This window comes from Carex rostrata, chromosome 14 (genome assembly GCF_964058835.1).
Source record: "Carex rostrata chromosome 14, lpCarRost1.2, whole genome shotgun sequence".
Taxonomy (NCBI): Eukaryota; Viridiplantae; Streptophyta; class Magnoliopsida; order Poales; family Cyperaceae; genus Carex; species Carex rostrata.
In genome coordinates, this window is record NC_135931.1 from 492,571 (window position 1) to 564,106 (window position 71,536).

General features: G+C 34.2%; 7 protein-coding genes and 1 pseudogene across 10 annotated transcripts in view; 3 read left to right on the forward strand and 5 right to left on the reverse strand.

The window, feature by feature from the left end:
- The window catches only part of LOC144565099 (vacuolar-sorting receptor 6-like), a 6,069-nt gene extending 967 nt beyond the window's left edge, over positions 1–5,102 (reverse strand). The window contains exons 1-11 of the mRNA XM_078314744.1: positions 4,648–5,102; positions 2,976–3,435; positions 2,633–2,892; positions 2,237–2,325; positions 2,058–2,127; positions 1,720–1,803; positions 1,176–1,252; positions 593–674; positions 343–425; positions 180–243; positions 1–76 (exon numbers count right to left, since the gene is read on the reverse strand). The exon at positions 1–76 is cut by the window's left edge and continues 53 nt beyond it. Of these exons, the coding sequence (XP_078170870.1) occupies positions 1–76; positions 180–243; positions 343–425; positions 593–674; positions 1,176–1,252; positions 1,720–1,803; positions 2,058–2,127; positions 2,237–2,325; positions 2,633–2,892; positions 2,976–3,435; positions 4,648–4,924 (1,622 nt within the window). The 5' untranslated portion in view covers positions 4,925–5,102. The remainder of the gene's footprint in view (positions 77–179; positions 244–342; positions 426–592; positions 675–1,175; positions 1,253–1,719; positions 1,804–2,057; positions 2,128–2,236; positions 2,326–2,632; positions 2,893–2,975; positions 3,436–4,647) is intronic.
- Positions 5,103–13,981: 8,879 nt separating this feature from the next.
- LOC144565803 (uncharacterized) lies at positions 13,982–16,704 on the reverse strand. Its single transcript, XM_078315641.1, has 4 exons — positions 16,165–16,704; positions 15,978–16,035; positions 15,656–15,875; positions 13,982–14,935 (listed from the first exon to the last, which is right to left on the reverse strand). Exons 1-4 carry the CDS (start codon positions 16,652–16,654, stop codon positions 14,666–14,668), a joined length of 1,038 nt encoding a protein of 345 aa, XP_078171767.1. The 5' UTR covers positions 16,655–16,704; the 3' UTR covers positions 13,982–14,665.
- An 811-nt stretch (positions 16,705–17,515) lies between these two features.
- On the forward strand, positions 17,516–21,086 carry CEST (death domain associated protein). The gene is made up of 6 exons (XM_078314745.1): positions 17,516–17,907; positions 18,033–18,077; positions 18,432–18,545; positions 18,895–18,975; positions 20,094–20,264; positions 20,835–21,086. Exons 1-6 carry the CDS (start codon positions 17,596–17,598, stop codon positions 20,922–20,924), a joined length of 813 nt encoding a protein of 270 aa, XP_078170871.1. The 5' UTR covers positions 17,516–17,595; the 3' UTR covers positions 20,925–21,086.
- Positions 21,087–22,294: 1,208 nt separating this feature from the next.
- LOC144565490 (uncharacterized) lies at positions 22,295–23,310 on the forward strand. Its single transcript, XM_078315258.1, has 2 exons — positions 22,295–22,723; positions 22,952–23,310. Exons 1-2 carry the CDS (start codon positions 22,420–22,422, stop codon positions 23,308–23,310), a joined length of 663 nt encoding a protein of 220 aa, XP_078171384.1. The 5' UTR covers positions 22,295–22,419.
- A 12,903-nt stretch (positions 23,311–36,213) lies between these two features.
- Positions 36,214–36,711, forward strand: ERF12 (ERF domain protein 12). The gene has a single exon (XM_078315259.1). It carries the CDS (start codon positions 36,214–36,216, stop codon positions 36,709–36,711), a length of 498 nt encoding a protein of 165 aa, XP_078171385.1.
- Positions 36,712–43,901: 7,190 nt separating this feature from the next.
- Positions 43,902–45,048, reverse strand: LOC144565437 (ethylene-responsive transcription factor 11 pseudogene; annotated as a pseudogene). The gene has a single exon (XR_013514895.1). The product of XR_013514895.1 is annotated as an ethylene-responsive transcription factor 11 pseudogene (transcript).
- Positions 45,049–52,040: 6,992 nt separating this feature from the next.
- LOC144565372 (protein FRIGIDA-ESSENTIAL 1-like) lies at positions 52,041–54,738 on the reverse strand. Of its 3 annotated transcripts, none has more exons than XM_078315107.1 (4): positions 54,382–54,738; positions 53,430–53,559; positions 52,457–53,351; positions 52,041–52,365 (listed from the first exon to the last, which is right to left on the reverse strand). In XM_078315107.1, the coding sequence occupies exons 1-4, from the start codon at positions 54,455–54,457 to the stop codon at positions 52,285–52,287; spliced, it is 1,182 nt and encodes a 393-aa protein (XP_078171233.1). In that variant the 5' UTR covers positions 54,458–54,738; the 3' UTR covers positions 52,041–52,284. The 3 variants fall into 3 exon arrangements, with proteins under 3 accessions (XP_078171233.1, XP_078171235.1, XP_078171234.1); XM_078315109.1 differs by having other exon boundaries at positions 53,430–53,547; positions 54,382–54,737; XM_078315108.1 differs by having other exon boundaries at positions 53,430–53,553; positions 54,382–54,736.
- Positions 54,739–56,993: 2,255 nt separating this feature from the next.
- On the reverse strand, positions 56,994–59,110 carry LOC144565720 (fructokinase-like 1, chloroplastic). Its single transcript, XM_078315539.1, has 2 exons — positions 58,363–59,110; positions 56,994–57,872 (listed from the first exon to the last, which is right to left on the reverse strand). Exons 1-2 carry the CDS (start codon positions 58,987–58,989, stop codon positions 57,177–57,179), a joined length of 1,323 nt encoding a protein of 440 aa, XP_078171665.1. The 5' UTR covers positions 58,990–59,110; the 3' UTR covers positions 56,994–57,176.
- Between the last annotated feature and the right edge of the window lie 12,426 nt (positions 59,111–71,536).

The window sequence follows — 71,536 nt, forward strand, 5'->3', positions numbered from 1 at the left end:
TCATATCCTCCCCATTTATTCTTGCAAGAGCACTCTGGACAACTGCATGCTAGTTTTTCTTTGCACTCATCAATGTCTAATTAAACATTTTGAGAAAAGAGATCAAAATAAGTGTTATTTTATGAATCAATATGTATTTAAGTTTCTAGAATTTATTTATGTGTTATTTGAATTGATACCTTCGCATTTGTAGCCATCACCTTGAAATCCTGGTGGACACCTGCAACCACTCAGTCTCGACCCCTTCATACAAAATTTAAATAAAATAAAATAAAAATTAAGATTATAAGGTATGAGATAAATTTGTGCATATTTAGTTAGCTATGTCATTATTCTCTTTACCGAACAAGCAGAGACAGTATTGCCATTTTTTGTTTCAGACCAACAGCCCCCGTTATCCATTGCACACCGTCCAGGACCCACAGCTGCATTTGAATCCCAAAATCATGAAAAAGAAAGATACCCATTTAGGAAACTATGTTTAATTAATTTTACACACTGGCACTTGGGTATGCTGGTATTATTTATACCAGTCTATACTACTTGCCTCTATAAAAAGAATTTGTTGAGAAAAAAGAGATGCACCTATTACCTATACAAGAAGTGTACCCATCTCCCTGGTACTGAACACCTCTGACTAATGGACATTCACATACTCTACCTCTGTACGTATCCTACAATATTTTGAACAGGAAAGAAAACTCAGTAGGCACAGAAAAAGAATTACCTTTTTTTTTATTTTCTTTCTTCAATAGAACAAAATTTCAGTTGAGGGTTCAGATATTATCATGGAGATCACGATTTATTACATCAGGCGGGCCAGTCCAGGCAAGACCAGGTTTCTGTTAGTTGTGCATTTTGGGTTCTTACATTTATTGAGGTCACTAAGTAATTCCTTTTAACTCTCATTTAGAAAGAACTGTTAAAAATTTTGTGTATGCTACTGTAGTTTCTTTTTCTTTTTCTGAATTAGATTAATGTAATCATCCATAATTATGGTAACAATGGATTGACTAGTATGCTATTCAGTTTTGTAAAAGAACCCAACTTTATAATAACACCAAATTAAAATACCAAAAAACTTATAATAACAATAAAAATCATGTTGATTCGTTGTGGGATAATATGGATCATTAGGTTGGAAGCCATAAACATGAAATTTGAAATGGATTTACCTTGCAAGCGGTTATATTCAATTTCAGGTCTTTCCAGCAACAGCCATTGTTGTGAAGACATTCGTTTGTTTCAATATCTATGTTTCAAATGATTTTGTTATTGTTGTGAAGACATCGAGATTACCTTGTTCAAAAGAATTACAGATAACACACCAGGTTCAGGTGCCAGTACCTATTGACTGTTTCTTACAGTGTTCTTTTGGTTTATTAAATCCTTCTTGGCTTCTATGTCGTCACTTTCAGAACAGTAACTAAGGATAACATGGATTTGAACAGTTGGTGGTCAATTGAAGCAGAATTTAGCTTAATTGATTACCTTGAGAACTTGGGATATGCTATGCTGGTATTTTCTTTTATGAAACTTTTGGCAAGTGATGGTAGTTTTCACATTGAAATGTGTTCTGTTAAATGTGGCATAATTAAGGTTAAGTATAGACTTGATTGTCATTTGGAGGAATTGTAACCTAAAGCATGGCAATATACTTGCTGAAACTTAAATCTTTGTTCAAATATTTATTTGAGCAGGAATATAAAAAAAGTAAACCTTGACTCAAGCAAACATGAGGCTCTGTCGACTCCTTGTATCCAGCACATATGGCTTTAAGCACAGCTGTACTCTCCAATTTACCTTTTGAAAAGAAATTATAGTTCTTTTCAAATAAGACTACAAATCCAACAGTTTCTATAAGAATTGAAAGGATCTCCACTTGGAACCCAAAATTAAGTATAGTTGTGTCTGTATGTACCAGTTTGACTGACTAAACCAGTCGCATAACAAGGAAATTTTGAGACCATTTAAAAGACCGACTTTGTTACTAAAAAAATTGAAATTGTCAGGTTGGTAAGTTAAAAAGAGATTAAACAAAAAGAAAAAGAGCAAACCTCTATATTGAACATTGTTAATGACCAGTGTAGGCAAGATTGTCACATCACTGCGTGAATCATGACCTACCTGTATCGAAAAAAAAGAAGCTCTTTTGTTAATCTAAATTAAAAAATTTGGTATGAAATTTTTTTATTTGTACAGAAATATATGATTTTTTTTAGAAATATTGAGTAACCTGATCTTCCTGCTCTTTCTTTAGCACGACGTTCTCAGTATCAGCTTCTGGATCACCCATGCATTTCTGTACTTTATCCACAGGTAGACCTGAGAAATGTTACTAATATTTAGGTAATTATAGAATTTACTGTACCCAATTTCTCTTATTTTTGTATATTGTCATCTTTTACAGCTGGGTTGAGATTTCTTTAGTTGCTTAAATTTTTTGGCCCCAAAAGTAAGATCTTTTGTTTTCAATGTATCACTTCAATTGAAAATGGGCACAGAGGCCACACTCATACCAGCAAGTTAATATGGAGACATCCTGACTGGTACGGTATCTACCAAAATTGAGAAAGTATAACACATACCAGTCGAAGTAATAAATTAACCAAAAATGGTACGTTGAACTTACCGAGATCTCTGACTACAGTCTCAGCACATTCCTTGCTGTACTTCTTCGCCTTCATAGAGCAGCGTGCATCATAATCGACCACAAAATCCCACCACTGCCATGGCCGGCCACTCTCATTCGCCACACGGTGCACACACAGCTGCCGCAAATTTTCTATTACGACATCCTTCCCCTCATACCCCTCCCCAAAATCCTGTTCTGGGTCCGGTGCACAGTACCGGCCCTTGTTTATGCATTGCGACTTGCACTGCATGCTCAGCCTATATAACATTGATTGTAATTGAAAAAATAATCAAAATCTAGAGATGCCACAGGCAGAATTAATAAAAAATTAGGCACGTACCGAAAAGGCTCGGGACAAAACCATGTTATGTAATGCGGTGTGAATTGCGAGTATCCACCTCTCTCTAGCAACTGTGCATGGCCTCTGAAATTTTTAACAAACTCGAGTTGTTCTTGACACCTCTCCCCGCATTCATCATTGCTGTTTGTCCAGAACTCATACTCCACCCTTTCATCCGGGTTCGGCATTGATTCACGCCAATCCATTTTCACTATCAGCTCATTACCTTCTGAGGTATCCGTAACGATCTTTTGCAGTGTTTTCTTGAGTGATTCACCGAATGATTTCTCTATCAAGGCCGATGGGATGGTGATTTTCTGAACGTAGTCGATTGTTGGGTCAGAGAAGAATTCTTCGGGTGTGTCCATTGTGAGTAGGGGCTCATCAATATTGTCAGCAATTAGCACTGCCGCTGCACCGGCATTCTGTGCGTTCCATGCCTTGAGCGCAAAGTAACATTCTGCATAGATCAAATATATATATTCACTTAAATCAAAAGAAAAAAGAGTAGAACTAGGGTGCTCTTAAGCTCACCAAAGTTTTGGTGAGCTTAACTCTAAAACTCATTAAATCGATTTTCAAATGACGAATCCAAACCGTTGAAATCCGCCTACCTTACGTGTGATGCATCTACATGTGAAATTTTTAAAAATTCAAATTAATTTAGTATAAAGTCAAGCGGTCAAAAAACGTTCAAAAATAAATGCACTAAAATTAATTTATTAACCTTCTAATTTTGACCACTTGACTTTATACTAAATTAATTCGAATGTTTAAAAATTTCACATGTAGATGCATCACACATAAGGTAGGCGGGTTTCAACGGTTCGGATTCGTCATTTGAAATCGATTTGATGAGTTTTAGAGTTAAGCTTACCAAAACTTTGGTGGGCTTAAGAGCACCCTAGTTCTACTCAAGAAAAAAATATATATACTCTATTTGTGAGGATTGTCAAGACTGTTACATTAATTAAATGTAAATACATCCCAACCCTCAATAAAGATAATAAAGCAAAAACTAAATATTAAATATCCAACATTTATGGAGTGTCCCTGTCCAAGTGAGATGATTGAAATTTAGTATTACTTCTCCTATTCAGTACAAGAAAGGAGAAATTTAATTAACTGAAAATGAAAATGCAACCATGTACAAATTTAACCATGTGATTTTTTATTTTTTCCTATTTTTTTTTTCATCAGAGATCATGTGTGTGTGTGTGTTGGTACCATATTAAGAGTTAGTACTCACCTTTATTTATTAAGACTAAGGAGTAGTGGTATCAAACTATCAATCATACAAGTACAAGCTACTTGGCAAGATTAGCTTGCTTCTAATTTTAAAATTAAGGAGAACAGTTAGGCAATTAGTTACCTACTTACATTTAAAACAAAAGAAAATTATATGTAGCAAGTATACAAGCTGACTAATACGTCTGAACACAACATAACATGTATTCATTTTGTTAATTAGTTCAAATGTCATGGTTGAGAATATGATTAAATAAGAAATAAATATATAATTACAACACTATATAACCAGCAAGTTAGTAAAATAAATTAACAGAAACCTTCATACCAGAGAAATATGAACCAAATCACAAGAGAATCAAGACCAGTTAAATAAAACAAAATAATCACCAATGAATAAGGTATTAAAATGGAACATACGCACCTCCCCGATCAAGAAGGAGAATCACAGGTCTTCGAGACTTGGACTTGAAAGTAGTATCAAACTTCTCACAACCGTTCGATTTCTTATCAGGGTAAATTACAACTCCAACAAGTGTACCACCATAATTCGGTACGCCAAAATTTGCTAGTGCAGCGTCATGGTGACCTCTGATGTGGCGTGGTGATACAACTTTGACACTGCTCTTTTCTACTACGAACCGGCCGTAGACCGACCCTAGTATGAAGAGGAAAGCAGTGATAACTAAATGGGCTTTCATGAGAGAGAGATGAAGATGAAGATGAAGAGGTAAGAGGGCATGCAATTTGGAAGAAGTCTGTGTGAGAAATTGTAGAGAGAGAGAGAGAGAGATGGAGACTAATTAAATTAAAAGAGTGATTTGGTAGAATAAGAAAAGGAAGTCATCATAGAATAATAATAATAATAGGCATGAAACAGAGAAAGGGAGAGGTAAGACTAAGAGAGGAAGTCTTTGTACCAATTGGTGCGTCAGAGAAACTTTTCCTACAAGCGCCTCCAACATATTACATCTGTGGGACCCGACCCGTCAGTAGTCACGGTCACAGAACATATGCTAATCGTTACACGGTGATTATGGGTTGGAAGCGCCACAAAGGATTTAACAGGAAAGGAAAGGTTTGCTTAAGGTTGCAGTAGCAAATGTGATTTGTAATGATGTGTAGACAGGTTGAGGAGCAGATAGAAAGCAAAGCGATTGCTTACTTCACAGTTCACACAAAATGAATTTCATATGTATTTGGGCTAATTTGTCATATAACAACTGGTTGAGGGTTTTTACTTAAAATAAAATAGATCGATGCTCAAAGTACAGGTAGGTAATTAAGGTAGTCCAAAGCAAAATTATCATGTGGCAGCCTGGCAGTATATATTTCTACATTTGTGAAGCATCTTTAGAAAAGGCGGTGTACAATATGTTTCACCAATCTACCACACAGAAATGATACACTCAATGCCGCAGAAGATCCCAAATTGATTGCGAGGGGAGAACAAACTAAACTACCGTTCAGAAATCAGAAATACTCATGCGGTCAGTACGAAAAGTGACACTTAACTTAATTAATTAAAAAGTCACCAAAATTTAAAAAGGACGTGATACTTAATTAATTAATTAATTAAAAAAGAAAGAAAGAAAATACTTGTGTGAAGATTAATTGTGCCTCAAAGATATTTTTTATTAAGATAAACCATTATAACAAACAAACCTCTTAATTATCATAAGAAAAATACAAAAATTATCGAGAACGGGGGAAGAAGAATTTATGGTGTGACATAATTTTACAAATATTTAATATATTTATTAATTTGATCATGAATTGCATGTTGTTGTCTTTATTAAAGGCTTTGATTTAAGAAAGAAGTATGAAAAGGACTGGCAATGGACATTTTGGTAATTTTAACGGTCAATATGTCATTATCTGGAGACCTGATAATTGACTTATTGTGATCACTAAAAAAGAATATGAAGACAGCCTCTCTCTCTGTCTCTATCCGTGAACAAAATATATTAATCTTCTAGTTAATTATATTTCTAGAACACCACAGTCCACAAATCCACATGAATTGACTTGACTTAGTAAATTAACGATGTATATCCAATTGGAAATTAATGAGGTGCAAGTAAATTCTCAAATATGGACATCAAATAGAACCTTAATTAATTATCTAGTTGTATATTTTTACATTTTAGTTTGTCTTATACCAATACCAGGTACAGGTTCCTAAGATATATATATATAGAGGAGGGTTCAAATGCCTCCATCATGCCTCCATTTTTAAAAACTTTAATAACTCAAAATTTAAATCTTAAAATTCAAAATAAAACCGTTGGATATGAACTACATTATTTTATCTATGCATGTGTAAAAAATTATGGCATTTCAACTTTGTTTTGGTTGTCATCTTGAGCTTGTAAAAATGTATACTAATGTGGATAATTTCTAGACGTTGATTTTTCAACTTATTGATTCATATAAAAGCAAAATCAAAATGTGATAATTTTTTATAGACACATAGAGAAAATAATATATATCACATCTAACGGTTTTATTTTAACGTTTAAATTTTAAACTTTGAATTATTTAAGTTTTTAAAAATGGAGGCACAAAAAATGAAGGCATTTGAGCCCTCCTCATATATATATATATATATATATATATATAGAGAGAGAGAGAGAGAGAGAGAGAGAGAGAGATGGACTTGGGTGAGACGCGGAGTATACGCGTTTGGTGTTCCATGGTACATTTTAGCCATTTTGAAAATCCAAACAACCGATCCGAACCGCTCAACACGATCTCCATATTGAAATGTGCTTGGAGACCAAATTTTACATTTTTTGAAATTTGTTTACTATTTATTAAGCCACTTTGAAAATCGCTGATCCGGTGGTCCAGAAATTTTTACTGTTTTTACTGTTCATCCGGATTTTCAGATTTTCAAAGTGGCTCAATAAATAGTAAAAAAATTACAAAAAATGTAAAATTTGGCCTCCAAGCACATTTCAATATGGAGATCACATCTAACGGTTCGGATCGGTTGTTTGGACTTTCAAAATGAAAATATGGCGTGAAGTACAAACGCGTGGTGCTCCGCGTCTCACCCAAGTCCATCTCTCTCTCTCTCTATATATATATATATAGAGAGAGAGAGAGGAATGTGCTAGCATGCTATGCATAGCATAGAGCCCCTCCATGCAACGCCTTGGATTTCGACTTTTCAAAATCCTAACAGTCAATCCGAACCGTTCATCTTGTTCTCCATATTAATATGTATTTAGAGACCAAATTTTACATTTTTTGGAATTTTTTTACTATTTCTTTAGATTTATTGAAAATCGCTATTCAATTATGATGCAAAACTTATTTAACTTTCTTTATGTAATGATTCTTATTACAAATTATATATCCTTACTCTTACCTCTTCATGTCTCACATTCACATTCACAGGATGGATGGATAGATCACATATATATATATAGGGGAGAAGTAACTAAAGAACCTTAACAAATTAACTTACAAGTCTTCGTATACTACAAATAGACCAAAATTAATTAAGAAGCATTCAAAACCAAGACCCCTGGATTTTGAAATTCTGTGAAGAATTTCAGCCCGAATGAACTTTGCTTTGCCCCTCTCTCAAATTGCTTTATTTGTCTATTGATTTGCACTCTTCAAAAACAAAAATTGAACCGGCCCAAGCCCAAAATTATGACAAGTGAAAAGTTTTTTTTTTTTTTTTTTTTTTTGCTTGATTGACAAGTGCAAAGTCCGCTTCGTCAGATCCTACGTTCCCCACCTGGCAGCCTTGTGGAACCTCCCATGTGCGCACGTTCTCACAAATCACAACTATTAAAAGTCGTAGTTCTACCAAATTGTCTCAAGTTCTTAAAAATTGCTTTATTTGTCTGTAAAATATAAAAGTCTGTCACATATAACTATTAAATCAACAATTGTCCAAAAAAAGAAAAAAAAAACATCAATATGATTAGAAAATGTAAATTGATTAATTATTTTTGTTAGTCTCAATTGATACAAATTTAAATCAAATTAGAAATTTTTTGTTATTTTTTTACATAAGAGATTATTTTTATTATATTTTATTTAGTATCCGATTAGTTAATAGATTTGAACCCGATAAATTATTAGATTTGAATCATATAAGATATTTGAACCCGATTTATGCTCTATCCTAGCAAAATTTCTGAATCCACCCTGATCATCCAAAATATATATGATCCTCTCTCTTTTACAAAAGGACCTAAAGCTACATTAGCATTTCGCAGTAAAACTGAAATCATAACTACTTAATTACCATACAGTAGATCTAGTACCAAGTTTAAAAAAACAAAAGCTACTATTAAAGATAACTAAGAGTTGTCGTCAGGATTGATCTTTAATTGTTCCAAACTAACTACTTCTATGCTTCTTTGACATCAAAACTTGTGACCTTCTTATTATTATTTTTTTATTTTTTTTCAAAATCTGACGAGATGTTGACCTTATTTTTTTTTTTAAAACTCTGGTGACCTTTATATGCTGATTTTATAAAAGGAAAAATAAATAGAAAGGGATAGAAGAAAGAAAATTAATTTTTGATGGAGACATTAGATATTAGAGTGGAAAAAATGTGTCGTGCCGTGACTTTGGTCTTGTGCTATGTCGTGCCGTGCCGCGACCAAAATGTCAAGGGATGGTCACGACACGCGAGTCACGCCGTGACTCATGTGCCGTGTCCAAACCTAACTGGTCACGTTTCTCACGTTTCTCATGTTTAACTATTTTTTCATAATTTAAGTTAGTTTATTTATGATTCACCATTTGATTAAGTCCTAACGGTTTTAATTACACGTAACTCGTGTGATTATGTGTTGTTGCCGTGACCAAAATGTCAAGTAGTCACAGCACGCAAATGGTCTTAGCACACGACACGCGAGTCACGGCACGGAACAGTAACACGTTCTGTGCCGTTCCGTGACGGAGCTGGCTCCGCCGTGCCATTTTCCCCACACTATTAGATATTATGCTGATTTTATTGAGAAATTGGCTATTTCAAAAGGTACAAAAAGGTTTCCTATTTTCAAAATCAATTGTAGTGATAATTATTTGATATTCTCCAATATATAATAGAAGACAATTGAATAAAATATATCATGCATTTATGATATTAAGGAATAAATTTTCTATATTTTGCAATTTTATCGATATATAAGGAAAGAAATTGATATTTTAAAAGAATAAAAAAAAAGTTCATACAAAATGCATGTTGCATATAAGTGACCCGTACGTATTCAGGTAATTTTACCGTTTTGTGCACAGAATCTTGCTTACCTATTCGAAATTGAAATTTTAAATTTCAAAGTGATCTCACCATGATGCACATAATATCATCAATTAGTGATTGTATAACAGCCCAACTTTTTGTTGTTGAGGATATCTATCTTTTGGGGTAATAAATCTTTGACAATTTGAGTCGAGTTTGGGCTTTTGGTCAATTCAGTTTGAATGAAAATGATTGAAGAGGCCTAGTGGTTTGTCTAAATAGCAGGCCTAGGCCTAGATTAATTTACTGGCATCTTCCTTCAAAAAGCATAACAAATCTAAATATAAAAATGAAGTCTATACTAAAGAAAAAACCTTAACGAGTAGAACTATGGTGTTCTTAAGTTCACCAATCTTAAGTTTATTAAGTCTCTTGATAAACTCAAGTCTAAAATTTATCAAATCGACTTAAAATGACGAATTCGAACTGTTGAAATCCGTCTAACTTATGAATGACGTATCTACATGTGAAAATTTTAAACATTCGAATTAATTTAGTATAAAGTCAAGAAGTCAAAATTATTTTGTTGATAGAATTGATGTAACTAATCAAAAACCTAATTAGGACTTAGGACCATCACTCTCTCCAATTTCTTGAGACATACATACAACTAAAAAACAGAAAAATGATTGTTCGTTTTGGAGCTTCCTTATTTTTTTATTAAAATTGAAAATTAACTGCGTGTACTATCCTATTCTTCACAAAATAAATGAGATTTGCTATTTAATTTTTCATTACTGTAACTTATTTTTGCCAGAATTATATTTTTTTTATTTTGTTAATTTATATGTTATTATTTTAGGTTGGAAGCCGGTTAATTGAGTTACTAATGGAGAATCTTATATTCAACCTCCAGCTAATCAGTCAATTGACAGCCCTCTAGGGTATGTTTGGATGAGAGTTAGAATAGTGAAATTTGACAATAGTAAATAAGAATAGAGAAAAAATAGTGATTTTTAAATTAGTGTGTAAATGGTGCTATTTGGATTAATAAAAATATTGTTTGAATTGTACATTTCGAATAGTGAATAGTTGTAACCGATAAATAATAGTATTAACAATGTGCTAATTAAGATGAAATATAAGCAAGTGAGGTCTTAAACGAATTATCACAACGTAGAGATAACATAAAATAGTATCAATTTTGTCATTTTGTAAGTGTGTTGACGAAAATCCGAGAAAGAATCATTTTTCTCTCTCTCTTCACATTTTCGAATAGTAGTTATTCTAACATTTACAGAGAATAGAGAATAGCAACTATTCTAACTATTCAGAATACCAAAAATGTTGTTTAGATGCACATTGTTATTCCGAATAGCCACTATTCTAAAATAGTCTCTATTCTTGACACATTAATTCAAACATACCCTAGATATCCACCCAACTTTCAAGCATTCTCTCATAATCATAGTTCTTATAAGGAACCAGAAATATTTGTTTCTGCGCTCAACATTTAGTCCTCTAATATACATGTTAATTACCATTAATTATACTTTCCTTTACAACTGTTTACATTTTTGTTTTTTTTTGTGTGGTATATTTTTGTGTTAAATAGAGTTTTAATGTTTGGATTGTGTCTTGAGCCTTAAATAAGTTGCCTTTGAATGTTAACAATTTATTATTTTTTTGATTGGTATTATTGCGGACTTTTTTTTCTGAGTGATATTGGCAACTTGAGAAAGAGGAGGTAGCACAATTGGCTAGAAAAATATCCTAGAGTTTGTTGTACCCAAAGGTCGAGAATTCAATTCTCCCTCACGACTTCGTAGCCTCTGCAAAGGTTTCCAAAAAAAAAAAAGATATTGGCAACTGTTGCTGCCATTCAATATTGCCAGTTTTTCATTTCCTAGCTTCTATATATGTTCTATGGACAGGGTTAGTTTTTTATAGATTCCAATAGACTTGAAATTTCTCTAATTCATTTAGACCATGAAACCTTAATACACAGTATGTTTTAGTCTTATTGGAACTATCGGCAGGAAGGGGTTTCAGAACCGCTACTTTCAGAATTCAACTAGAAGCTATAACAACAATTGTCATAGCAATTGAATCGGCTGGTGACATTGTAATTTATTTGAATCGAAGGAGAGATGAATTGGAGCTCCTACTAGATTGGATGCGAAGGATCAGACTCACATTGAAAAACATAGGTGATGAAAAAACAAAACATAGAAGGCTCAGGGATGGATAGGCGAGTTGAATAAAGTTAATAATTTTTCAAATTTTTTGATGTAAACTTAGGGTTAGCCTATATATGTTGTTAGCATGACAATTACTCCTTTAGTGGTTAGCCTATGTTGTTAGTTGTTTTTTTTGGTCCTACTATTATTTTGATATGTGGTTAGAGATTTAGTATTTGTTAGATGCTAGTTGGACTGTATGTTAGCATCTTAATTATTTTGAATCTATTGTATGAACTCTATCGTCTCGTAATGAAACAGGTGGTCAATATCACTTTTGCAACAAAAAATAAAATAAACACGCCCCCATACGTATTGTATTGTTTTAAACATTTTGATTAAAAAAATATATATTTGTATTTGTATAAACTAAATAATTATATGTTCAATCACATAATATATGTATGGTGTATGGTGTATGGTGTGTTTGGATTGAGGGTGGGGTTGGCGAGGTTAGCGGCTAACTTCGAATTCAAAATAGTAATGAATTAATGTAGAATAACGGTTAATTCTGAGGTAACTCAAGTGTTGGAAACATCTACTTTTTCATCTAAACACAAAATAGCAATTTACTTTTTATTTTGTTCAAAGCTAATTTAAACTTTTTGCTATTCCGAAACTATCCAAACGCATGCACCGATCTATATATATAACAGTTACGAACTTATATTCCAATCACGACATTAATTCTTATTGATCGAATATGAACTTAGATCATAGTAGAATTCAATTTGAATATGAACCTTCAAAAATCGTAGGTAGTTGGATGATTCGATTGTTGACACAATTTCCGTAAAATATATGATCCAGAGTGCATCAGCCCGCTTGAATTGACAACAATATTCAGCTCAATAATTGTGATCATGCATGCATGTATGAAATTTGTGTTTTAAATTCTAATTTTTGATCTATCATATGACACACACAATAATGAGATTTAATATTGTATGATTTACTATATATCGATCCGAGAGCCATTCCACCATGCATCCCTCTCTTTTTACTTAAAAATCAAGATGCATACTTTAATTTATATATTGTTTATCAAATATTAAATTTTAATTCAAGGTTTAATAACAAACAAAAATATTATACAATTTCATAATTTATTTTGAACTATTTAAACGTCTACCATAATATATAATTAAAAATTATTTTATTTTATTGAGAAACAAAAAAAAATTATAGATTAATTTATTCAACTTTCAAATGATCATGCACCTCTCAATATATATGGTTTGCATGATTACATCTGGTTTTAATTAGTTAAGCTAATTAAGCATGACATACCTAACAAGTAACAACTAATAGTTAGAAAGAGGATGGTTGCTTAACTAATAGTAACATGCATGCAGTTCCATCCATAGAAAACGAAGGTGTGTATATATATATATATATATATGCACAGTTGCATGCATTATCAAAGAATTGAAGTAGAGCTAAAGAAATGAAAGAGAGCACATGACAAGATTCCTGTGTACAGTTGTAAAACCAAAGGAACAGTTGTATTATCAGTATATGTATAGTTGTATACTGGATCGGTTATCTGTCAAGCAAAGTAATGATACCAAACTCCAGCACCAACATTAATTCTGTCAAAATTCACAATACCTTTTAGCCAGTCAAGTGAACTTTCTCGACCTTTTTGGCATGACAACACCTGAAACCCCACTGGAAAGTCATGTTAATTTTTTTTTTTCTTTTTCAAAATTTTTTTTCAGGAATTTAAAGGTAGTGAGCCTTTCAAAAAATTACAAGCATTCATGAGACAAAGGACAATATATATAAATTATCTAACAAATTAAATAGGACACTAGAATAATTTGTTTTAAAACCATACGTAGATATACATCGGAGTATATATAGATAATATATATCATAATCATAATTTTGTACAATCGATCGAACAACTAATTAAATAAAAAGGATACATACACATTTTGCTCTTATTGACAAGGCATCAACTAAACAATGTATATATGATACAATAAGCATTTGATTGTTTGGTTTTATATAGATCATATCTTAATTTCAGAAGAAGAAAAAAAAACAGTTCTCTCTATATATATCTCCATTTTCTTACATAAAAGTAAAAGCTTACGCACATGTATATTGAAGATCGCAAGGACTCAATTCAACTGGTATTTCGGATTTTCGGTTTGTATATATATAATTTTAACTATTTGGTTGTACGTGACTTCAACAAGTTTTGTCTTTTTTTTTAATTATTCTTGGGACTCAAATAAAACATGATTAACAAACTAAATCAAGAGTATATGTATATATATACACACACACACACAAATATATTATATGTCATTTTGAGTACACATGCATAAGTCCCATGCAATTAGAAGTAAGGAAACCACATATATAATCAGAGGAAAATAAATAAATAAAAGATGCAGAGATAATGAGAGGTGGGTCCAGGAGTCAATGCTACAACACATGCATTCTTCCCCTCAGTATTCATCAAAAAGGCATTATAGAGGAGATGAATCCAAGAATAATGAGCAGCAGTTGTCACATGGCCACAGGATTGAGCATTCTTTCTCACACTTGCATGCACATGCATTTGCCTGTAAATCCACATGCTCTTGTATCTTTCCACTCAACTATCCACATGCAAAGCCAAAGCCACTTCATTTGTCCATGTCTCCCAACCTAATCTCTTGAGCCATCTTAGTCTTGATGGAAACAACACACAAGAAAAGCAATCTTACAGACACACCTAAAGATACACACACCAAATGCTATAATCCTATACATGCACCAACCAAGTCACAACTTGCAAGTAAAAAAAAATTCTCACCCAAACAAACAAGTTCCCTTTGCTTAATTAGGTTAAGTAATTAGTATTTTTTTTATATATATTTGTTACAATGATTATATTAGTTATATGAGTTCATGAGTTGCATGACAACTTCCATTTTGTTCATTGAAAAACAGTTGAACATGCATGTCTGACTAATGATTCTTTCCAGTTAATAGCTAGACGAAGTGGCGGCTGAGCAGAAGCGGTGGCGAGTACATGAGATAAGATGATCATTCGTCAAACCAGCAGCTTGCATGAATGAGTGTATGACAGTCGGGCCCACTAAACGGAAACCCCTTCTAACCATGTCTTTGCTTATGGACTCTGATTTAGAGGTTTTGACAGGAATTTTCCTGCCAAATTTGTAATTTGGAGCAAGCGGCTTGTAGTTCACAAAACCCCATAGATACTTGTCGAACGAGCCAAAGTCTCGCTTAACCTGCCATAATATAAAAATTAATTAGAAAGGTAGGCTAAAAACATGTCAATTTATCTCTTATATATCTTAAAAGGGAAAATGGCAAGTAGACAACTGATGGTATTATTGATCACTCATGCATCATTCCGTTTGGTACCGAATACTGATTGTATGTATGTTTCTCCAATTCAACCTGATAACATTTTGATACAAACAGTTGCTCTGTCAATTGCATGTTTGGTTTTACTCACTGGTTGGTCTGTTTGCTTAACCGTTCAGGTTCAGACAATGTTAATTTCTCTGTTTATACAGTCTATTTAATTAAGGCTTTACTTCAAAGACACCAACAAAGTTTCTATATCTATTCCAGCATGGTAGTGTATTACTCGTCAACTAAAGTCTTCATGCAGAGAATACTAGTTTTGTAAAGGGGATGTGTAATGTTTAAAATCATTTTATTGCCAAAGGCATCAATTGAACCCCAAGGCAAATTGATCCAATAATTTGATATTTTCAGCAAAACAGAAAAAAAAAATTTATAATAATAATAATAATAAATAGATGCTTTCAATAGTACATTTTTCTTGTCATTTGCATTAATAATTAATGTCCTGTAACGGTTGTGGATCAACAGTATATTTTCTAACATTTTGTGATTCTACAAAGGAAGAACTTTCTGTTGATCTTCAAGTATTCAAAAAGTATTGTAACAAAAAAAAAAAAAAGTATTTATTTTTATACCTCGAGAATTTGCTTTGCATTATCAACAACACCATGAACCTTTGCCAGATCCAACCCATGCTCTGTGCTGATTAATGCCATCTGCTTCTCTGTGAATTTGGAAACTAATTCTGCATCAAATCCAGCAAAAGCATGCCTGAAATCCTCTCTTTTTTTGAGAATTGCAGTCCAGTCTGAACCAACTTGTGCTCCTGATAGCGCCAACAGTTCAAACAACATCCTGAAACAAAATTAAACAGAATTGAATAAAATTTATGAATACATTTTTTTTATCAGCTTTAATTTTTAGTCAAGCTGAGAAAAAGATAAGTGGTAAGCTTACTTGTCATCGTGCTCCGGCACACCCCACTCCTCATCATGGTACACTACATAGATAGGATCTGCACCACAAAATAAATTAAGGATATCACTTAATTAATACCACAAAATATTTAGTAATTACCTATATAAATTCCAAGAAAAAATAGTGAAACAAAATTATTTTTCTTTTCATTGAATTATGTACTAACCGGAATAATTTGTGATGAAGCTGCATCTTTTCTCATCTTGGCAACCGGTCGTCTCATAAATCGTGGCATCAACCACACTAGCTGACTTCCTCTCAACCATTGATTTTGTGCGCCCATAATGCGCAATTCGCATCTTCCTCTGAGCTTGCACAATTGCAGTTTGCACCCTCTGTGCAGCCGCAATGCTCCCCGCCACATCAATTGATACCGGCACATGATGACTCAGCTTCTTAGTCTTTGTTGAGCTGACTGGTTTAGGAGGCATCATCGCTGCTGCCAGCCTTTGCTCTGTTGGATTTGTATGGATTTCATTGCTAGTGGAGTTGTTGAAGGAGGAAGGGAGAGAAAGAGATTTTTGGAGGGATTTTTTGACTGGATGGGAGGTGTCAGGGACTCGGTTGCCAGCCGGTTGTAAGACGGCTCGACCATCGATTTGGGCTACCGGGGGAAGCGTGGCGGTTTGGCCAGAGTTTGATTTGAAGTTGCACATTTTGATGTTGGTTTTGTGGGTATTAGCTTGAAATTAATTGGAAGTGAGGCTAAAGAAGAGGGTGAGGATGTTATATATAGAGAAACAGAGGATAACGAACTTGATTTTTTATAAGGCAGTGTTGGTGTGATAAATAATGTAAATGTATTTTTGGAATATGAATTGTGTCTTGCAGTGATTTGTTACATGAAGTGTCGCATGGCTACTTGTTACAGAGAACCTGATGTAAGAGGATAGATTAGAAGAGGAGAAGGTGGTGGGGCCCAAGGAAGGGATGGGGAAGGTACGTTGTGATTATAAGCTACTTTTAAATTATCTTGAAATAACGGGACCAAGTTTAATTTCAGGCAGTTTTTTTTTTTTTTGAAAGATTTTCATTTAAGAAGAATTTTCTAAGAATTTGGTTTCTTAAAATGTAGTTTGTTTCTCCTTGCATGCATAAAAGAGGGATTGACCTGACCTGACCTGACCTGTTTTTACACTGGTAGTTGGTTTGGTCTATTGCGGCATCAACACGAGGTACATACTTAGGAGGCAGTACTATTGCGGCATCAAAGGGAAGGGACCAATCGGACCATGGAAAAAGAGAAAGAAACAAAGAAACGAATCACTTTAGAGTTGGATTTGGAAATTGGAATCATCAGCACGAGGGCTGAATGGGACCTCAAACCCAAACCAGCATTTGCATTTTCCAAACACTTGTTAATTGAAAAACCTACCTAAACCGTGTGAGCTGCTTGGATTTTGTCACACCCAGACCCACTCACATGGCTTGGTATTTGTTTAATACATCTCATCGCACGGCCCATATTAAATAAAGGCCCATCAATTATGGGCCTCTTATAGATATCAGAAATCGAAGCAAATCCAATTTAGAAAAAGAAAAAATTCAGAAAAAGTTGAGATAAAGAAGAGCACACTGGTCTCCCGCCTCATGAGCCATGGCGTCACTACTCTCTCCGGCGATGGCGCAATCCATGGTGCTCCGCTCAATCCAACGGCCAAGGTTACTCGCACCACTCCACCGCAGTTGTACGGCCACTTCAAACAAGCGGTCTAATTCTAAGCTTTCTCCTATTTTTCTGCGCCGCCCAATCCGCCACGTCATCGCAGCCTCTTCAGTCGAGGGAGAAGAGGCTGAGCTGAGCGAAGGCACTGTAAAAGACACTGTAGAAGAGGAAGAGGAAAAGGAAGAGATGGTGGAGATAGAGGCCACGCCGGAGGAGCTAGAGTACATTAGCGAGATACAAAGAGTGAGTGAATTTCAGTGTTTTTCTTTTTTCTTTTTTTTCCTTTATTCAATTAATTTAGAGTATAATCCGGAGTATCAACTGTATAAAACTTGTGCGAATAATTTGAGCTATTATCCTCTATGCAGATCTTGGAAATGTTAAAGAAAAAGAGAGACATGACCTTTGGTGAGGTGAGCTGAGCTCTTTTTAATTCCAAAATCTATCTACTGGCAGTAAAGTGTCTAAATTCCTGGGGCTGAACTACAAAATTTAGCTTGGGTGGCTGAAATGTGTAGCGGCTAAGATTTGAACCCCAAGTCTCCATGACCAGAAAGTAGAATTCTAACCACTAAGCTACAAGCACACATGTAACATTTTATGAGGGGCATTGAATAATATCAATACTTTTGAAAAAGTTATTGATTAAATTTCAATATACAGAATTAAAAATATTCAATTCATGGGAATGACTAAGCATCCCCTACCATTAATGTAGATCTTCCCTTGTAAAGTTCTAAATCTTAATAAGTTGGGTTTTATTGTAGGTTAAACTAACAATAATGATTGAGGATCCCAGAGACATTGAAAGGAAGAGGCTGCTTGGAATAGAAGATCCTGACGAAATCACCAAAGATGACCTAGCCGATGCTTTGGCTGACGTAGGTAGCTGTAAGACAATGTACTTATTCAATTGGTTAGCTATAAAACATTATAATTATGTTCACGTTTGGCCTGGCATTGAACAGTAGTAGCTTGGGTTTGAAAGATACATTTTCATTTGTTGGCTTGTTTATATAAAGTAGAGCAGTGCCTCATTAAAAAGAAAATGCAGAAAGTATTATGCACTAGCCCCCAACCTAAGAAAACTAAACTGGTTTATAGTGTTGGAGGTAGTCATACCAACTCAGATCCTTATATACTTTTCATTTTTGATAGATCTTAATGTTGGAATATAAATCTGCAAATATGAAGCCTAATATTTTCTTTTTATGTTTCATAACTGAACAGGTTCATGAAGGGAGAGTTCCAGAGAATCGAGTTGCTCTAAAACTACTTGCCAAGGAGTTGTCTGAATGGCCTGAACTGGAGGTAACCTGACAATATTATATGAAAGGACTTGTATTTCACTTTATGTTATATGCATCTTTCCAACCAGAATTTATTTAAAATAAACTAATGACAGACAGATCTTGAGGACTTCTGCTTTAATTCTTAATTGGGAGCTTTTAGTGTTTACATGAAGGGTATTAATGACTGGGGCCTATGTACCAAAATGTAAGGACTAAGGACATGGCTCAACACAACACGACATGGACACAGCTTTCCACATGGTTTTGCAAACTAAATATTGAATATATCCTTATCTGAAAAATTAATATTCAATTGTGAAAATAACCAAAAAAAAAAAAAATAACATTCAAAGAAATGTTGAAAGATTGACCCCTATGAAGTAAAGCTTTCATATCTTGGGAATTATAATAATGTTGACGTAAACTTTTTTTTTTTTTTTGAAGGTCAGGTAGCAAACGTAAACTTTTATAAATAGGACTAATAAAAAAGAACATTGATGAATACACAATTTTTGTTCGGTTATTTTCTGACCATCATATTTGATATCCACCAGTCAATTTATCATGAATGTCCCCTACTGAAGATATAGGAGGAGAACCAAATTTTAGTTTGATTCTAGTTAGAAGTGGGTACTCATCTCTGTGGTAAGGAGATTAATTTTGATACTTTAGTTCCAAAAAAAAATCCTGCTTCCTTCAATGCTGTTAGCCATCACGTGATCTTGCGTGACAACTCGGTGCTACTTGTCTGACTTGTTATCACGGTTTCCAACCCTTTGCCAACCTATTGACCATGTCTCGGGTCCCAGTTTGTCATGCAAAGTATCCATGTTTAACACGGTTCATTTCAAGATGTGTCTGTGCTATGTAACTTGGACTCATCTGAAGCTTTCAGATTAATTTCATAAAGACAACAACAGGGCAACTGGGCCAAGTGAACAGTATTACTGGTCAGATTTGGTACCTGCAAATTTCAACTGAGATTTTTTTTTTTTTTATAACATTATTAGGTGCATTGTAGCAAAGATCTCTCGTATTAATAAAAGTCCGCAGTGTATATTTACTTGGAATTATTGAGTTCATGTAGTTATCCCTTCTTGAAACGAATACATTTGTAATTCTTATTTGTTTTGGCAGGTTGAGGCCCCAAAAAAGAAAAGCAAACCAAGCAAATCTCTTTATGCAAAGGCCACAGACACTGGAATTGACCCTGAAAGGGCAGCCAAAAGACTTAACATGGATTGGGATACAGCTGCTGATATCGATGATGAAGACGAGGAGGATGAGTCAGAAGTCCCTCCTGCTGTGGTAAATTAATTTTACTGCCAACCTTCATTTTTTTTATTGGAAAGTTAGGTAGCTAGTTTTTGGTGCCGAGTTAAATGCCTGCTATTTTGCCAGGAGATTTGTAACAGGGCTTTTTCTCCTTTGTTTTTCACAGAATACCCTGAAAAATATAGTGATAGTAACCAGCAGATAGAGGCCTTGAGAATTAACACCACCATGAATAGTGTCCTTAATAATAGTAAATTTTAGATACATTAGTTGTTTAATTCTCTAACACAATGAGCTCATATCATAGTACAATTAGAGCTCTCAAGATCTACTGTAAACCGAGGTATGGAGAATTTTTGCAGCTAACACGGTACAATATACTCTGCAATTTAAAGCACCTCACTTCTGGCAATATTACAAAAAAATTATTGTAACACCAATATTTACCATAATACAATTTAACTAACCCCCCCCCCCCCCCCCCCCCCCCCCCCCCCCCCCGGTTGGAAATGCAACCAGTATTGGCAGTGGCTCATTAGTAAACAAAATAGGTAGCGCCAGAAAAATGAAGGTCGTGTAACTAATATTTCTACATTTCTGCAGGGATATGGAGCTCTTTATCTGGTAACTGCTTTCCCTGTCCTAATTGGGATAGCTGTTGTGTTGATTCTTTTCTACAATTCTCTTCAGTAAATATGATTAGTCTGTTTATTTTTCTTTGTTTATATGTATATTGATCCACTTATCAGTTTAATACTATCTCTCGCTTGAATCACATCTTCTGTTAGGTCATAAATCACAATCCAAATATATGTGATATTCTGTCTTAATCAATGAGATTTCAAATCTGTCTTAGATTTTTTCAGATGTAATTAGTAATCTACTTTGGCCAATACAGACAGCTAATGCTCATATCATGTTGACAATGTCCACTGCAGGTAATAGAAATTATAACTAATTGAAAATTCCGGTGATATTAAAGAGTTCAATTATTGAATTGTTTTTTGTCATACAAATCAGCAATTCTCTAAAAAGTGCCATGTTCTACCCATGACCATTGAGAGTGAGGCTCCACAAATGGTAAAGAGCCGACTAATTTTTTAGTACTCCTTTTTTTCTGGGAGACCGGATCTGATAATTGTTTTGTTTAGAGTAATCACAGACAATCTAGATACCTTTTTATATACATTCAATTTAAATTACAATTCTTGGACCCTTGCACCACCTTAATATTTCTGCCTAGCCATTTTTCATCGAGTCCAACCGCAAATTCATATTAGGTCTTAATCCAAATTTGATTTGAAGACCTTAAATCTACTTCCACGTCCATGACTGGCCGAAATTACAAAACGCAATGTAGATTTTATTTAGAATTTGTAATTAAATATTGATTAGAGACCCAAAAAGAAAGTTGAAGTATTACTATGGTGATTGGTGACAACATCCAGCAAACAAGTGAACATTTGTAATAAACTTTTATCAAGTCCCGATCAGCAAATTAATAAAGGGAATTCGCGAGCTTTAGTCTTACGTACTAAGCTGCACATAAATTCATTTTTTTTCGCATATAATATATGCCAGCTTGGTGTCCTGGCACTAAAAGATTACAATAAAATCTAACTGTAATGTCTCAATCTAAAGAAAAATAATAAACTCTAATTATAGTAATTATTGCTGACCCCCGGGCTTTCTAAAAGTTATATATTTCTCTGAAGCTGTTGAGCTGACGTCAGCTCAACACCTTCATCTTTCGAATTATAATCTGGATCTCTTTTTTTTTTTTTTTTTTCTCACTAATGAAGACGTGCCATACCCTCAACTAAACGAGAAAAATGGCAACATGAGGGACACTATGCACACAGCGTGCAAAGCATAATCAAGACGAACTTTGTTTAGACCAGACTCACAGCCGTACAAAAACATTGTAACACACTGAAAATAGGACCCACGCTCAGAACCGTAGGTGTTATAATGTTATTTCCTTGCAAGACACTACCTTGCATGATATTTGTTCCTCTCAGTGCTCCTGTAATCCCGGAGCCATGCTATTATTAATTAGTGTTATAGCCTTACAGGATGTATATATGGACTAAGGCCACCAACCAGCTAAACCAAACTATCCACACACGCCCACACGCACAGACGCACACAATCTATTCGAATTCTCTTGTGCTGTGATTACACAGAGATGATGATGAGTTCTTCCATGAGGCAACCATCACCAGAATTGTCCCATTTCGAACAGAACCATGACAAGTCATTCAGTGCTAGTAATCTGGACATCAAAAGACGGAGTTCGAAGTCAATTGTGCGAGACAGCTTCAAGTGTGGCATGGCATGCTTATATATGCCTGGTTTTTATAAGAGAAAATCCATGTTGCCGCTACCAAGGAGTGCACAACAAACACCTGAGAGCACAGTTGTGGCTGGTACTGCCGGGATCTCAATGGCACTTTCCCTTGAGAGAACCGAATGTAGTTCCAGCTCTTCAGGTAATGCCTTATCCAAACAATACTGTTACTTGTTGGTTTGTGTATATGTTTGTGCACATCATCACATTGTTGTTAGTTGCTACATTTCTATACAACTAGTCATCTCTGAGCAATAATAAGTATACCTGTCTAGCTTGTATGGTTAATATCCTTTAATCAACCTAATTATGCTACGGCTAATCAAACAAGGTAATTAATATGTGACTAAACTGTATATAATAATTACAGGTATAGTCTTCAACCTGATGTCAGAGGAAGAGGAATTAGAGGGATGGAGATCCCCTTACTATGACTTGCCAGTAGAACTGATCAGAAGAAGCATCGATGCAGACTCGCCCATAAATGCAGCTTTTGTGTTCAACTGTCAACCAAAGAGAAACAGTAAGGGTAGAAGACCCTCTGCATTGCCTCAGAGTATGTCGCTTTATGTGAACAATTCTCGCAATCCTAATCTCGCATGGGCTCCGTCTTCTTGTCCCGCATCACCCTCATCTGGGTCATGTAATAGTAATACAGTCAGATTGTCAAAGGCTTTTCCAAAAGAAGAAATACTGATATCAAGTGACTTTTCTAATCATTCAAATTGAGGCTTCAATTACTGCGGCTTTTCTAATCCAATCTGTAACTTATTTTTGCTCATACTTAATATGGCATGGAAATTTTGAGGTGACTTTTCTAATTCAATCTATAATTTAATTGTGTGCCTAGTGAAAGCCAATTCATTTTTGTATTTAATAGGAAAAGGTTAACTTGAATTGCATTTAGTTGTATGAAACGAGCAGAAAAATTATTTGGTTTATTATTTTTCCATGTTTGTTACTACTTACTAGCAAGCTATAAAACAGAGACTTTCCGACATGTTTTCTCTCTACGGTACTACAAATAAGAAAAATAAAAGATAAATAAGACCATATGTTTAGCACCTTTCCGAACTGTCTAAGTTATCCTTCCTTTATTTAGATTTGCTGCACCTTTCCGAACCCAAATAACACCATATGTTTAGCACCTGTTTAGCAATACTTCATCCACAATTTGGCTTCCTTCAAGGCATGTTGTGCTAGCCTTCTTGAATCTGTTGCACACCCTTCAAAAATCAGTTTATTGCGTGCTCCCCACAAAAACCAGCACACTGCAAATAAATATGAACCCCATTTATCTCTTGAGAACCTTCTCTGGCATGCCCTCCAACAATCCAATATTGCATCACACATAAAAATTTACACCTTAGCCCACTAAAAACAAAAAGAATTACATTTTCTACTCGTATGTATGTCTATACACAATTCCTATATTACAACCAAGCTATTGTACACACATACAACTTTGCTGTACTAATTAAACACCATGAAGCAGTTTCAGTTTTTGTTTTGTTGAACGCTCCTGTGTTACTGTGTACCTGTTTTCTCTGAGGCGTCTAGCTTGTACCGACATATAACAGGTTCTTGATGCCAGACAGCTTAATTGAGGTCAGGTCACCCTGTTTGAGTTCAAACCGCTTCAGGTTGGGATTTGCTCAACTCAAACCATCCAATTTCAACTCTAGAGTCTAGATCAGTTTAGTAATCAAACAACCTGAAGAGTTACACAACTACTAATTAATTTGATTGATTGAAATTGCAAGATATATATGAACCGATAAAATTCTAATGGAGGAACTCGATCGAGCTATATATTCTGCCATATGATCATGATGACCCAGTGAACGGGTTAATTATACACATGGCAAAAATGCTATGTACCTTCTCAGCCTTAGGACCGTTCGGTACTAAACATTAATTCTTCCATAATGTAATATATAGAAGCAAAAATGTTTTAGGGATAATCTTCTTCCATACTACTATAAAATAAGTCGTTGATGTATTATATATTTATATTTATATATCATAAATGTTTTGGTCTTTCTATTAGGCTCGTTTTTAATTCTCATTCTTTTTCTGAATTAATTAGAGTACTGGTAAAATAGATATATATTTTCGAAAAAAAAAATTATCAAGAACAAAAAGTTTGATGTAAGAAATTTTGATCATATAGAGGTAAAACTAAAAGAACATTTTCTACTCTTAGACATAATATATTTTTATAAATAAAACCTTTTTTCTTTATAAAAGCAAGTCATATATCTCTGTTCTTTTTAATTTCTTGAATAAGAAAGAAACATGAGTCAAGCTCCTATCCTATTAATCGCAATTGGTTTACAAAAGTTGAAGGGTTTTGAGAGAAAAAATTTGAATCATTTCTTGATTTGTGAATGTCACTCCAATTTTATCGTATGTAGACATGACCCTTTTTATTTGTTGAAACATTTTTTTTTCAAATAAATTTTCATAGCTAATATACATATATATTCATTGTTATTATCATCGTTATTAATTATCCTTACTGTTCAGTTTAATATCGTTAGTATTAAGTTTATATCTTTATTTAAATAAGATTTAACTTAGTGGTGAACTAAAAAAATTAATAAGAAAAGATCAAACATATGGCGCCTTAAACCGGTTCCGACTAAATGAAAACCGATTTTTTTTTAAAATACCAAAAAAAAAATTTATTTTATTAAAAATAACCAGGTCCTGAGTGGAATTTTAAAAATACCCAGGCCACAGATTTTTTCCGCGCCTCGGAATTTTTATTCCGGGCCACGGAAAAAATTCGCGCCCCGGATTTTTTTTTTTTATTCCGAGAGCGGATTTTTTCCGCGGCCCAGTTTTTTTTTTTTTTTTTTAGAGTTTGGAGAAAGAAAATATTATTTTTTTGGCCCAACTTTGCACCTCTGGTTAACATATCAAAACATCTTCAAAAATCATGACAATTTACCGACATGCATTCTTGACGTCATAGAATAAGACTGTGAAGTTTCATATAAAATATCAAAACAGATCGTGAGATATCGGTTCTCAAAAATTGCCCGAACTGCTGAAGGAGTGCTTCTGAGCCCAAATTTGCACATCTGATTAACATATCAAAATACCTTCAAAAATCATGAAAATTTACCGACATGCATTCTTGACTTCATAGAACAAGACTGTGAAGTTTCATACAAAATCTCAAAACATATCGTGAGATATCGGCTCTCAAAAATTGCCCAAACTGCTGAAAGAGTGCTTCTGAGCCCAAATTTGCACCTCTGATTAACATATCAAAATACCTTCAAAAATCATAAAAATTTACCAACATGCATTCTTGACTTCATAGAACAAGACTGTGAAATTTCATACAAAATTTCAAAACAGATCGTGAGATAATGAAACATAACAAAACTGAAAACTCAAACATAATAAAACATATACTAAGAAGATAATAAAACTGAACATAACAAATCAAAACTCAAACATAACAAAACTGAACTCTCTCTGAAGGAGTGCTGAAGGAGTGCTTCATGATTTTTGAAAGTGTTTTGATATGTAAATCAGAGGTGCAAATTTGGGATCATAAGCACTCCTTCAGCAGTTCGGGCAATTTTTGAGAGCCGATATCTCACGATCTGTTTTAAGATTTTGTATGAAACTTCACAGTCTTGTTCTATGAAGTCAAGAATGCATGTTGGTAAATTTTCATGATTTTTGAAGGTGTTTTGATATGTTAATCAGAGGTAAACATTTGGGCTCAGAAGCACTCCTTCAACAGTTCGGGCAATTTTTGAGAGCCGATATCTCACGATCTGTTTTGAGATTTTGTATGAAACTTCAGTCTTATTCTATGAAGTCAAGAATGCATGTCGATAAATTTTCATGATTTTTGAAGGTGTTTTGATATGTTAACCAGAGGTGCAAAGTTGGGCAAAAAAAACAATATTTTCTTTCTCCAAACTCTAAAAAAAAAAAAAAAAAACTGGGCCGCGGAAAAAATCCGCTCTCGGAAATATTCAAATACTAATTCTTCATTTTGATTACTCTTTTTATAATATTCATTTGTAAAATTATTATCGTTTGTTTCAATTGAAAGCTGATTTTGATTATTATTATAATTATAAAATGTTTAAATATGTATATTGACTTCATTTACCTTATAAAATTAATTGCTCTTTGTCTATTATAATATGTAATACCATGAAGTATAAACTATTAAATAATGTTACTTTTTAGATTTTTTTTTCCTTCTTATTTGCGTAATTAATAAAAAGTATAGACTTAGATTAGTTGTCATTTAGTTGGTACATCAATTCTCTAATATTGATTATGTTGATAATTAGTAGAAATATAGAATATAAAGTTTGAAAAGGGAAAATCGCTATATGTGATAGCTTCCGCAATAGCTTTTTTTTTTGGTCTCCCCGCTATGCCGCTATAATCGCTATTTAGAACCTTGGTTACAAGGGAAGGAGGGAGAATTTATTTCATAAACCATAATTAATAAATTGAAAATTAGGAAACCAATATGATTATTTTTTTTTTTTAAACCATAAGGACTGTATGGTCCTACAGTCTCCAAAATTACATTTCTCCATACCATAGGAACCATACAGTCTTACCATTTTTTTATTTTTTATATATAAAACAGAAATTTTTTAAATTTTTTTATTGTTTTTATTAAAATGTTAGAAATATTGAATATATTTCTTTGAAAATAGATGAAATATAATATAATTTGATTTATTACAAAGACTGCAAAAAATAACCCGGATCAATATTTTTTAGGTCGGATTTTTCGCGGCTGTAAGAAAAATTAATATATTTCTTTATGTGTTATTGGACAAAAATTAAAATGCTTAGATTCTGAGTTATTGATCCCGGTTCAAAAGTCACTTCTAGGTAATCCATAAAATATTGTGATCCTTCTAGGACATTTAATTTATAAAAAGTTGTATCTATTTTGAGAATTCTTTTTTAATAACAATCATTAAATAACTTAATGTTTTTGTTTTTTTTTCAAAAATAGATACAACTTTTCATAAATTAAATGTACTAGAAAAATCACAATATTTTCTGAATTACCTAGAAGTGACTTTTGAACCGGGATCAATAACTCAGAATATAAGTATTTTTATTTTTTTCCAATAACACAAAGAAATATATTAATTTTTCTTGCAGCCGCGAAAAATCCGACCTGAAAAATATTAATCTGGGTTATTTGTTGCAAGTCTTTCTAATAAATCAAATTATATTATATTTTATCTATTTTCAAAGAAATATATTCAATATTTCTAATATTTTAATACAAAAAATAAAAAAATTCTGTTTTATAAAAAAAAATGGTAAGACCGTATGGTCCCTACGGTCTGGAGAAATACAATTTTGGAGACCGTAGGGACCATACGGTCCTTATAGTTTTTCAAAAAAAAAAAATCATATTGGTTTCCTAATTTTCGATTTATTAATTATAATTTATGAAAAAAATTGAGGGAGGGAGGGAGGGAGGGATCAGGGAAGAGATGAAAAGTAGGTAGCAAAGCAAGGTATGGGAGGGAGGTGCTGAGTGCAGTGTCTTCTCTTCTGAGAGACTGAGACTGAGACTGAGATAGAATTTAATTTTGAATTCGAATTTGTCTGAGATATCTTACGTATGAAGTAGGCAGTGGGCAGTAGCAGGGACCAGAATGGAAAAATTAAAAATATATTGAAGATGAGATTCAGACGCATCATATTATATTATAGGTTGCTATAGCAGTATAGCCAGACCAGACTGGAAATCATTACTTTTCTTTTGCTAGTTTTGAGTTTTGACTTGGTTGTACCGTACGTATTACTAGTATTTAGCACTTTAGCAGTACAGTCAGCCAATATTTTGGTTGGAAGATTTCGTACATTACAGTCGTAGTCGTAGTAGCTATTGAATTTGAATATGCAAGGTCTAGTCGTGCCAATTATCGCACCTCCTCTCTCATGTCGCGAATTCCCGAGGACCTCTATCGTATCTATCTATGACTCTATGTTCTATCACTAATTCACTATCTCTCTCTCTCTCTCTCTCTCTCTCTCTCTCTCTACTATTCTACTCTCTGTCTGAGCTCACGGGTTTCTTTCCGCCACATTTCCCATGGCAATATGGCGTACCCTCATTCCAACAAATCATCTCCTACTTTATTAATATAATAAGTAATAACAAATAAAATATATTTTTTCTTTTCTGTTTTTTTATTTATTTTAACTTTCCTCAATAATAAAATTTTAAATTTCATGTCTATAAGCTATGGACTCAAATTATTAGTGTCAAAGTCCTAACGATTGATCTGAACCGTTTAAGGTCTCCATATGATGTACTTGTAGACTAAATTTTACATTTTCTTAAATGGATAGAAAATTATTTAATTTCAAAATTCTTGACCATCTAAAGATAGTGTTTTTTTACTCATCTAAAAATTAGTTAAAAATAAAACTAAAATATATTTTACTTGTATATATTCATATTGAGATTATATTGAAAGATTCATATCAACTCTTAGAATTTTGAAATACAAAATATTAATCTCTAGTATGACCAATCCCAACTTTGCATAGTACTATAACCTCATTCTTAATTTAATGTCTATTGCACTGTACATTAAGTGTACAAAATTAACCGTTGACATAAATTTTTATCGTTAGATTATTTATATACCAATAACATAATTTGAAATTTATTTATATCATTTTAGAAATTCATTATTTATAACAAAAAAATGTCATAAACAGAATCCAACTAACTTGTAATTTTCATACATAACTAAACACACTAGTGATTTTAAGATGGAACGCTTTCAAAATTTAAAATTAATTATATTTTGTGTATAAAGTATTGTAAAAGGCCCACAAGTCTTAGAAGTCAATTTGGTAGTTTATCGCTTGTAAATATAATTTTATACATTAACGGTCCAGTAAATTTTAAATATAGTTATAATTATATATATAATACCTTGTCCTGTATTAAAAAAACAAAAACAAAATTCTAGGCTCATCGAAATACTTCCCAATATTTCTTTCCCGGAAAGAATCAAATTAAAGTCCAATTTCTTCCATTTATCTCTCCAGGAATATTTTTTCAAAGCACTAAAAAAGTCCATCTGCTCAGGAACGGGGCTAGACATTTACTGAATGGGGGTCAAACTAAACAGGTTGGATATTAGATACAGATATCTAATATCCAAATATATGTTGATAAGCATAAATTATATACACATTCAATCTAGATTTTGGCAAGTTCTAACACCAAATATCATGTATTTTAAATATGAATTAATTAAAATATATCTAGAATTAAGTTACTGCGGTTGTTTGACTTTAAAATGCAAGAAAAGATGAAAAACTGAAGAAAATACCCTTCAGTGCGAATGCACTCAGCACTTAACCAGATTTTCAACATCTCAAGTCTGCAGAAGAAAAATGTCTGAGCGTAATGCGTCCGTACTCAGAATCCAGTGCGGGTCATCCATCTGCACTCAATACTTAGCCGATTTTCAGGAGCTTCAGAATAACACAGGAACTTCACCAGTGCGGGTCAGCCATCCGCATCCATATCCAGTGCGAACGCACTGAGGAGATCACGCAGAATTTTTCAGAAGTTAAATAAGGAAACTCAGAATTCAGTGCGGGTCAGCCACCCGCACTCACCACCAATGCGGACGCACTGGGCCTGCAGAAAGCCAAAATTACACGGTTTGACAGTTTTTCTATTTTTGGCGCATCATGGACGCGTTTTTATAGTCAAACCTAGATAAGACATCCTGGGAAACAATCCAAATATAGCACCCACTCATCTCACAACTATGCCATTTGATTTGGCATGGTCTTTTGCTATAAATTGAGGGGATATTTCTCATTCAAAAATCATCAATTCTCATCTCTCTCCCTTAGTGCATGTCCATTTTCATAAGATATAGCGATAAATCTGCGGTAATTCTTGGAGTTCCAGAAGCTTTTATAGGAAGGAGAAGAAGGTCTAAGCAAGATTTCGGCAAGTTTGAGGTTTTTGATTCGATAAAGGGTGTAATCATTTATGTATTTCATTTCTTCTTATTTTTGTCAACTTTTGTAATGGATCTCTCCAAGAGGGAGTGGATCTCTCTCTAGGGGTTTAGGTCAATGCATGAACTTGTTTAATTCTATTTTATTCGAATATTTGTTTTTGTTATGATTGTTTTATGGGATTTGATTGTTAATTTCTGTGATTTATCATTTGTGTTAATTACATAATTAGTACTTGAATTATAGTTATCCCGTTTTGGATTCGAAAGAACCAAAATTGACTAGGACTATAGGATAGTACCAAATTATGAATGCAAATACCCTAGGTTTGGATTAGGATCTAACCAATTTATAATCTAAGCCGGAACTACAAAAATTAAGCTTAGGAACTTGGTGAAGGACCTAACCGTGAAGCCAAACCCTAATTAGGACATCTCAAATCGAATCGGGTATTGGTATGATGGACTTAATTGTGAAGTACCAATATTTGAGGAGAGGAGAGACTAAGAAGTGCTTATGGTCTAGGTAGCTAGGGTGAAGGACTTAATCATGAAGTCCGAATTACCTAGACATGTTATTAATTCATGAAAGTGGCCCTTAATGACATATTAGGTTAGAAACCTCATCAAATCATACATTAACTTAAACAAATACCGAATAGATAGAATTAGCAAGGGATTGTAGACCGAATACCCCTAGATCTCCTTTACTTGAAAGCAAACCAATCTTTCTTCCCTTTATTTACTTTTATTGTTTAAAACTCTATTTTCGGGTATTGAACCCAAATTTAGATTTAATTAGAACAACCCCCCCCCCCCTTTACTTTATTGTACTTTACTTTCTTTCATTTTCTGAAATTAATTGACAAAAGTACAAAACCTAGCTTTTAACCCTACTCTCTGTGGATCGATACCCGATAATATACTACGCGATAGGATTGTATACTTGCAATTTGAACCAAAAGTGTAATTAGGGATAAAAGGTACATCTTGTTGTACTGAAACTTTGTACTATACCTTTTTGGTGTAACATCTGTACAGATAGTAGTACGTATATAGTTTTAAATTTTAATTATATGTATCCGAATAGTAGATATATACCAAATAATTTAATATATGTTATAAAAAAAATATGTTGTTCATCATTATAATTAAATAAATATCATCAACTTTTGTATTTTTTAATAAATAATAGTATTGAAAAATGGATATCAATTTGTATCCATATCCGTCTAATATCTAATATGAATCCAGAAAAAAATACACTGATATGAATATGGTTTTACCACTATCTGATCCGCATTTGATCCATTTTCACCTCTAGATCAAACACATACTAAAAAAATTCAATAACATAATTTTAATAAAATTTATATTAACAATTTAACATTTACATATTTGGATAAAATAAACTTCAATAGTCCAAAAGTGTTCTAAAATGCTAGAGTTCATCAAATTGTACACAAGTCAAATTTTTTTGAAATATAATGGGGTCAATAGTATAAGGCCCTGTTCGGTGTTCTCATGGGCTGGGGAATGGGTGTGGGTTTTGAACTGATTTTTACTGTGCTCGTGGGAAAAAAAAAATTCAGTCTGAGTGAATTTTTTTTTTCCCACGAGCACAGTAGTGGGCCGAACAGGGCCTAAAAATTCACAAAAATGTGAGGGTCAATTTTCTTTGTGTCCATAACATTTATTATGATTTATATAATAAAACTATATTTTCATTACATGTTTTTGAAAAAAAAATTGGGGGTCAATTGACCTCTTGCATACTATCTCCGCCTCTGCATCTGCTAACTACTTATATTAAATTACATTCATATTTATAATAGGTCTTTCTTCTGATAAATATTATTCTTTAAAAGCATACTTAGTTCCAGATAAAGAAGCTTGTCTTTTGAAATATAAATGCAGGCTTCTCGTTTCAAAAATATATTTTAAAATTACATTGGTTCATTGACACAATCTTCTTAACTGTTAAATTATAATATCTATTGACGATATATACATTAATGGCACTAGAGAAATTATAAATTACATTTCTTTTTTGAAAAATTATTTAGTCCAGAAATCCTCGTGAATTTGTCTCCTATAAATTAGGAGCACGGAAATTGTAATGTTTACTGATTGAAAATGTAATATTAGTTTAAGAAGCGTGTCTCGCAATAATAGTCTCATATATCATCTGACATGCAAATTAATTGTTAAAGTTCTCGAATTCACTTGTAACAGGTGTTTTGGAGAGAAACTAAATAAAACATAAAAATATTGACAATACTATTTTGACTTGATGATACAATGTATAAAATAAAAAATATATAATTTGTAAGTTGTATTTTGTAAAAACAGTTTTGTCAATATTATGACTGTAATCGGTCCTATTAGCAAAAAAACAGAGGTGAATCGGGGAAGCCAATAAGTAATAAGTTACATCTGGGGGAAACGAAGGGGGTGCCCAAAGCAAAAATAGAAGAGGACGATGAATCATGAATGATGAATGAAAGAGCGAAACGGTGTTTGGTAGGGTCAAACACAATAAATGCTGGAGAGGAGAGGAGGGGAGAGGAGAGGAGAGGAGTGGAGAGGAGAGGAGAGCCCCCGCGAACACGATTGGATGATTGTGCAGAAAAGAAAAGGAGAAAAGAGGATCCGGACATCCGGTCTCCAATTCAAGCGGACGAAAAGTCGTTGGATTTTATTTTGGTGCCTAATCTACTCCATTAATTCCTGATCTGACAGTTCACGTGTGGTTTTTGACCGTGAAACACTTTCCCATGCCCATTTATGAGTTATGACCGATTTCAAAGCCACCAACTTAAGTATTATACTGACCGTCGACTAGACAATTTACGGTTGGGATATGTATATTCTTACTTCCGACTTCCGAGAGAAGCCAAGCGAGAAGCGCAGTTACAGTGTTACACACTTTCTCTCATCCAACCACACGCGTCACGAGCCCGTGCTGTTCCCCGCCCCACGACACGCCACCCCTGCTCTCCACGTGACCCGTCAGCATACTTTCTCTCCAGTATCCGTTTCAATTGGAGAGGAAGCTGGAGAAGATCTGAGATCCAGTATCCTGTATCCGTTTTTCTGTTCTAAATCTAAGGTCCCCGGCCGTATCAGGTATTGCACTGGATCTGCATTCCCCGCTCGAGCCTCTCGCCAGAAGGCATTCCATGAAGCATGCTCAATTATTCAGCTGTTTTTCACATGGTTCAAAAAGGTTGTCTTGAGTTTCTCAATGATATGCAAATACAATAGTAGAGATCTCCATGAAGCATGAAGTCTAATACTTGGTTAGTATCTTGGATTTTTTTTTTTTTTTTTTTTGAGTAAAAAAACTAAACACATAACCGCTGATTTTCACGTAAATTGAAATCGCTAAATTCAACAGTTGATTCTATGCATAACAACATGAGTCAATCATGAATGGAGAACAATCATATAAAATTTTCTTGCAACGAATGGGTGTCAATTTTACAGTATCCCTAGTAGTCTACTCTAAATTATAGAAAATTATGTATAAGTACAATTTTTTTTAAAAAAAATGAGAATCGATTGAGCCCATTACTTTTTACTCCTTTCGCCTCTGATTTTATGCAAACTGCATCAATTGAGCTATAAATTGTGATCTTCACTGTGGTATCTGTTCAATTTCTTGTTTTTTTTCGTCATGGCATCAATAAAAAAATATTGATGAATAACGGTTGCAAAAACAAAGGTTATATTTTTTAGTAAGTAAAAAATGATATTACGTCAATGTTAGTTTGATAAAATAAATACCACTTTTCTAAATGATAAATTGAGCCCAACTAGTATGATATCGGTGTCATGTGATACCAACTACAAAATCAATTGAATATACTTCAAATGACTAATTTAAACTGTTCAAACAGATTTATTTTATGAGTGATGCGTTCACATGCAAAAAAATTATATTTTCTAATTACTTTAGTATCAAATCAAGCGGTCAAAAATGTTGAAAAAAATAAATGCATTAAAAGTAACTTAAAAACTCACACATTTGTCCGCTTGACTTGATACTAAATAAATTTCAACAGTTTCAAATAATTATATCTTCGTATTCTAATTCGAATATACAATATTAGATAACAAAGTACAAATTTAAATAGCTAGAGAACCATTCAAATGTCTCTATTATGTCTTCTTTTTTATAAATATTAGTAACTACAAATTTAAAATTGAAATATCAAATTAAAACTGTTAGATTTTTTATCATTACTTTCACTATGTACATATAAATAATTATAATATTTTGACTTTGTGTTGACTTATATCAAGAGCTTAAAAAAATATATTGATATAAATAAATTATGGTCATTTTTCAAAATATATATTTACATAAAAACAAAATCTAAAAATGATATTTTTTATGAATGCGTAAAGATAATAGTATATAAGTACATCTAACGGTTTTATTTCAATATAGAAAATTTTAGTTTTATATTATTAATATTTAAAAAAAATAGAGGTATTTAGATCCACTTCGTTTTTAAAATGCTTGATGAATCTAAAAAAGATGATCAAATTATATGTTTTGCTAGGAGAAGAACAGTATCAAAAACTAAAATTTTGGAAATTTAACGAGAGAATCTATCACCTAGACGAATCGGATTCCTCCTCTCTACTGTTTGCATCGATCTCTATAACACTTAAACATGTTCCGTTCAATATTTTAATTAACATATATGTTGCAATTTTAAAAACTTAGATAATAAGATAATTAGTTGTAATATATTTAACATATATTAATGGAATATATAAAGAAGCGACTGTGTATTTTTCTAAAATATGAAACGTGCTACTTTTAACAAAAATGAAACCAATAATAATGTTGAGAAAGGCAGTAAAAGACAAATGGATTGTGGAAGGAATAAAATTTGTACACATTAAATCATGTCTTTATATTATGTAGTTATAAATTAGAAAATGATGCAAACGAAGTGGAAAACAAATTAGATTTTTGTTTGCGATTACCATCCAATTAAGTCGAACGACAAAATGAACGCACAATTAATATTATAAAGAAAATCCAGTTAGCAGTAGACTGGAGATCTAGTAGCGGTAGCCTATCTCTATCTCTATCTCTCTCTCTCTCTCCCTTCCCTTCTCTGACTGTCACCCACCATTAACTCCTCACGGCGTAGAGAGAGAGAGAGAGAGAGAGAGAGTTGAATGGCAGGCGCCGCTCGTCTGTAGTCCGTACGAAAGAGAGTGGATGAATGCTGTAGGGCTGACGTCAGGGTCACATGAGACCTCCTGCGACACGTCAAATCGAGCGGCGGCTCTGCCGTGCAATGACCCACACCTGTCTACTCCCAAACACCCAGTGCACAATGTAGATTCCCAAATGAACCCATCTGTCAGTGAGAACGGTGTAACAGATCTGTTCCATCTATCAAATTATCCCTCCTGACGGTTCCCCAGTGCGGTAGCTAACCTGCCTTCATTAAAGAGACAGACAGAAAATAAGCTAGAAAAGGGTAAGAGAAAATTAAAAAAGGCGTCACTCCAGACTCCAGCACCTCACCTCACCTCATCTCACCGCTAACATAACTTATCCCAGAAAAACTAGCAGAAGACCAAAATGGGGTCGAGGGAAGGTAGCGAGCGGCCTTACAGAGGCGTGCGCAAGCGTCCGTGGGGCCGGTACGCGGCCGAGATACGCGATCCCTGGAAGAAAACTAGGGTTTGGCTTGGGACTTTTGACACGCCGGTTGAAGCGGCAATGGCGTACGACCGTGCTGCAAGATCACTGAGAGGCATCAAGGCTAAGACTAACTTCCCTGATCCTTCGCCACCTAGTCTCAGTCTTGGTCTGGCAGTTGATATCAACCGGATCAATCCCTGGCCGGTTTGGATGGGTCCAGCGCCTGTACCACCACCGCCTCACATGGCGGTGCGGTATTTCCAAATGCCACAACAACAACAACAGGAGGCAGCAACACCAGCTCCTACCATGGTTCGACCTCCTTCTCCGCCATCTACGGCGTTGGTCTTAGGGCAAGCTGGGAATGGAGGTCTGGGATTTGATCTGAATGAACTGCCACCTCAACCGTCGTCTCCACGTCTTTGGTTCGTTTAAGACAAATTAAGGTGATGCCTGCCTAGCTTGTGAGATGTTAAGGTGCCAGGTGGAGTGCTTGTGTGCATCGATCTATATGTTTAGCAGCTTATTGGTTGTTGCGAGTTTAGTTTAGTTTAGGTTGCTAGTTGTAGAATCTGATCAGTGGAGTCTGGAGTGAGTACGTAGTATGTCCAGCTCAGCTGTTGCTGTATATATTTTATTAATTAATGGAAATGTTGACTGCTTTTCTTAACTCAATGTCAATGATCACTTCAAGTCTTCATTTACTTGCTCGCTCTATCCTTTCCTGCATGCCTTTTAATTATTTTATTCATATATGTTGAAATGTTGCAACTTAAGAACACAAAATGCTCTAGTTTAAGAGGCAGAAAGAGAGATGGCTGCATTGCATTTGCATTAGATAGTATCCAAACTGTCTGATCGACGCACGGTTAATTTTTATGGAACATTGACCAATTAGTTTGGATATGAAGTATGGGCGGACGACCCAACCCAGCCATTCAGACCATTTCTTTGATCAGAAGACAGTAGTTCTATATTATTATACTTCTTTCGGCCATGAGCACTTCAGTACAATGATATGGGGCTTTTCCAAGGGACTTAGCTTAGTGAACAGTATTATTATATATTGTTTATATTTAATGATAAATTTTCCGTTTAAATTTGCCAAAGATGGATATTATACTATTATTTGCCAAAGATGGAATGCTATTCGTATTATAATTTGTTTGATTTTGGAGAGGTGGAACATAATATCAGACTGGGCATTTGGCAAGCTCCTGAAAATTAAGGTACTTTTTTGACTTGGTCCATCATCCATGCCTGCGGTTGTTTGACCAAAAAAAAAAAATAGTGTGTGAAATCAAACAATAGGCTTCTTAAAGAGAGAGAACAAAAAAAAAAGAAAAAAAAGAAAGAAAAGAAAGCCTGATATTGGTCCAAGAGGTTGTTGGCCCAGCCCAAGATCTTTCAATTTATCATGGTATGGTCAGTGGTCACTCGTTTGGAGCGAGGACAGCACTTGGCATTTTTGTGATGGTAAAAATCAGACGCTGTGTGTGAATTGTGATACTGATGGAAGTTCCCTTCCCCCACTTGTCGACAACAACATACCAAGAAATTTCTGTTCGTGACTTTGAATTGCCATATCGAAATTTCACAATATAACCTTGTTGGGTCAAAATTGACGACATGGCATGTGTAACTAAGTACTCCAAAAATTAAAATATTATTTATTTTTCAAGTAATGTTGCAGTAAATGAACATGTACCAGTTTTGATTGAGCGAACACGAAAGTCTCCATTATAGATATGATTAATCTTCAAACTTTATCATCTGCCACGGATTACGGCTACCAAACAAAATTATTTACAGATCGAGACAGACAGGGTGATAAAAAGATGGAAACGATAATCCCACTAGAAGCCGGTCCCCCAAAAAATACAATTAGTGGGACCCAATGCCATCCTATACGTGGCTTATTTCTGTGTTCTACAAGTTATAATTAATTAAGCTAATAAAATTAGCAACTTCATTGGTCATCAACAGACAACACTATTATTATTATAGCTAGGTCCGGAACACCGGATCTAATTAACTCAAATTTTGTAGTCTTAATCCGATCGTCCAATCAGAATTCGAGCCAATCTAATTTTGGTTGAAATTTATTTATGCTCTTTGTAATATGTTTGCGGATTCTGATTGGACTATCCATATTCAAATTAAAAATTTAGACTACTTTAGAGAACCTGAATTCAACGACATTAGCACCAAAACGGCAAGCCAACTAGGTACTTGAAATGTAACTACAATGTAATGCAAGATTTAAATAAATAAATAAAAACTAATGTAAGCATTTACAAACCCTGTTGTTTAGAATACAATGCAGAAGAATCTTCTATTGTTTATTACTCGATTTACACGAATAAGTCAAAAGGATGCATTGTGTGGATCAAACACAAAAAAAATCTTGTTTGGACGATGAGGTTTCCCATCCAGTGTCCTTATGGATCTAGTAAATTGTGATAAATATTTTTTTTTTTTTTTTTTGATAAAAGTGGGTAGACTCATCTGTTTCATATAGAAACATTAATCAGAGTTCATACAAATTTCAATGGATTAGGAATCCATCGTACAAAAATCAAAATACCAAAAAATCACCTACATAGTTCAGACAAGTCCTTAACTAGATTGGCAAGTAACATATTACAGATAAAAGCGATACTAAGTACTTAGAAGACTATTAGTACTAAGATAGGATAGAGTCTGTAGAGGAGCAATCTATAAAAGAGTCTTCAGAGGAGGGTGTTGCATTTTCTGGAATGGAAGACTCAGATTCCATTCTGATGACTAGGTAATCCGATAGATCCAGATCCCCAGACCCATGTCTTGCGCCCTCTATATCCCCTGTATCCCCTGAACTGTGCTCCTCTTGGGTATCTGAAACTGGCAAAATTGTCAGACTGCCTCCCTGGTTCAAATCGTAAACATCCATAGGTATAATTAAAGTTAATTTAAAATAAGTCTCATCATTTATTATTTTGCACCAATAAGAAGCTATGGCTATAATATTATATCCTATACTGGTAAGAGTTGGTACTCGTGCATTTTCAAAACAAACCCTATTTCATGTTAACCAAATGGACCATAGGGTTGCAGCTCTAACTAGTTCAACAAGTAGTCTATCTTTGAGGGGTATACAACAATCAATTAACCAAAGGTCTTCTATTGTATCATAATTAAAAGAGAAGCCATTATGACTGTCTATCCAAGACCAAATGGTTTTAGTATATGTGCAAGTAATAAATAGATGGTTAGTGGTTTCATCCTCCTCACCACATAGTGGGCAAGTTGTGTCCTATTGCCAGCCTCTAATTTCTAAATTTGTTTTGGTAAGTACTCTATTTTGTTTCAATAACCATAAAAAGACTTTGATTTTGAGTGGAATGTGTGCTTTCCAGATGGTTGTGAAATAATTATTTTTGAATCCACCAAATTCAAGTCATTTGTATAAGGAATGTACAGTAAAAAGACCATGTGTAGTCCATTTCCAACTAATTAAATCTGATCCTATGTTATATGTAAAGGTTATGGATTGTCTCAGACTATACCATTCAGTTAAATTAGTAATGCCAGTAAGTTGCCTATTAAAAGAAAGTGTCAATGCAGAGTTTGAAGGGAATGCCTCAACTACTGCTATTGTTTGATTGGAGACAATTTGAAATAAGTTAGGGTATAGGCAGTATAAACTACAGTCTCCTATTCAGTGATCTAACCAGAAGACAATATCTGTTCCACTATTTACCATTCTCTTAATACCTAAGTCATATACATGTCTAAAATTAATAACTCATTTTCAAAAGTAAGAAAGTCTATGTATATGTAACCCTGAGGTTTCATATTTATTAATTAAAATAGTTTTTCATTTTTCCTTTAACAATGGGATCTTTGAACCTAATCCACCATTTAGCAAGAAGTGTCATATTCATTCTAGTGATATTCATAATCCCTAAGCCCCCCTGGTCTTTGCCTAAACAAACCTGATCCCAAGCAATTAAATGGTATTTTTTGGTCCCTGTGAAGCTTCCTGACCATAGGAATCTTTTCCTTATCTTGTCAATTTTGGCACAAAAAATAACAGGGATTTTATATATGGATAACCAGTAAATATGAATAGATGAAATGACAGAATTTAAAAGGGTGACTCTTCCACCTATTGATAGGAGTGATCCTTTCCAGGATTGTAACCTTTTTTTCAATTTTATTAATTAAATGATTCCAATCAGCTATGCTTAAGGTTTTCCAATGCAATGAAGCACTTAGATATGTTATAGGTAATGATGCAATACTACAATTTAATTGATTAGCTAAAGAAGATGCTAAGTCAGAGGAGATATTAAGGGGTATCATTGAACTTTTTTTCAAAGTTGATTTTTAGTCCATAAGCTTCTTGAAATCCTAATAGTAAGTATTTTAGGTTTTCTACCATTAAAGGATCTGCTTCTAAGAAGAGTAAGGTGTCATCAGCAAAGTAAAAGTTTAGAATTTTGCTATTATCAGGAAATTGTCCTAAACCCCTAATTCTACCCATTTGTTGTGCATTTGAAAGTAATTTATGTAAGATATCAGCTACTAAGTCAAAAAGAGAAGGTAACATTGGATCTCCTTGTCTAAGACCTTTTTTGAATGCAAATTAGGCCCCTTGCTCTCCATTAAATGATATACAGGTCCTACTTTCTTGCAAAATATCCTTGATCTAGTGATAAATAATTTTATATTTGATGGCTTTAGACGAATTAGTTTTCGCCAACTCTGTTCTTGATTCAATATTGAGATTATGATCAATAATCTTAATACACTTATGATGTTTAACATTCATGGCTGACTGGTTAAAGCGCCCAACTCATAATTGGCAAATTCATAGATTCAATTCCTACTGGATGCACGCTAATAGGAACGTTAAAAAAGTCGATCGGAATTAACTCTCTATCAATAGAATCTCCTCATCTATATATAACAAATTAATTGGTATAATATATTTATACTATAACATAGGAAGAGTAAGATATAACCCATGTACTAAATATGATAATAAGAAAAGAGAATAAGTTTTAAATTGCTCTATAATATCTAATTTTTGTATTTTTACGTACAAAAAACTTCTCGAGTAAACAATTGTCTACGAATAATTTTATTCGAAATAATATAATTTGTGATTTCTTTAGTTAGGAAATTTATGAATACTACAAGATTTATGCATAATTTTTTTCACAAAATTTATGTAATTATTTTAGTATTTAATAATTATCAATATATTACTATGATATTTTGCACCATAAAAAAATATAAATTATTTTTGAATTGATAAGTTATATTTGTATCTTAATTCTTAGTTATTTTCGAATCAGTAATTGTTATTATGCTACCAAGCAGACAAAATGATAGTGTTGTCATCACGTCCTATAGTATACTACTTACTACTGAATAGATAGATTATTTTGTTGCTAACATTTACTCAATATCTAGGGTGGTTTCAATCTGAGGCGTATTAAAATACAAGGAATGAATGCCAATCGATACTCATATTTTTCTTTTAATTTGTGTAATGATGTAAAATGACATAAATTTTTAACACAAAAAACTTATATAATTGACTTTTATAGTTCAAAAGTCTGATTTTATATAAGTAAAATAATATTGAAAAAATAAATGCTTGAAAATTAGTTTATAAATCTTATAATTTTGATTACTTAACTTTTTACAAAATTAATTTTAAAATTAAAATTTTTTTACAAGCAACAATTTTATCACGGTTTTTATTGTATTCTTTTGACGAATTATTTTGAGTTTTGACAATATCGTTTGAGTAGATGGAAGTTATTTAACTAGAAATAGAAGTGCAAAACAAAGGCCACAGAAGAACAGTAGACAGTCGACCAGAAACCGACGGCGCAGGGATCAATCAATCCAATTTTCTAATTTTCTAATTTTCTAAGCCAAAGTGCCAAACAAATGCAGTTGCAGTGCCACGTGTTGCCCACTTCCATCAATTCCGACCCCACCTCTGTCGGCGGAGACCATGCCCACGCTTCTCTTGTGTTGCGCTTGCGCCCACAATTACCAAATCTCTACCGATCTCTTCTATCATTAAATATCTAGAATTTTATGTAACGAGTGATTCAGTTTACCTCTAATTTCACCCGTTTCAGGGAGGCCGCCGAATCGGGATCCAGAAATTTAGATCTGTCAGTGTCATGCCAAATGTAAAAGCAAGTTCGCTGCTTGACGTCTTCCAGCTCACCTAATTAAGATCTTCGCAACCATTCGCAGATACAGTTGATTTAAAAAAAACATCCGGTGCAGATAGTCATCTCCCGTATTTCCTCTGAAATTCACAAATCGTCAAGATTAATTAGTCTATTGTGGGAAGGAATAACTTTTTTTCGAGAAAATGTTTAAAACTTTTATAATAAATTATCAAGAGAGAGAAGTTATCTTCAACAATTAAAACAAAAGGTGCAATAAGATATATATATTTTGTTATATTTTACTTATCTATAGTTTAACGCTTGATTTTCAATTGAAAATCAGTGGGAGTTACCCACTTTTATAATAATAAAAAAATGATTAGATTTGTATTTACGAAAAGAAAATTAATTTTGCAAACTTGTTCTATACATGTGAGGGTACGATGGAAGAAAAAGATTATGTTGAAAAATCTGTTTCATATTAGTGCATATCTACAAATGAAAATAAGATATAAAACATGATAACCGGAATCATTTAATAATATAATATTCGATTAATAAATAAAGTAGTAGCATGTTTTAAAATAAATTAATTGACATGCTTTTTATTTTGATGAATATCTGTGTGTTTAGTTTTATGTACATTGTACAAGCTGAAGATCCAATGGAAAGATATTACGCACTTACAAAAATGAAGAATAAGCAAGAGACAGAGACAGAGACAGAGACAGAGACAGAGACAGAGACAGACAGAGACAGAGGAGTGCGTTACGTATCGTCTGAGATATGAGATATCTCATATTTTGCATGAGCGACGTGTTCGGTGCCTATTCGGGGATAGTCGGATAGATCCCAAGCTACGAGAAACGAAACATTTTTGAAAGCAATAAAAGATCCCAAGTTAGGAGTTAGGACCACGGCCAGACGGGCCAGACGGGCCAGTCGATCTGCACACGTGTCCCTTAAGACTACTTAAACACGCTTGCCTTACGCTAGACAAAGATCTAGCTTCATTTTTCTGTGGCTTGATGCCTGTGGCCTCTCCAATGTTATAAAATGCCAATTTGCCATAGGTGCACTTTCCAAGTAGACTAGCTAGGCTAATATAGAAATATGTTTATAATAATATAGTATTATCATATTCTATAATAATAATTATTATTTAAATGAACTAACTAGTGCTGAAACCGCGGTGCCAGGTTCCAAGTTCCAACCAAACTCAATTCAATTTCCCAAGTAATTAGTGAAAAATAAAAAATTAACTGGGGAAATAGAACTAAATCAAAACAAAGATGCTGCGCTGCGGCCTGCGGGCAAACGTGCAGCCGCCCCACGCTTTCTATGCGCAGCGGCCATCGCTCGCATTTCGCATCCAGGCCATAAAATAAAATAATAAAGGGATACATACAACAAACACAACTAGAATACAAAATAAAGTAATTTCAGTCGTAATTAAGTGCGTTAACTCGAAAGCAAAACAATATTACATAATATTTCTTTCGTTTCTCCATAAAAACACCGACCGAGTGAGTAAGATTGGTAGCTCCAAGATCCGATTCTCTATGGAAATCAGATAGCTCGGTGCAAAAATTAAGTTACTTACTATTTACATAAGAAGTAACAAAAAGCACAATGCAAAATAGAGCTTAGATGGCCGATCTAACGGCTCATAAAAAAAAAAAAAAGTTAAAAAAAAAAAAAGTAAAAGTTGTATTAACGTCAGGCACAGAGCTAGCCAGGGGTTCAGATCTGCCTTTCAGAGTTCCAGATAATCTGCATCTAAGAAGAAAACTTGTGATGATCTGACCTAAACCTCCTGAGGCGGTGGTTGGTTTAGATCCAGATCAAAGGGAATCTTCTTTATCTCCACTGGTAACGGTGATGGCACAGAGACATGATTTAACGCCAAATCAACAACAGAAGAAGAATCAGAGTCACTCTGGGCCGTGCCGGCAAACCCGGGATGAAAATCAGCCGCAACCAGTGAGGATCTAAACATAGCAGGGAAACCCCCGTGAAATATCTTTGGATCGAAGAAGTACAATGGCTGTTGCAGTGGTACTGCCGTAGCAATTTGATAATTCTGGAATGGGAACCTAACCACCGACGGTGGAAGCGGCGTAGCAAGAGGAGGCGGCGCCACATCGTGCCCTGACGATTCAACTGTGCTGCTTTGGCTACTCGGACTATCAACACCCGTGGAGAGGGTGGCGGTGGCAGCGCCGGCAGGGAAGGTATCAGAGTAAGAGAAATTAGTCTTTGCCTTTGGGCCGCGAAACTCACGTGCGGCGGCGTCATAGGCACGTGCTGCCTCCTCGGCAGTGTCAAAAGTGCCGAGCCAGACCCGGCTCTTCTTCCCCGGGTCCCTTATCTCAGCTGCATAGCGCCCCCATGGCCTCTTGCGAACTCCTCTGTAGTGTACGGCTTTAGCTCCGGCAATGGACGAGGCTGGCGTAGTCTTATCTTTGGGTGCCATGTTAGAGTCAGTGTGTTTGTTGTCCTTAGCTTAGGTTAGTTGGATAATGGATTGCGCTTTGCGCTGAAAAGGAAGAGGGAGAGAAAGCGTCATTTATAGATGCGTGAGGGCTAGGTAATGTAATGTGTTAGTAAAATAATGGTGGTGATATTAAATTAAATTAAATATGTCAAAAAGGCCAGCGGTGAAGCGGGCTGCGGGCTGCGGGCGGAATTGAGTAGTTTAAATTAATCTATAAAAATAAGGCTAGTCAACGACCTCTTTGACCGCTTCCTGGCCGCCGCCCCTCCTGCCTCTCGAATCCAAAATTAATGGAAATCTCCATTTCTCAAGCAATGGAGGATAAAATATTTAATTAATACTGAGCCGCCACGGTGGTCCCAGACCGTCAGGCGGTCCAAACGTGATGGAGAGACTAGAAACACACGGATCCAGGCTGTTGAGACATTTTGCGAGGTGGGGCCGGTTAGTCGGTGAGACTAAGAACTAACAAAGGGAGAGAAGCGCGAGAGAACACGTGGGCCGCGGCAAATCTCGGGCGCGTCTCGCTTTCCTGTCCCCCACCGCTCTAGCTAACGGCCGCAAATTGACGCCGTCAAAATTCTTTTATTTAATCCGCTCGGGGCATTTCGCGTATAAGACCTTGAAATGTCTTATTTAGTGGTTTCCTCTTCTTTGAGCCCGTTTTGGCGGAACCAACCCTACACAGGCTACACTACACATATGGCACATATGGACCTATGGTTTTCATAAAACACCGAAAATTCAAAATATTACGATATAACAAATAATTTATGCAATGTTTTTCAATTCCCTCCAAAATGTACTTTTTGTACAAGGAAAAAAACAATGACTTTATGGATGTCAATCTCAAACAACTTATATATTTTAAATTAAGAAAATATCATCACATCCAATGAAGTTGTCAAACCATTTAATTCTGCATAAGTCTAAAAATAATCTCAAAATTGCAAACAACGATAAAATTAAACGAAAATTAATACATTCAATTACTTATGAAAAAAAAATAAGGAGGTAAAAGTAATACATATTTTTAAGCCAAGCTTAGATTGTAGTACCTGTACCTCCAAAAGAATAATTCCCTGTCCTTGATTTGAAAGGACGGCGAAAATGCGGGATAGAGATTAGAGAAGGATGCAGGGTGGGTCCCACAACCGCTGTCGGTATCGACTGTTTGTGCGCCGTGTAACGAGGAACGCGCCATGAAGTTAGCTAGTGGGGTCGACTGGGTCCCACACTGTCTCTCCCGTCTTTTCCACTTGAACCGCTCTCTCCTGGACCGACAGTTTGCACCTCACTCCACTAATCCTCCACCACGTGTCCCTCACAAATTCTTGGCGGTGAGGTGGGCGTGCATTTAATGTGATCTGCTGCATCTCCATCCAATTAATCTACTCCATTTTAACCTCTACTTGAGAAAACATTTTATATTAAATAATCCATTAGCGGTCTTATCCGTTTTAATAATACTGGAGAGGATTAACCTAATTGCCGATATGGGGAGTGGGGACGTTGAACGGGAAGCAAGAGGTGCGCAGAGAGTGTGACCAGTGTCTTTACGTGCCGCTTTGTTAAATCTAATAGCGGCAGATGACCTATGCAATTCGTACGGAAACCAACCAATAGATGACATGTGGCGTACCACTCGTGTCCGCTTTGTGGAGCCTTCGTCCAATCTAATCTACTGCCGATTTAAAGTACGTCAGCGAGCGATATGAGCCGAGATCTAGACGCAGACGGATCAACTATTCCTCAGCTAACTTGCCTAAACGCGGTGTACGGAACCCTGTGTTTTCAAATACAGCGTTACTTTGTCCATGGACCACATGGAATTGACTGTTGCTCCAAAAAGTTTTCGTTACCGTCGGCGGAGAAAAAGAATACTGGTCTTCTGCGGCTTCTTTGTATGTCAGAAACTTGTAGCAACTTGAGAATGCAAATTTTCTGTTATTACAATTGGCAGAATGTTCAGGTTATAAAGAAACCATCAAAAATATAGAAAATATTTCTAAATTTTTTTTCTTGGTGTTAGGGATATAATACAAATACTAGTTTTAGCTATTTATTTGAATATTGATCCAGTTTTTAAGTTACGAGTCTTTTAAAAGTACAGCTAGTTGAACTTGATATCTTCTTTAAAAGAAATTTGTTGCAACCCATTCGCATTTAACGAATTAATTACAAAAGTCTTATATACGAAAGAAGACATATTTTCCTAACCTCCTTATTTTTAATTTGTATTAATCCATCAACTAATAACATGTTAACATTTTTGGCGTACTATATATCCAAGTTTATAAATTGTATTAATCCATTGTGTATAGATGTAATGCACCAAAGCATCCAAAAAAGTTAAAAACTAAACCAATCAAAATATATTCTTAATTTTCAAATTTCAACATTTCCATCATTAAAAAAAACTCTTAAAGATTAAATTAGCATTCATCATTTGAATCAATTTGACAGTTTTTGAGAGAGCTAGTATAATTAAGGTTCAATATTTTGTTTTGGAAGATAAGCATGAGTTCTTAATTTGTACAAGGCAAAGCAATTCTTTATTTCTTTATTTATTTATTAACATTTCTTTCTCTCTCTTTTTATAATGCAAGCAGTTATGTTGTCATATTTATTTTCAAACGTAATATGTACCCGTTTTTGTCTTTTAAAAAAACATACATTTTATTTAAAATAGATTAATTATGGGATTATATATGTCTGCCCAGTTAGTTTTTGAAAATTATTTAACATAAGAAACAAAAGAGTATTCCTTACATTTTAATGTTGCTTTTTAACATTTCATCTAATGGGATTATACGATACCTAAGGGTCTACACAAAGGTTATATTTAGATGAAGATTATACAAAAGTTATTATCAATGGCATATTTAGTGACATCGGATAACATCGTGCATTTTCAAAGTTTTTAAAGTCCAAACGGTTGATCCAAACCGTTCAACTTGATGGATATGTTAAAATGTACTTGCAGATCAAATTTTACATTTTTTTAGAATTTTTTTACTATTTATTAAGTATTTAACAAAATCGCTATATTCAGACCGTTGAATTTTTGTACCCATCTTAATAAATAGTAAAAAAATTCACAAAAATGTAAAATTTGATCTGCAAGAACATTTTAACATATCCATCAAGTTGAACGGTTTGGATCGACTGTTTGGACTTAGAAAATACACGGTGTCATCTGATGTCACCAAAAAAGGATGTCATCCGATCCCTCCTCATATATATATATATATATAATATTTCCAAACATATTTAACTGTAATCTATAATATTTGGTAGATTGATATTTTTATCGATTCTCGCAATGACTTTCAATTTTTATAAACAAAAAAAAGATTCATGAAAACAACTATTTCTTTACAGTTTCTTTCTCAATTAAAAGTATTTACATAATTATTTTAGCAGCACAACCAACTAGACAATTTTTGGACAGTTAAGCTCAGTTCTAGATGAAGGAAACAAAGACAAGAGAAACTGATCATAGGAGAACTGATCATGATAGAGATGGTGAGGAATCGAAGATGCTTCTCCAACAAAGAAAAGACGGTGGGTCATCTCATCAATGACACATCACTGGAGATAGACAAGTGATTAGGCAATAACTAGCGATACTACAGAGGAGTTAGAAATTAGGATTGGCAAAAAGTTACTTCGTTAGATGTTAATAGTGTGGGAGAACTTTTAGCCACAAAAACCATCTTTGTAATTATTTTTCTTATTCAATATATCTATTGTCGGCTTTGCCGTCAACCATCAAAAAAAAAAGATACAGATGGTGAACTATGTATTGAAATTTGGTGACTTTGTTCATTCCTGATTTGAGATATAGGGAAGGTGGACACAGTTTAGTTTTCCTATCCTTCCCTTTTCAATATTATACAATCTCTTTGTAGAGCATACCCTTAGGTAGTGTTTGGCAACCATGTGAAACTTAAATTTTAAGTTGCATTAAGGAGCACCCGCTTGGCAAAATGCTTGAGCCATGTGAAACCATGACTTAAAATTTTTGACAAGCTTAAAAATGGTGGACAAAAGGAGCATTAAAGAGGTGTCATTAAGCTTGATAAAGGAGCACCCGTTCGGTGAGCTTAAGACTCTTTAAAGCACTAAAGAGCTCTAAACCATGGTTGCCGAACACTACCTTAGACTTTAAAATTCTCTAAAGATATTTCATTGATAAATGAAATTAAACAATAATTAAACCGTTGAATAACACTCCACTATTAGTTTACGCCGTATGTTTTTCCAGAACTTAGTTTAATTTCTTACTTATGGTTTTATGTTAATTGATTTTTTTTTATCTCACACCCATGAATTTCTATGTATAATTTAACTAATATAGATAAATTACTGGAGATACGTCAATTAATTAATTGAAGATTATCAACGTGATAAAAAATGTCTGTAATTAACTTACTGTTATTTTGTTTGTCCATTTTCATTTCAAGTTCCTGTAGTTACATTACCGATCAGTTCGAACAGAGATACATCACTCTGACAAAATAAAAACATAGATTACTAGCTAATAGAGGCAAGTTTTAGACATATTAATCAGTACATATATTATATGACCTCTTAATTAAGTCTTAAAGTCTTAATATATATATCCACAAGTTGCTTTGAAAATTAATCCAGCCATTTTATATTCCGAAAGAAGAACAGAAAGCAATACCTGACACTGTAAATATTAACAAAAATGTAATGTAATTACGGGGAAGGAATGAAGGATAAGGGATTGTGCAACAACCCACTACACGAGCAACAAAACTGTGAAGACAAGAGAAAAACTTGAGCTGATGCAACTAGAAGTGTAGAAGTGTAGAAGCGCACCCACCCAGACCCAGGGCCAGGACCAGGACCAGGACCAGGACCAGGACCCAGCCAGTGCCGGATCTATTCCATCTCGGTGCATGTGGGCCACGCCTGGGCATATATATATATATAATTTGAGTTTGAGGAAAGAGCAGCAATGGGATTAAGGGAGACAGCTGGGAATGACAGGTTGTGGCACTGACGCGCTGCCGCTGCGTAAATGTGGTGGTTATTTTTCTAATTTTGAATAGCGCATTGCATTGTCACATGCGCCACATCTCTGCCAAGAATATAATATATATACTTGCTGTTCCTTGCAAAACTGGGCAGATATCATATGGGCCAAAGGAAATTGGCCTACAAAGGGATACCAGTACCACCAATCAGATAGATGCCTTTGCGACTCGTATGGCACCTGAGAGCGACCTCATTGTCTCCTCTCCTCTCCTCTCCTCTCCTCTCCATCGTTTAATTAGCTTGCTTGCTATAGAATTAATATATATTGCTGCTATGCTATGTAAATAATAATAATAATATGTATCAATTCGTGATTTGCATACTAATATATGAAAATTATTGGATTACACAAACAGCAAACGCGTTACTCCAAATTGACTTCTCTTTTTCTGGATTTAACATTTGCAAATTGCTATTTAAATGGAGAAGACCTCTTCACAAGCGGCAACTGCCGGGGATGATGCCTCTCATGCTTTATCTATATTTCAAAATCTCATCTCTTTCACGTGTGATCATGCTTCTCATGCTTTATCTATATTTCAAAATATAAATATATAGTTGATCTAAATCGCTCAACATGATCTTCATATTAAAATATGTTTGGAAAAATAAATTTCTATAAAATATAAATTTTGATCTTCAAAGATATTTTAATATGAAATTACGTTAAGCTTGTTCGGATAGAGACATGAAAAATGAAGATAAAAAAAACGTGATGTTATCTCATAAGACATAAAAAAAACACGAGACATTTTCACCATCCTCACAAACATTATCCGTGACAATTCGCCTTAAATTTAATTGTCAAATATGTCATTATCGAATAATACTATTCTCTGGTACGATGCAAATCAATGACAGGAATGCTCAAAGCAAGACTTGTCTTATCGTTGACCAGCTTATGATTACCGTACAGTTTCCGAAACAACTATTGGCAATCATTATTGAGTGAGTCTATGGTTCTGTGCATATCACGGGTTGTTACCATGCTACGGCTCTATATTCGAGTTTTCAAATCTTAATGGTCGATCCGAACCGTTCATCTTGTTCTCCATATTAATATGTGTTTGGAGACTAAATTTTACATTTTTTGAAATTTTTTTACTATTTTGTTAGATATTTAGAAAATCACTTGATCTGAAAATTCTGGACCATCCAAAAACAGTGATTTTTCAATAAATCTAAAAAAATAGTAAAAAAATTTCAAAAAATGTAAAATTTGGTCTCCAAACACATATTAATATGGAGAACAAGATGAACGTTTCGGATCGACCGTTAGGATTTGAAAACTCAAATATAGAGCCGTAGCACAGTAACAAATCGTAATATGCATAGTACTATAGACTCACTCATCATTATTAACAGTATTTTGCAAGAAAAATAACTTTAACAAGAACAATCATTAGCAGGCCTTACCCAATCAACCCTGATATTTCCAATTTGACGGGGCCCAATCAGCCCATTTTTTTTAAACAAGACACATCCTCTCAAATTGGGATCCAGTCAGGCCATTTTTTGTGTTTTTACCAAGACATACCCTCTGAAATTGGAATTAGGATTCCCCAAGGCATGCTCCAGAACCGACGCCAGTTGAGAAAGGAGAAGTGACGGAAGGAAGAAGAAACCTCTCTGAACAGTAATTTCTATATTCCGATTCAAGGGTGATAGATTTGACCGAAAATCAACGTCAATGCCCTCTCTTCTCCCCTCCGAACAATAATTTCTCCCTTCCTCTTCCTCTCCGTTTCCCCTCTTCTAGAGTAGGTGAAGACGATGGGCAGCCCGAAAATCAGCGAATTTCCCCTCCCTTCCCTTTAATGAAAGGGTTCTCCCTTCTTCTTGAGCACACCCTAAAGTAATCCAATCTTTGAATTTGGATCCAGACCATCTGATCGGACAGTCCGAATCCAAACTTAAACCTGGAGAATGGGGATCCGAATTCCTGAAACTGTAACTGAAGTGCGTGGTATATGCTAATATACAGCCTAAAAAATGTAAATGAACACAAGTGGGGCAACAGTATAATGAAAATACATTTACCAGACAATCCATATTTAATTACAATAACCGACCGCATTTACTAAACTGGGAATCATAGGGCTCTTGATAACCTGGTCACCAGAACTTTTGTTCTTTTAATAACAACAGGTTAACCTTAAATACCCACAAAATAAAAACCTCAGTAAACTCGTACTACACCTGTGCCTACACTAGTCCATATCCAAAACACCCCCCAAAGTTAACTAGGTTAGATCCCTATGCACTACTACCTATACAAGAATGCTCATTGTTTGGTGTTGTTGGACAGTTGCTTTTGCAATACTTCTCCAAATAACCCTGCAGATAATAAAATGCATCATATATCATAATTAAGTAGAAATTTGAGATATTATAACAGTCATTTATATGCACCTGACTAAATCTTTACCTCCACAAGCTTTTCAATCTTTGGCCTGTTTATAGAGATGTACTGTTTCACAGACTCCTGGCTATTTGGTACCTGATGAGGTTCCACCGAACCGAGTACCTTGTCAGAAGCCCTTTTCACAATCATTTTATGTGCATCAATGCTTAATATCCCATTCTTCCATGCTGGTTTCACCAACTCCTTTATAAACTCAGCCAAGGCAACCCGAAACATCTTCAACTCTGCCAAGTCCACGTTACCAGGTTGACCTGGCCAAGCACTATCAGCTTGGTCATTGCTGGAAATCACCTCGTTTGGTGCTTCTTCCAGTGAAGCTATTTTTGGTTTAACTTTGCACAAATAGTTACACTGATTGTAATCAGGCGAATTTTCACCAATACCTGAAAGATTATTCGATGCTGCTACAGGAGAATTTTCTGGAGATATTTTCATTTCTTCTGAACCGGCATTGTCAGGAGGATTGATGCTATCAACAAGTGGATCATACAGGGTTTGGGACGAGGAGTCAATTTTGGGCCAAGTGAAAGAAGGCCGAAATGGAACAGAGTTCTCCCATTTGTAGCTCAATATTTCAGATGCATTAATGAAGGAGGTGCTGCTATGATGCGGGTAAGAGTTAGTAATATTAGTTTCTGATTTCTGGTAACCTGTCAAGGAGCTCCTAGGCAGTGAATCTTGTAATGAACGATAGCTTCTGAAGAAGTAACCTCCATTAGTTAAGTGCTGATCACTTAATGAGCCGGCCCCACCAAACTTATTGGCCAGGTGACTTTGTTGATTGGGCTGCAATGGCAGGTATGAGGACTGATACAAGGAAGATGGTTTTGGTCCTTCAGAAATTATTGAGGGCCTTTTAGACATTTGCTCCATGTCACTGGCAGAGGGACTCCTAGGCCTGAAATCACAATTAAAAAGTAATAGCCATGTTAAGGAGAGGGGAGTAAAAGAATAAAAATCTTTCTTTGTATCATACCTTGAAATTTTGGAACGGCCTGGCGGGTTGAAGTACACTTCCCTGTGTGAAATTGGATTGCCTTTTTCTATGGTGAGATCTGATTTATGCTCCTTAGAGGCATCTGATGGATGTGTCCCTGAAACTGGAGCTCTCAGTTTCATGAGAAACTAGATCAGATAAAAAGAAATATGCAGGAATATAATTTTGTCAATCAATAAAAAATACTCAATAGCTGCAAAAAACAAAATATATATCTAATGATAAACAAGACCAGAAGTAATTTATTATTTCCTCTCATACATCTTCACTGTTCTGCTATATATAATAAGAAAACAAAAGAAAGCTGATGAACTAAAGCAAGATAATAGAAAATATTAAGTTATTTGTTGCCCAAATGGCCATCTCTTGCTCCACAGGTTGGTGTGCACTGAGATAAATCATACCATTGGTGCGCACTGAGATAAATATTAAGTTATGACTTATGACAGCACCAAAGCAAATATGTCGCAGAAGCCAATCCATAGACAACTCAACAATTGAATGGAACCATATTATTACCACTGTTGGTGAGTCTATTTTGTTTTGCATAGACAAGGTAAATAGGTTGTTCCAGGGAAACTCTAGTTGACTAACCAAAGTCAATAGTCAATAAACAACCACACAGATCAAGGTCAATATGTAAATGTAATTATTAAGCAATTGACATCGCACAGAAAAGAAAATCAAAGTTTAAGAAGTTATTTTGCTATTGGTTTACAAGTTGAACAGGAAAACAGATATGATGTACGGTTATATCAGCTAAAATTATACCAGAATTAGGCTTTTTTTCAAGTAATAAAACCAGAATTAGGTTTCATATTAGGTCTCATCTGTTACAGAGGTAACCTACATACAGATATAGTGAGTAAAGTAGTGGAAAAAACAAAACAAGAAAGAAAAATTAGAAAATTGAAAGAGATAAGAAGCAAACCGTGATGGTTCACTGCCTCCTTGGTCGCCTTTGGCTTTATTCCTTGGTAGGAAGTCGGATTTTTGTGCTTCCACATGAGACGACTTACTGGATTTGGGGATGGAGGTGAGAAAGCAAATTGACTTTGTGGAAGTAAGGGAATTGATTCCAAAAGAAGAGAGCAACGATTATCGGGAAAGATTTTGTTTGCTCGGCCAGGGCTGAGGACACCACCGGTAGGTGGACCGGTGGAGGGATTTTCTCTATGAATCTATCTCTTTCTCTTTCCCTTTTTGCTTTTTGGGATTAAAAATTAGAATCTAGGTTGGGACCAATAGAAAATAGAAAATAGAAAAATAGTCAATTTTATTTTATTATTTTGGTTACGACTTACGAGTTGCGACCTCCGACCTGATCGAGATGATTTTAGTTTCAAGTACTAACCGCTCTGTCTGATCTTAAAACGAAATAGAACCATTATTTGACGTCATTTAGCACAGTTTTGCTGACATCATGAAATTATCTGTCAATCTCCCAACTTGGCTGCCTCCTCCTCCTCCATCTCCATCTCCAGGTCTTCCTTGACTGACAAATAATCATTTGGTTCAAGTAGGGGTGCAAATGGATCGGATATTATCCGTCCATATATAAAAAAAATTAGATGTTAATATTGATATCTCAATATCCGTGCAGATTCAGATACAGATATGATTTTCAATTTTAATATTTCATATCTGAATAGTAGATATATATCATGCATATAGTTTAATGTATATTTATGAAAATATTTATGTATATCTATGGATATCCCATCCGTATTTAAAAAATAAAAGTGGAGACTTTTATCACTATCCCATCCGTATCTGATCCGTTTGCACCAGGTGAGTAGGTGACCTTGGGTTTGTGGGCTTATCATATGGCTCCCTCTCTTGCCTCTCACCGCTCTCCTCTTCGCTGAGATGCTTCTTACATCCTCGTTGGTAAGTTTTGATTGAATCTTGAAACAATTCAGGTCTACTTTGATCAATTGGAAATTAGTCAAAAACATCCAACTCTACAGCTTGCCACTGGTACCAGCTTACAAGAGAGAGCAAGTAAATTATGCTTCAATAGGCACCAGCTTCTTCTAACCAAAAGAAAATTGAAAGCTCATTTGGGTCCGATAACAAATGAGACAAATTAGTTATGGTTCATGGATGATTTGTATTATAGATTTATGGAATAGAGATGATGTGAAACATACGTGTTACATACTTGTGTGGAATGTTGCAGCTGATGGAGGGATGAGGTCTAATGTAGCATATTAAAAACATAAACTACGTGTGTACTAAATTGTACAATACTTGAATACTTGGATGTATAAATGGAGACTTGTACCAGTATCTTATTTGATTTCTAAAAGCAAATAGGATGAGTATTTGGGGATAAGAAATATTCTTCTCCAACTTCTTCATCTCAACTGTAGATGAAACCATACAATTTTAGACAACTAAATTAGCACATAAACAAAAATGTTACCAAAAATAAAGTACTGCCAAGTATAAACAATCGAGAGTTAACCAATCGCTACTGAGAATTTCAAATTAGGTTTACTATAAAAATACATCACAAACATAAAGTTCAAAAATTGTTTGTCAGCTACGATATACACTGCCATATATCAATCAAAGCACAATCTGGTACAGTACCACAAACAAACTTAGCAATTTCACAAAGCAAAGTACAACAATTAGCACATATCCTAATGGGATGAGATCAAAACATTTTGAATCTATGACCAAGTATGTTCTAGTGCATATTAAAAGCTTTGGAAGTACTTGCATGAAAAAATGAACTGAATTAATAACAAACTCAAATTTTTTATTACCATTTTACCAGAATGCCCCTGGATTTAGTATTGACAATCACATGAGAAGCAAGGGCAAATTTTCCGAAGTATAAAAACAATCAAATTAAGCTCGAACAATTTAAAATCATTCATAAGAACCTTACATTTCTTAGTATCATGAAATATTCGTAAAAGGCTACTAAGAGTCTAAGACCAACATATATCCGAGTATTTTATGTTGTATACAAAAAAAAAAACAGAGAGCTCTATGCCTATCTATCAAAATACACAAAAGATACTAGACTAGAGCCTATATATTTTATTCTTCGAGAATCTTGAAAATAGTAAAGACAGGAAAAGCAGGGCACATGACAAGGGGAGTATTTCTATGCAAATCCTCTACCTGGTTGCTAGTATAAAAGATTATACACAAAGAAATGAAACTTCTATTTATTTCTTTTTGGGTTTAGGAAGGAAAAGAAACTAAGTTTGTGAAGACAAAAGATGAATTGAGACCCAGGTTGGCAGAGATTTGGATACTGGTTGAAAATGGTCCTTATGCCTTGTAGTTTAGAATTTTCTGAAACATAGTTTTTATTTCTTATTTCAATTTTGCTTTACTTTCAGCAAAACTACCCATTTTACCATTATGTGTTATTAAATTAAAAAGTTTTGATAGCCTTATTTATTTTTGTTTAAAATGGTTTTTTCAAATTACTATTTTATTACTGTAGGTCCATGAGCTATCAATTTATAGATTATTTGAAATATGTAAAAAGTCTGGAAAAGATTTGCACAGAAAATATCAAGTGGCAAATTTGCAAAAATAATATATTTTTGTTATACCATAACCCTGCATATGCCAACATTGCAACCTAAAGAGTGAGCCTCCTTCGACTACCTAATGCACCTTTTCTAAGGAAACCAAGACAAAAGAAAAAGAAAAAGAAAAGGAAGTGAAATAAAAAACCAAGACCCAAATAAAAAATCACCACATTGAAGGTATATAGACCTGTTCCTTCAAATTCTGAGCAGCACTCTCAGTTGGGAATCCTCTTATAGCTCCATTTGTCCATTGTGAAATTATTCCAGCGGCAACTGCAAACCGCAATTGCCTTTCCAGCAAGTCCTGGTTCTTATACACTTCTGGCAAAACCAACAACTTTCGCATCACTGCAGCTACAATTGCGTCTCCAGATCCTGACCGATCACATGTAGAAAACGCAACAAGTGCATCCTCTGTACCAATCACATACCCATCAAACTCTTGTGTATAATAATGAATCCTTAAAGTGCCATGTGTCACGATCAGAAGCTTTATTCCATCGTGCCAAAGCGGTGCCAGGTCATCCTTGGTATAGTGGTAATAGTCGCGGTTGACAGATTTTGCCAGTTCAGCTGACTCAGCATAGTATTGGGGCGGGACAAGTCGTTTTCTGATAAAGTATGGCTCATTTAACAGGAACTCAAGCTCGTGCCGTGAGACCTCGATTATGTCTGATTCGAGCCATGCTGGCATGATAAGATCTAGGGTCTCGTCCCGAGATTTCCAGAGAGGTAATGGAAGGTTTGGATCGAAGAATATATCACCTCCAAATTTTTTTGAGATGCTGATAGCCTTGAAAAGTGCTGATTTCACTGAAGGAGTTAGTAGAGCCTCGGAGTTGAAATGGAATATTTTGGCCTACAAGTTTTAAGAGGGCAGTTAATGTAAGAGAACAAGAGGCAATTTCAATTAAGAGGAAAAATCAAAACAGCTCTCTCCCTCTCTCTGTTTCTCCATAATGTGTTTACTGTACTATATATTAGATCTAGTTTGCATTTATTTGATCATCATACATACCTCATCCGTATCAGAAAACATACTTGACTGAAACCTTGTCAGAAACTAAAACCGATAATGAGGCACTTTGACAATTGAGAAGCACTAGTATTCTTTCAGAGGTTAAATTTACATTTACACAACAAGTATTAGTACAAAAAGAAGTGTATAGTTTCTCAACTCTTTTCCAGAAACAAAGGCAAGCCCTATTAAGCTATGATCGTACCAAAACATTGGTTTAAGGCAGTCTAGACCCTTCCATGTCAAGGTTTTATGGAGTATTGATGAAGGAACAAGTGAGACAACTGGCATAAATGGGGAAAGGAAGAATTGGAGATTTGTTAGAGCATACCTCTTGTAACACATCCATGTTGATATCAGACTCCATGAAGGAATCCTCTGCAGATTGCTTGACAGTCTCAGCCACCAATTTCTCCCCCTTGCCATCTTCTCTATCTCTGAACTCAAGTGTCATATAAGATACTCCAGTCTTTACCTCCTCTGAAAAATCCAATTTGACAGAACTTGTCCGAACCCTCTCCACATCTAATTCGTACAACAAATCCAACCCAAACTCATCCAATCCGAGCTTTCCCATAAACTCAACTCGACCTCCTAGTCTCACATGCGCCACGGCTACATTGGATGAAGGTCCACCAGGCGCACGCCCGAATTCCGGTGGGTCCCAGTGAATCATCTTCCAATCGGAGTATCGGTCGGGGTCCATCTGCCGATCCGAAACCCGCACGCCCGGAATGAATTCTCTTTGCGCTGCGCCGAAGCAACAAACAAGTGGAGGATCTTGGTATCCGTTTAATTCTGGTGTGGAGAGGGGTGAAGACTGTGCAGTTGCTCGAGGTGTTAGTTTAGCCTTGATGGAGAAAGGTGAGAAGTGCATTGGAAAGGGCTTGTCGTTGGGAAGAAAGGGGGTTGGTTTGACAGGTAGAGGATGGAAAGAACACAGGGACGCCAATGCCATGGCCGAAAAGCCTCAGTAGATGTGTCTGTGTCGCTCTTTCTTACTTTCTTATCGCTTGCGATTTGAACCCAAGGTTTAGTTGTCGACTAGATGAGTATGACTCCCAAACAGGGTTTTAGCTTTAGCTTTTACTTTTTACAGCTCTTAATTCATCAGGTTATCATAATTCACATCAATTTTTTGGATCCACTTAATTCGTATCTATAATAAAGAGCAAGTTTCAATATTCTCATTTTTTATGTCTCCGACTTATTTTAACTTTTTTTATTTTTAATAACAATTTTGTTTAAGTTTATATGTCAAAACAAAACTATTAGATATTATTTATATATATATGTAGAGTAGAACTAGGGTGTTCTTAAGCTCACCAAAGTGTTTGGTGAGCTTGACTCCAAAATCCGTCAAATCGGTTTTAAATGACGAATCTGAACCGTTGGAACCCGCCTATTTTACGTGTGATGCGTCTACATGTGAAATTTTTAAACTTTCAAATTAGTTTAGTATAAAGTCAAGCGGTCAAAAAATGTTCAAAAAATGAATGCACTAAAATTAATTTATTAACCTTCTAATTTTGACCAATTGACTTTATACTAAACTAATTCGAAAGTTTAAAAATTTCACATGTAGATGCATCACACGTAAAATAGGCAGGTTCCAACGGTTCGGATTCGTCATTTGAAACCGATTTGACGGGTTTTGAAGTCAAGCTCACCAAACACTTTGGTGAGCTTAAGAACACCCTAGTTCTACTCATATATGTATATATATATACACCTCATATAAAGTGTGACTAATATGCATTCGGTAGCACTTCGGCCGAAGTGCTACCGATTTATTTTCCAATTTTTAAAGTCCAAATGATCGATCCAAACCGCTAGATGTCATCTCCATATTAAAATGTGCTTGGAGACCAAATTTTACATTTTTTGGAATTTTTTTACTATTTATTAAGCCACTTTGAAAATCGCTAATCCAACGGTAGCTTCTGATTTTTACTGTTTGGTAAGCCACCGTTGGATCAACGATTTTCAAAGTGGCTTAATAAATAGTAAAAAAATTCCAAAAAATGTAAAATTTGGTCTCCAAGCACATTTTAATATGGAGATGACATCTAACGGTTTGGATCGATCATTTGGACTTTAAAAATCGGAAAATAAATCGGTAGCACTTTGGCCGAAGTGCTACCGAATGCATATTAGTCACACTATATATATATATATATATACATAAACATAAAAAATTATCATGTTTTAATTTCTATTTTAAATAAATTAATAAGTACAAAAATCAATGTCTATAATTTATCTACATCAATATATTTTTGTAAATTTTTTATTCTAACTAAAATAAAATTGAAATATCATGATATTTTATATGTACATAGAGAAAATGACATATTTATATCTAACCGTTTTATTTAATATATAAATTGTAAATTATTTTAGGTTTGCAAATAAAGGGAAAAAAATAAATATATTTGAACCCTCTTTTATAAAATTTTGCAAATAATGATTGCGGAAGTATATTTATCACGTGTTCTATGAGTTTAGATAAACTTTCAGTTAGGAGTGTTCATTAGGTCCAATTTAATCGGTTTTAAACCGAACCGATATAGTTCGATTTAAACGGTTCGGTTTTTCCTGTTAATTAGATCAATTCGGTTTAGAATTTTAAAACCGGTTAGACCGAACCAACCGAATTTTTAAACACATCCCGTCCAAACCAAACATTTAAAAAAATTCAAAAATTATGACAAAAATGTATATTGCTTTGTTCTGTTTAAAACCGGTTAAACCGAACCAAACAATTTTTTTAAATTCATCTTTTAAAAAAGTTAAAAAAATATTTATTTTTATGATTAATAAATATCCTATTTCGCTTCAACCGAACAAACCAAAATTTAGTTCAATTTGTTCGATTCGGTTCTTATTCGGCTTTTATTTTATTTCGATTCAGTTTGATTTGAGTTTTAAAAATCAAATAAAACTTTAGTTTGTCTATTTAATTAGTTCGGTAACACATTTAAATCTCGTTATAAATTATAAGGGCAACTTTTTTTTTTGTTTTCGAAAATAGAAAACTATTTTTTAAAATTTTATTTTTTCGACTCAGAAAAAATTAAACCAGGATCAGTTCAATTTCCATGTAAACAATCATATCTTACGAGGCCTATACAAAACTCGTACATATTTTGCAGATAGATTAAATAGTGCTGTAAAATTTGCGATTTGCGGACAACAGTTACCGTTTCAATTGAAATAATTTTAGTATATTTTATTCGTGCTAATAGCTAGAAGATGAAATATTAATTATTGTACTGACAAATTTTGATTAAACTAGGGTGTCAATGAGTTCGGATAGAATTGACATTATTTTATTATTTTTCTCCGATCGGATATTCGGATCCATCCCGACCCGACATAACTCGGAAGGGTCTGTTCGGCAGCTCAGTAGGGAATAAGAATGAGTATAGAAAATGAAAATTTTGAACTAGATTTTACTGTTCATGTAGAAAAAAAAAATTCAATCTGAGTGAATTTTTTTTTTCCACATGAGCAGTACTTTCGGAATTACTGCCGAACATAACCTAACTGGTCAAGGGTCGACCTAACTCAGATCAATTAAAACACAAACATCCGACCAAATAGTCACTATGACGCGTAAATAGAAAAAGAAAAAAAAGAGGAGTAAATTTGATAGAATTTTAAGTATTCACCAAATGAATTAAAAATTTGAAGAGTCTAGATTAGTGATCTTTCGGGGAATATCAAATGATACTCGTTGCATAAAAACTGATATATAATCAAACTATACTTTTTGTAGAGTAAAACTTAGATTAGTTCTTCTGTGTTACGGTCTCAAAAATTTATCGTATAAACTTTAAATTTTAATCTATGTCAGTAAATTGATTATATAATGAATCTGTAAAATACCAAATTTTACTATTTTTGATTTTTTTTTTTTTTACTATTTTTTAATTCTCGATAGCCACTGTAATCTACACTAAATCAAACACTATAATTATATATCTCCTAAAATGCTGAAAATATAGCTATTTAAATTAAAACATGAATTATATTATCTGAAATTTTAATATTTATTGAATGATCTATAGAGCGAATCAAATACTCCATAAAACTATTCTGATCAATAATTTATAATTTTTTTGTTTATTGTTTTGTTAAAGCCGGTAAGTTAACTAATAATTTGTAATTTTGAAATCGAGAGATAAAACTAAAGCACCGGTGCATCAAGAATATCCATAGGTTAGGTCGGATAGGCAACATTTGATTATTTTTCATTATAAAATAAATTAATTTATACTAAATTTTTCTTAGAATATTTTATTTTAAACGTTTATTTATTACCATAAATAATTCTTTATAGTATAATAATAAGGGAGCACCTAGCTATCCCCCCGTAACAATCCCCCATTTATCCCCCAATCATTAACTACTTAAATAACTACTAACTACCTAGGGGACCACTTACTATTTGGGGACCATTTAATATTTGAAAGATTTTACAATTGACGCGCGCAAGTATTCATCTATAATGCATTAAGTATTCATATATAACATATCAAGTATTCATATCTAGGATATCAAGTATTTTAAAAAAAAAACTGGACACGTTTTTAGAGGTGATTTTTTTTCTCCGTTCAATGTAATCAATATTTCTAACGATCGGTAAGGAATTTTGCAAATCTAAAACCACGAATGTTTTCTACATAATTTTATCTTTCAAATAAGATCCATGATGACATACTTTCGAGTTGTCTGTTGCACAAGTATTCATCCTCATCAAGAAAATATTCATCCTCATTGTGCAAGTGCAAATATAAAAACTTAACACATCACTCATTCATGTTTTACACATTTTTAGAGGTGATTTTTTTTCTTCATTCAATCTAACTAATATTTCTGACGATCTGTGAGGAATTTTGCAAATTTAAAACCACGAATATTTTTTGCACAATTTTATCTTTCAAATGAGATCTATGATGAAATACTTTCAAGTTGTCCGTTGCTCAAGTATTCATCTCTCATCACGCAAATATTCATATCTCAGTGTGAAAGTATTCATTCTCATCATGCAAGCGCAAATATAAAAACTGGACACATCACTTATCCATATTTTACACGTCTTTAGAGGTGGTTTTTTTTTCTTCGTTCAATTTAACTAATATTTCTGACAATATATGAGAAATTTTGCAAATCTAAAATCACGAATATTTTCTGCACGATTTTATCTTTCAAATGAGATATATGATAACATACTTTCGAGTTATCCGTTTCACAAGTATTCATATCTCGTCACGCAAATATTCATCCCTCATTGAGAAACTATTCATTCTCGTCATGCAATTGTAAATAGTCCATGTATCAATAGTATTACAAGCATATGTGTATACCTCAATTAATTTTACAAGAGCATCCGAGTAGTATTGAATATTGTTTTATTGCTTTCTAGTTTAATTTTATCTTTTGGAAATAAAAAGTAGCTGTCGCATGTTCCACTGTCGAAACAAAAATAATATATCAATGTTACAGATCATGTAACTGAAATGTTCTAAACAAAAACAGTATTTAAAAGAAACAAAACATACTTCATTGAAGTATTCATCCATATATGTTGAAATATTCATTCATACACGTTGAAGTATTCATTTGTACACCTCTATTTTTTCAAAATTTATTTTTCTATCATTTCTTAGTACTTAGTAATCTATCAAATCTTACATATCATGTAATTGAAATGTTACAAACACAAATAATATTTAAAAGAAACGAAACATACTTCATTTAAGTATTCATACATATACATTGAAGTATTTATTCATACATGTTGAAATATTCAAACCTAGGATATCAATTATTCATTCATACACCTCTATTTTTTCAAAATTTATTTTTCTGAGGGTCCACAGAAACAAAATTAGTTGAATTCGATCGATCGTCACTGGTCGAAAATATGTATGACAATAAAAACAAAATTAGTATTATTGAATATGTTTGTTTGCTACTGTAGAAGGAGTAAATCTAATCAACACAATGTCACTCATTTTGGTACCTGCTCAGGGGCTCCCTTGCTGGTATGGTGTCAGTTCTAAAGAAAATTCAAGGAAGCCTCAAAGAAGTAACATACTTCAAAATTATTCACGTCAAGTTATTAGTAACCAAATCTAAATTAAAATTTCTATTTCTAAATGAAAATTGAAAACCAAAGCACGGACCTTACTAACCAAATATAAATTAAAAATTTCTACTTGTAAATGAAAATTGAAAATCAAAGCACGGATCTTACTGTTCAACGCTATTGATCGCTTTCTCTGATCTGAAATATCCTGCTCAAATCCTACGCCGGAGGTTGCTCCAGTGGGTTCTGGCGAAGGTTTTCGGAGATCGCCACTACTAGGGTTCCGGCGAGGGTTTGAGGAGATCGCCGCTGCTAGGCCAGAGGTAGATCCAGTGGGTTCCGGCGAGGATTTTCGGAGATTGTCGCTGCTAGGTTTCCGGCGAGGGTTTGAGGAGATCGTCGCTGTCGGATTGGAGGAGGTTGGTGCAGGTTTAGGTCGCGGGGCAGCAGGGTGCCGGGGCAACGGAGTGGCAAGGCGGAGGCTGTGAAGGGTTTGGAGTGGAGAGAGAAGAAAAGATAAAGTGGAGGCTGTGAAGGGTTTGGAGTGGAGGGAGAAGAAAAGATAAAGTGGAGAGTTCATATTTAAATGAGATAGAAGTGTAATTTTATAATTTTTTCTAATTGGGAAAGACAGTTGACTAAAACAGTTAATTAGTTCGTTAGAGATTGGGGGATAGATAGGGGATTGTTAGACGGGGATATTATAATTACCCTAATAATAAACCTTAACATCACTATACTATGAAATTTTGATTGTTTATTTATTTTTATATATGTAAATTAATTTTGATTAGTGTGATTGAAATCTTAACTACCACTTAATTGTCTGCAAAATATTTATTTTCAGATGTCTTTTTACTTAATATAATAAACAATATTTATGTTTTTCTCAATCTAAATTAATCTTAATTCGTTTTCATCTCTAAACTGTGTCCAATACTGTAGCTACCGTGCTACGAAACCAACGCTCGACTCAACCTTTTAAATATGATTTAAATTTTATTTGGAGTCGCCACCCGTAATGCAACGGGAAATACACAATCTAATTTCTTTTATGCCCATGGATAAGCTAGGTTCGTGTCTTGGTTATGAATGTGGAAGGTGTTAGGCACCACACTCACCCGGTCAATTGGTCTCTACTAATTCTAGCTTTCAAAAATTTATTTCAACGATAATGTATATTACAAAATGAGATAAGCAAGCTTGACAAACAACAATAAAAAGAAGGAAAAAAAAAAGAAAAAAACAGAAATAAGGCAACTAAGAGAGAATAAAAATTAATCAAAAAAAAATTTCAAGCCACAATGGTCTTCATTCTCGTTATTAGCACGTCATGATAATTTCTTCGATGGCTTGGATGGATGGTTTCAGTATTTTGAGAACTTGGTTAATGGAATAACATAACAAGGATGTCACTCATGATTTTTGAGGGTCATTATGTTAGGGTTTTATGAGGACATTTGTGGAAAAAACTGTTTTTCTTCCTTGCTGTTTTTTTTTCTGTGGGCTGAACTATGGACGTTTTGCTCTCTTTTGGTGCTTTGGATGCTCTAACCAACCATGAAGATGAAGTGAAGATGTAAAGGGCTATTTATAGGTGGAGTTGGAAGCCATTTGAAGCTTAAAATCATGTTTAATCTGCTGCAAGAAGCCATGCCCCACAGCTGTTCCTGTTTTGAACAGATTTGACTAAAATTAGAAAAAGGCTGTGAAAACACTGAAATATAATGATTATAATGCAGGAGCAAAATCCAAACAATGCCTACAGTTACTTAGAAGGTTTTTCTTAATTTTAATGATCATTCTACACATCTTAATGATGTTTATCACCAAGAACAAGAGGAAACATAGCAGCAGGATTCTTGCTGCTGAAATTCAGAAGTTTGCCTTGTTCTTTGATCAATTCCAAGAGGATAAAAAGCTGAAAATTTGCAGCAAGGATATGACTAGACCATATGCATAAATGAGTTAATTTTATTGCTTTAAATCTCAATTTTTTTTGTTGAATTTGCTGCTGAAAAAATGGTGCTGTTGCTGAATTTTTTGCTGCTGATTTTTCTAGCTGCTGGAATTTTTCCTATAGTTGAAATGAAGTCATAAAACATTCTTAATATTTGTAAATACAAGTGAATAATGTAGGATTTTAAATTTTAGGTCCCAAATGATGATTTTTTATATGTTTTTGGTGTTTTGATTTGCAATTATCTAATTTATTAGGAGCATATGATCAACAATTTCCTTCTTGTGAAATAAAATTTTTGGGTAGATGGATAGCATGTTTTACACCCACAAAATTCAGTAGGTATGTTCCCCTTCAAGGAAGATTAATTCAATTAATATCTAAGAACAACATCATGTGAAATAGGCAAAGATTGTGCTGAAATTTCAGGTGCAACTTGATCTTTTGACTTGAAATGACATGAAGAGCTAGAATCTAGCTGAAAATGAGTTGCAAGTTGTTCTTTGGCTGATTTTGCCACTTGCACAAGTGATGTGAATATAAATTTTATAATCATGACTTGTTATGTTGCTACTAAATCCATTTGGAACTTTTCTGAAATTTTTTCTTTTAAGTGTAATCATGCTCAAAGCTTATGAAGATATATTTTTCTGAGTTTTTGTGACATTAAAACATATTTGCTAATTCTAGAATCATTTAAGTAAAGTGACTTGTGCACTAAATACTATCATTTCCATATTAAAAAGCTTTATTTTGGGGACGAAAACATATGCTTGATATAAATGGTAATGTCTTGCAAAATAAATCATGGGTTCTAAGAATTCACATATTTAAAAAAAAATATTCTGATGGTTCATAATTCTTTTGAAAATAACACTGCTAGGATATGGTTACATATATTAAAAGACTTTTTGATTTTTTCTATATATGCTAAAAGATAAAACATGGCCTGACTTTGAATACAGAACAACATTAATCTTATACGTGAGGCAATAATATAAAATGAGTAATGAGGGTGATATTCGAAAAACAAGCACGTTGACGATATGACCTTTATTTCTTTTTACGACAAGTAATTGCTTAGAATTTTGGGCACGTGGCAATTAATATGCATAATAGTTTCACCTATGTTTCGCTAAGTGCAACCCGTTGAGACTATCAAAACAAATTAATTTGCTGATCCTTAATTATTCTTATTTTCGACATATTTAGCTTAACTTTTAGAAGAGGATGCAAGAAAGAAATATATTTTATAAAATTCTTAATCTTAGTCATGTATTATCACATTTTACCCAAGTGCTAGTATTTATCTTAGGTTTAGAAGGAAATATCGTACTACATGTTTAGATAGATTATCATAGTGAGGGTTGAATACTCGCTCCCGTCATAACAGAAAAGGTGATACTTGCTCAGAACTAGTGTTCCAGACTATCGAATATTTGTCCAGGCTTGAACGATGCATTTCACATTTTAAGCTAAGATTAGCAAATTAAATAACTAATTCATATCATAATTTTGATATCTTATCTTAATTTTGCGAGATAATATTGTTTTTTGAAATGTGTTTTTCCCACCCTATATATATATATATATTTTTTGGATTTTATTTTAATTTTGCCAGGTGCTACATACTACTAGAATTTATCTTAAAATCGTGGATAGGAAACTATCGATAATAATCATCATTAATGTGGATATAATTATTTTTTGAAGTATCTTTCATACTATTCTCGTGCTGAATTTTGTTCAACCAATAGTACACATCTTCAGCTCGAAACTTAGCAGTAAAAATGATGCTTAAAAAAAATTGATTGCAAAGCGTACCTCATTTTGCAAGTGCATGGAGATAACATTCTTCATTTGTCTTGAATTTTCCAACTTGCGCTTGGTGCAAGCACACATTTTTTTTTATTGTCAAGATTACACAATTTAGGGTGTCTACAGCTGCCCCTCTTCAGATAGCTTCGTCTCACAAAGCTATGCTGAAGGAAAAAGACACCCGTATATCCATGGAAATATAACTATTGGTCTGGTATACATAGTTGCTATTCTTGCACTCAATTTTCATTTAATGGGTCCCTAAGGCATTAGGCATTCTAGGGTGAAACCCATTTAACTTGTTAAGTGCTGGTAAGGCTACTTGGTATCCAACCTCGATTATATTTTATTAGCTAATTTTGTCCATTTTTTTTTTATTTATCTTAATCACATACCTGAGAATGAAGTGGTGAATCACATCTTGTAGTCATGTCGCTACCCATTGTTGTTCTATCATTGACATTGTGAGTCAAGATGGTTAACACTAGGGTGCATTCAAAGGGGTAACGTTCCCTTGTGGTATTTTGCCTCAGATGCTTATTGAAACATATTTTTATCCACAAGGGATTATAATTTTGTTATAAAGCGATCATCAACGGCACCACAGGGATCCACTAGGTACCTGCAGGGTTAGTGCGAATTTATTCATATTTTATTTATTATTGGGGCTTACTTGGTAAAGTTCAAGACTATACTAGTTGACTCTAATTCAAAGTAGACAGGTTATGAAGCTCTAATTCAACTAATTAAACTGGACAACTACTCTTTTTTTTTCTTTTTTTTTCTTTTTTTTTTTTCTTTTTTTTTTTTTTTTGGGTGTTGCACATATGCAACAAGTGAACTATGCTACGTACACATTCCTTCTCCTCCTTTCTTTTTTTAACCTAGTACATAAATACTTTGGAATCACAAGCATTTGGGGTTTATGATAATTTAAGAGTAAAAAGTGTGACTTTCTAATGAGTTTGGAGAGCATAATGTGAATATATTTTGTCCGGTCTAAGGTTAAGCCAAATAATCTCGAGGACTTGCTACAAATTAAATTGGAACTGAGACTTAGTACAATTGACATGGCATGCAAAAATATAGAACTTTCAAAATATCAATGATCTCTCCCTTGAACAATTTATTCACCTCATGATTGATCTTATTATGCATCACCTAGAATGATCATTTCGAACAATTTATCCCGCAAATATCCCTAAATCTGAGAGTGCTAATTTCTCCTTCAATTATAAATTGATCCCTTTCCAACCAATAAGAATTCTAATGATGTAATTTTTGATTTTCCTTCCCACTTGATTGGAGCAAAGTACGACAACTAAGTGTGTTGGTGCGTGTGACAATTTTTTTAAAAAAATTGGGAGGTTCTGTCGAGCCTATTGGTAACCAGTCTTGCGTAGGCACCCGTACTCATTTTTCTAACCTCCATCTTTTATTTCTCTTTTTTCTCTTTTTTCCTTTTTTTTGTTTTTTTTTTCTGAGGATTTATATATTTTTGTGTCACACGTACCATGATTACACACAACTCCAAGTATTGATACATACAAGGAATTATTGCATAGTTTTGCTAGGGGTCAATCTATAATAAATGGTTACTCTAAAACACTCTCAAACTTAGAAGACTTTATAAGATAAATTATTCAAAAATAATTTCCTAAGGTTATCAACTTTTGATCAACATTCATGATTAGCAATTAATTGTTCACTTTGAAATCACTAATTATTTTAAAAATTCAGAATTTTTGGCATCATGCTCAATTGCCTAAACCATAGTCTAAATTAATTCAAGCAATTCCCCTTTGATTACCTAAGAAATATAAATGCGTAAACTAGTAAAAAAAATGAGAAAAGATATAAATGCGAAAACTAGTAAAAAAAGTGAGAACAGAAATTAAGGTAAAACTCAACATTTGAAATTTTGGTATTTCTTGGCGTTGATGATGTAAGATTGAGGATTTTTTTTTTTTTTTTTTTTTTTTTTTTTTAAGCTTGCTTGTGATTTCCAAAAGTAGATACAATACTTAATTAAAAAGGAAAAGAAAGAGGAATGGACTAAGCATAATACCTTTTTACATATTGTGCATTGATTAATTCTGCATGTTCATCTCCATCCATGTCTTTGAGTTGAATCGCGTTTCCTGCATATACTTCTTTAACAATATACGGGCCTTCCCAATTAGGTTTGAACTTGCCATCCTTGCCCCTAATTTGTTTTAGTACCAAATCTCCTTCTTTGAATTCTCGTGGTTTGACCTTTTTATCGTAAGCCCTAGCTATTCTTTTTTGGTAACATTGTGCATGGCATAAGGCTTTTAATCTTTTTTCCTCTATTAAGTTTAGTTGGTCATACCTTGATTGCACCCATTCTGCTTCTTTCAACTGTGCCTCCATAAGAACTCGTAGGGACGGAATTTCCACTTCAACCGGGAGTACCGCCTCCATCCCATAAGTTAATGAGTACGGGGTCGCTCCAGTGGACGTACGTACGGAGGTACGATAGGCCCATAATGCATAGGGGAGCATCTCATGCCAATCTTTGTGGGACACAACCATTTTTTCAATTATTCTTACAAGGTTTTTATTGGCTGCCTCAACCGCACCGTTCATTTGGGGACGATAGGGTGAGGAACGGCGGTGAGTAATTTTAAACTGTTTACATAAATCTTCTACCCTTTTTGCAGTCAAATTTGTACCGTTATCGGTTATTATTTCATTTGGCACTCCATACCTACATATCAGGTTATTTTTAATAAACTTGGACACATGTGTTGCCGTAATAGAGGAATATGATGCTGCTTCGACCCATTTCGTAAAATAGTCAATAGCGACTAGAATAAACTCATGACCATTCGATGCTTTTGGGTTAATTTTACCGATAATATCAATTCCCCACACAGAGAAAGGCCAGGGAGAGGATAAGTTATGTAAATAAGAGGAGGGGGCATGAATAAGGTTACCGTGAACTTGACACTCATGACATCGCCTTACGAAATTGCAGCAATCCGCCTCCATGGTTAGCCAATAATACCCTTGCAACATTATTTTCTTGGCCAACATCAAGCCGTTCATGTGTGGACCACATACTCCGGCATGCACTTCTTGCATTATTTCTTGGGCCTCTGTCTCATCGACACACCGAAGGAGGATATGATTGGGAGATCTCTTATAAAGGTGGTTTCCACACAGTGTGAACTGCATGGCTAGGCGTTGTAGTGTACGCTTATCGGTTTGATTGGCTTCCATAGGAAAGGATTTGTTTTTGAGGTATTGTTTTATGTCATGGTACCAAGGTAGGTTTTCGTGTGATTTGCTAGTTTCAATATGGAGGCAATATGAGGGTTCTTTGTGGCTATCTATTTGGATTGTCATGGTTTCATCGGTTAATTCTATCCAGGCTGCTAGTGTGGCTAAGGCATCAGCATAAGAGTTTCGGTTTCGGGGTAGGTAGGTGAACTCAATTTCAACAAACTCCTCTACTAATTTTTCTAAGTACTCAAAGTATGGAATTAATTTTTTATCCTTAGTTTTCCAATCCCCTTTTATTTGACTGATTATAAGGAGTGAGTCACCAAAGACATGGAGATGAGTGACATTTTGTTCTAAAGCCATTTTTAACCCAAGTACACA

Excerpts from the sequence above, each read along its gene's own strand:
- LOC144565803 (XM_078315641.1), bottom strand. The coding sequence starts at position 16,654 with ATGTGCAACTTCAAATCAAACTCTGGCCAAACCGCCACGCTTCCCCCG. Across the intron at positions 16,036-16,164 it reads CTTCATCACAAATTATTCCG|ATCCTATCTATGTAGTGTAC; the intron begins GTTAGTACATAA and ends TTTGTGGTGCAG. Across the intron at positions 15,876-15,977 it reads GTGCCGGAGCACGATGACAA|GATGTTGTTTGAACTGTTGG; the intron begins GTAAGCTTACCA and ends ATTTTGTTTCAG.
- CEST (XM_078314745.1), top strand. The coding sequence starts at position 17,596 with ATGGCGTCACTACTCTCTCCGGCGATGGCGCAATCCATGGTGCTCCGC. Across the intron at positions 18,976-20,093 it reads CTGAATGGCCTGAACTGGAG|GTTGAGGCCCCAAAAAAGAA; the intron begins GTAACCTGACAA and ends TTGTTTTGGCAG. Across the intron at positions 20,265-20,834 it reads CAGAAGTCCCTCCTGCTGTG|GGATATGGAGCTCTTTATCT; the intron begins GTAAATTAATTT and ends ACATTTCTGCAG.
- LOC144565490 (XM_078315258.1), top strand. The coding sequence starts at position 22,420 with ATGATGATGAGTTCTTCCATGAGGCAACCATCACCAGAATTGTCCCAT. Across the intron at positions 22,724-22,951 it reads ATGTAGTTCCAGCTCTTCAG|GTATAGTCTTCAACCTGATG; the intron begins GTAATGCCTTAT and ends TAATAATTACAG.
- ERF12 (XM_078315259.1), top strand. The coding sequence starts at position 36,214 with ATGGGGTCGAGGGAAGGTAGCGAGCGGCCTTACAGAGGCGTGCGCAAG.
- LOC144565372 (XM_078315107.1), bottom strand. The coding sequence starts at position 54,457 with ATGTGGAAGCACAAAAATCCGACTTCCTACCAAGGAATAAAGCCAAAG. Across the intron at positions 53,560-54,381 it reads GGAGGCAGTGAACCATCACG|CTCCAGTTTCAGGGACACAT; the intron begins GTTTGCTTCTTA and ends TGAAACTGAGAG. Across the intron at positions 52,366-52,456 it reads AGATTGAAAAGCTTGTGGAG|GGTTATTTGGAGAAGTATTG; the intron begins GTAAAGATTTAG and ends TATTATCTGCAG.
- LOC144565720 (XM_078315539.1), bottom strand. The coding sequence starts at position 58,989 with ATGGCATTGGCGTCCCTGTGTTCTTTCCATCCTCTACCTGTCAAACCA. Across the intron at positions 57,873-58,362 it reads ACATGGATGTGTTACAAGAG|GCCAAAATATTCCATTTCAA; the intron begins GTATGCTCTAAC and ends TAAAACTTGTAG.